Source organism: Oncorhynchus gorbuscha, linkage group LG11, assembly GCF_021184085.1.
Source record: "Oncorhynchus gorbuscha isolate QuinsamMale2020 ecotype Even-year linkage group LG11, OgorEven_v1.0, whole genome shotgun sequence".
Classification (NCBI taxonomy): Eukaryota; Metazoa; Chordata; class Actinopteri; order Salmoniformes; family Salmonidae; genus Oncorhynchus; species Oncorhynchus gorbuscha.
In genome coordinates, this window is record NC_060183.1 from 31,843,841 (window position 1) to 31,904,620 (window position 60,780).

The 60,780-nt window shown below is 39.7% G+C and overlaps 2 protein-coding genes across 3 annotated transcripts; both read right to left on the reverse strand.

The window, feature by feature from the left end:
* Positions 1-704: 704 nt before the first annotated feature.
* On the reverse strand, positions 705-52,437 carry LOC124048524 (integrin alpha-X-like). Of its 2 annotated transcripts, none has more exons than XM_046369398.1 (30): positions 52,326-52,437; positions 48,584-48,689; positions 47,549-47,652; positions 46,990-47,060; positions 46,744-46,858; positions 46,117-46,244; positions 44,859-45,001; positions 44,594-44,744; positions 42,518-42,668; positions 42,137-42,210; positions 41,832-41,955; positions 41,620-41,753; positions 32,109-32,249; positions 31,794-32,006; positions 31,466-31,599; positions 25,373-25,515; positions 23,618-23,772; positions 21,238-21,366; positions 20,988-21,061; positions 20,574-20,715; positions 20,283-20,381; positions 17,902-17,981; positions 17,720-17,803; positions 11,235-11,313; positions 11,041-11,139; positions 6,865-6,945; positions 6,119-6,229; positions 5,887-6,000; positions 5,457-5,567; positions 705-1,786 (listed from the first exon to the last, which is right to left on the reverse strand). In XM_046369398.1, the coding sequence occupies exons 1-30, from the start codon at positions 52,366-52,368 to the stop codon at positions 1,694-1,696; spliced, it is 3,426 nt and encodes a 1,141-aa protein (XP_046225354.1). In that variant the 5' UTR covers positions 52,369-52,437; the 3' UTR covers positions 705-1,693. The 2 variants fall into 2 exon arrangements, with proteins under 2 accessions (XP_046225354.1, XP_046225356.1); XM_046369400.1 differs by lacking the exon at positions 52,326-52,437 and adding an exon at positions 50,094-50,182.
* Positions 52,438-53,571: 1,134 nt separating this feature from the next.
* Positions 53,572-58,970, reverse strand: LOC124048525 (fructose-bisphosphate aldolase A-like). Its single transcript, XM_046369401.1, is given in 8 exon segments — positions 53,572-54,059; positions 54,335-54,534; positions 54,832-54,853; positions 54,856-55,092; positions 56,088-56,248; positions 56,675-56,941; positions 57,346-57,464; positions 58,818-58,970. Coding segments are annotated over 7 exon segments (1,092 nt in total). The 5' UTR covers positions 57,458-57,464; positions 58,818-58,970; the 3' UTR covers positions 53,572-53,966.
* Between the last annotated feature and the right edge of the window lie 1,810 nt (positions 58,971-60,780).

Genomic DNA, 60,780 nt, shown 5'->3' on the forward strand with positions numbered 1-60,780 from the left:
CTTCTGGTTGCCAGTGACCAGAAATGTTCTGCTTTTTGGGCATGGCAACAATTGGCCACAGATTTATTGGAGAGAATATATTTCTGCACTTTGTTAAAGGTTTCTCAGACTGTTATAAATGATCTATAATTATTATATATTACAGTAAACACTGGCTACTGAGTAGCAGTAAACATACAGTAAATATACAATTTACTAGGGTGTTATTGCCCTAAAATAACTTGTAAATGATGATATTTACTGTATTTTTACTGCAACCTCTAGGTTGCCAGTGACCTGAATTAACTGCTACACGACCAGGTCTCTGGGAATGACATTGGGGGTGGGCAAAGTAAGATTATCTGACAACACCAACATAAAAATAGCAGGGCTCTGGGACACTTAATGTAAAGTATGAATATATGCTGTGGGGATTTGAACTTGCAACCTCTTGGTCAGAGGTGTGTTGACCACAAACATGGTTGCAGGTCCACCCATCAAAGAATGTTGACTTGAATGGGAATATCCATTATTCTAAATTCTGTTGTCAATCTTCCATAGGAAACCTATTGAAATCACAGAAATATAGATAATAGAATAGACATTCCCATTCAAGTTAACATTCAACAGGGGTGGACCGGTGGCCATCTTTTTGGTAATAATGGGAAGTTAAAATGTTAATTAAATTAAAATGTCAATGGTGTACCAGCTTAAATGCAGTGGTCACACACTAAACTTCAGCTAACTTTAGCCACTGTTAGCTAACAATCAATGGAAATGATAGTGGAAATTGTGCAAATGATTTACAATGGCCAAATCACCCTTTACTGCACGCATTATCATAGAACCATGCCCCCTATCACTTCCATTTTATCACTTCAAATGGCCTCAAATAAACAAATGTAGAACAGTGTTTGAAAAAATATATTTTAAAGTTTTATTTAACTGTATGTTGCCATATTGAAACACTGTACGACAACGGTAATACTCTTATACTAATATCAGGAATATTTGGGTTTTCTAATAAAAAAGAGGTGTTTGAATTATAATTGTATTGTTTTATTCATTCACACTATCTGAAAACAACTATTAAACTATTAAACAACTATTAAATCTAGCCATATTATATATTTATGTAATGGATATTATAATATTATACATATAAAACTAATTGTATTTTCCATGCATATGTAAATAAAGTCGTATGTTGTCTTGGCCAAATGTTATCTTTTTGGGGGGAAGGGGAGATGTAAAGATGATTGTTTTATGAGAATCATTTGTGGAGCAAATTAATAACTAGCTCTTAGCTAGTTATGTGCATGGTAGCTAGTTATTATCTAGTTAAAAGGCCATGGTGTATTTTTTCATTTAGGGAAGTAAGGGGGTAAAGATAAATTAATAATAAAAGTAAATTAAATATAAATTATAATAAAAGTTTATTAAGTAACGAAAAACCAACTATGTAGTTGATTTGGCCGATAACATTTCTAAATTGCACGATTGCATCTATCACGAGCATCGTTTTTTTGTTAGCAGTGGCTCAAGTTAGCTGAAGTTTGTAGTAGATTTAAAGAAAACCGAACCATGATTTACTGATTTTCCTGACCCATAGACTACTTTTTCGGTGAGGAACCATCTAACATGAAGTTGTAAAATCCTGAACTTCCTCTTTAATATTTGTACACATTCAGTGAGCAAGTCCAATTGTTTGCTGTTATTCAGGCGAGGCAGCTTCTCCATCACCCCCTGGTCCATCTTCTGTTGTATTCTGCATCATCTCCTTCAACTGGCTTTTGAAAAACCCAGCCTGAGAGAAAGAGACATGTGTAGAGAGAGATTATGACATTATTTAACAGTTTTTTTGGCAAATTTATTGCATAGTAAGAGTATAAGAATGTGTACTACATATTAGATTCCTGCATCGGTCCAGGTACCCACTGTTTCATTGGAGTAGGGAACTGTCTATTATTGGTGCTGAAACATTCTAATTTGTACACGTGCAGAGGCGTTCACAACTGAAACTTTCATTCACCATACGCTGGTCATATAATTTGCGTTTGACTGGTGTGGCTGGCAAAGGTTAGAAGATTGTTGCAGGCCATATTCAATTCTGGCAATGCTTTATTTAAGTTTCAATTAAACAATTTGATAACCAAAACAATTTTGCCTGCAAAGGTTTTGAGTTGTTGTAAACTAAAAAAACTGCATTTTTCCTGCAAGTGATCGTCTTTTTCAACTAAATAAATAACATAAACCTAGTAGGTTAGTAGAACTAGCTACTAGCTGAACTTGGTTACCCAACTAACAGAGGACAGGATGACGATAACCCAACATAAAAACAAAAACAAGTTGTTGGCTGGCCCGTGTCTCTGATTGGATGAGGAGGTATGCTGGATGGAGCAGATGAGCCTATCACTATATAAGCAGGCTATTGCTCAAAGCGATTGAGTTATCAATGTGCCACATTGTGAAAATAAAAATAAATCATTTGTATGGTTTCCTTTATCCAACGATTAAATAAACATGCACAAATTAGGAAAATCAATGGGCTTACTGTCTGGAGTTTAAAAAAAAACATTTAAAAAATGGATGCAATTTGGCAGGTTCACAGATAATCTCTCGGAACAATTCTTTGTAGGTGGGTTGATTCGTGGAGAACAATCTGTCCTGGTGTCGAGTGGGTATCGGAATTGTGGCAGGCGTGGGGCGGGTGTGGCTCCAAAAAACGGACTCAAGCAGAACTCTACTATACACAGTGCCTTCAGAAAGTATTCACACCCATTGACTTTTTTTCACATTTTGTCGTGTTATAGCCTAAAATGTATTACTTTGTCACTGGCCTACACATAATACCCCATAATGTCAAAGTGGAATCATGTTTTTTGTTTTACAATATTTAAAAAATTAAAAGCTGAAATGTTTTCTGTCAATAATTATTTAACCCCTCTGCTATGGCAGACCTAATTAAGTTCAGGACTACACATTAGCTTCAAAAGTCACATAATAAGTTGCATGGATTTATGCGTGCAATAGCAGTGTTTAACATGATTTTTGAGGTAGTCATTTTTGAATGACTACCTCATCACTGTACCCCACACACACATCTGTACCCCACCTGTAAGGTCCCTCAGTCGAGCATTGAATTTCAAGCATAGATTCAACCACAAAGACCAGGGAGGTTTTCCAATGCCTTGCAAAGAAGGGCACCTATTGGTAAACATAAACAATCTGAATATCCCTTTGAGCATGGTGAAGTTATTAATTAAACTTTGGATGGTGTATCAATACACCCAGGAATGTAGAAAACCCCTCAGGGATTTCACCATGAGGCCAATGGTGACTTTAAAACAGTTACAGAGTTTAATGGCTGTGATAGGAAAAAACAGGATGGGTCAACAACATTGTGGTTACTACACAATACGAACGTGAAGGACAGAGGGAAAAGAAGGAAGCCTGTACATAATTCAAATATTCCAACGCATGCATCCTATTTGCAACAAGGCACTAAAGTAAAACTGCAAAATAATTTTGCAAAGCAATTAACGTTTTGTCCTGTATACAAAGTGTTCAGGGGGCAAATCCAACACAACACATTACTGAGTACCACTCTCCATATTTTCATGCATAGTGATGGCTGCCTCATGTTATGGGTATGCGTGTAATCATTAAGGACTGGGTATTTTTTCAGTATAAAACATTAACGTAATGGAGCTAAGTACAAGAAAAATCCTAGTGGAGACCTGGTTCAGGCTGCTTTCCACCAGACACTGGGAGATTAATTCCCCTTTCAGCAGGACAATAACTTAAAACACAAGGCCAAATATACACAAGTTGCTTAGTAAGAAGACATTAAATATTCCTGAGTGGCAGAGTTTCAGTCTTGACTTAAATCTACTTGAAAATCCATGGCAAGACATCAAAATGGTTGTCTAGCAATGATCAACAACCAATTTGACAGAGCTTGAAGAATTTTAAAAATAATAATGGGCAAATGTTGCACAATCCAGGTGTGGAAAACTCTTAGAAACGTAATGAAATGTCTTCTTCCAACTCACTCTCAAACACTTAAATCCCCTGAAGGCAGCTCACTTTCTAGCCCACTTGAATAGCCCCCACGATATGCAACTTTTCAGGGAAGTCAGGAACCAATGTACTCAGTCAGTTAGGAAAGCTAAGGCTAGCTTTTGCAAACAGAAATTTGATTCCTTTAGCACGGATTCTAAAGATTTTTTGGACAGTGTAAAGTCCATGAATAATGAGAGCACCTCCACCCAGCTGCCCACTGCACTGAGAATAGGAAACAATGTCACCACTGATAAATCTAAGATAATCGATAATTTTAATAAACATTTTTCCACGGCTGGCCATGCTTTCAACCTGGCTACTCCTACCCTGGCCAACATCTCAGCAACCCCTGCAGCAACTTGAGCGTTCAGTGTGTGAAATTGGAGGGCCTGTTGTCCGGACCTCTGGCAATCTCTATGGGGGTGCCACAGGGTTCAATTCTCGGGCTGACTCTTTTCTCTCTATATATCAATAATGTCACTCTTGCTGCTGGTGATTCTCTGATCCACCTCTATGCAGACGACACCATTCTGTATACATCTGGCCCTTCTTTGGACACTATGCTAACAAACTTCCAAACGAGCTTCAATGTCATACAACACTCCTTCAGTGGCCTCCAAATGCTTTTAAATGCTAGAAAAACTAAGTGTATGCTCTTCAACCCTCCCTCCCGACTAGCATCACTACTCTGGACGGTTCTAACCTATAATATGTGGACAACTACAAATACCTAGGTGTCTGGCTAGACTGTAAACTCGCCTTCCAGACTCACATTAAGTGTCTCCAATACTAAATAAAATCTAGAATTGGCTTGCTATTTCGCAAAAAGCCTCCTTCACTCATGCCGCCAAACATACCCTCATAAAACTGACCATCCTACCGATCCTTAACTTCGACGATGTCATTTACAAAATAGCCCCCAACACTCTACTCAGCAAACTGAATGTAGGCTATCACAGTGCTCTCTGTCTCCCATCGTGTTGATTGCACATACCCAGAACGATTCACAGCTGTAATCGCTGCCAAAGGTGATTCTACAAAGTATTGACTCAGGGGTGTGAATACTTAACTAAATTATATATTTCTGTATTTCATTTTCAATACATTTGCAAAAAAATCTAAAAACATCTTTGCACATATGGGGTATTGTGTGTAGATGGGTGAGATTTTTTTATTTAATCAATTTTGAATTCAGGCTGTAACACAACAGAATGTGGAATGAGTTGAGGGGTATGAATACTTTCTGAAGGCATTGTATGCTGTACATGGCACATTACATGGATATGAAAACGACCCTGGTTTTAGAACTACTTAATATAAAATGGTGATGTACATTAAAACCTTTGAGTATACTGTAGATATTCAACATATGAGAGTGAAATTGATTATACAAAATATGTAATGAATATTACCTTATAAAGCCCAGCTGTGATCAAAGCTAACAGCAGCAGACCTCCCACAACACCTCCAATGACCCCCTTTGTGAAGTTAACCTCAGGATACACCTCCACCTGAGTTTCAATCTGAGGATGACAAAAGCATGTATTTTCAACTGAAGCTAAATTAAGTTATCAATCTTACTGGGCGGCAGGGTTGGAGTCAATTTGAAATTGAAGGCAGTCAATTCAGGAAGTAAACTGAAATTCCAATTCAATAAGTAAAACATATATATATATATATATTTTTTTTTTATAACTTTGCAATAAGCTGAAAAGGAGAAGCTGTTTAAGCCAAACGTTTTTACATATTTGGATTTTAAATTAAATTCACTCCCTGAATTGACTGATTTCAATTCCAATCGACCTCAACCCCGATTTGAGGAGATAACATCTAAAAGGCTACCTTTTGTATAGGTGGGTTATTTTTGGAGTCCGAAGAATAATAGATGTATTGGTTTCTGTCATAATCTACAGTGGCACTGCTGACCAAGTTGAACTGGGCAGACTCAAGACCAATCTGAGAGCAGAGAGAAAGAGCGAGGAACGTTGGTAAGGAGATATGTTCTGTAAATTAGCACAGCTAGCATTGGGGGAAAATACTGTATACAATTATCCATACCTCCATCCTTTCATACCTGTTCTATCCATTGAGAGCTGAGGTTACCAGTGATGTTATAAGAGTTACGATCCAAATTTCGAATGAAGCTTTTGCACATGAACACCCCACAATTTGCGACAGAGCAGTCCTGTAGGATAGGGGGAAGAAAAAATAATTGCGATCACTTTTGAACTAATGACAATCGAACACATTAATATAATATAATACATTATTTACTATTAACCCATGAATAAGCATTACAACTATTTATATATGCTTTTTAGTTGGTAAGCATTTATAACATATATTATAATTTATAAAGCATTTATACTCCTTTATGGACAATTTATCATGAGTTATTCATAAGTTATAAAGTGTAACACAAATCAAGCATTTTAAAAGTCAAATTTTAAGAGGTTGTGAATACCTTTTCTTAATTAAGTTTGCCTTCATACAGAATCAGGCAACTACCTAAATGTAATTCTGTTTACATTTAACAGCATTTCTAGATGCAGAAAATCTGTAATAACACCTGTAACAACACTTGGCTTCAACATCTAAAAAATGCTAGAATATATGTTTAGCCATTAGATTATGTGTTAAATAAATAATCTATTAGCAGAAAACCTGTCATTGCTACTGTTCGTGACACTCAAGGCAAGTTGGTGTTAGGTGTGACCGTTGCAATACCAGGAAGTTGCAATACCAGGAAGTTGTTGAGAAATATTATTTCAAATAGAAGTGGATAGCATTATAAAACTGAAATGGGCTAGCACTATTCACCACAGCATGATTTTTCTGCAGCTGGTCCACAAAGTCTGTGGCAGTAGGTTCCTCATTCTTGTGTCTTTGACAACCTTGAATCTGAAACACAAAAGTTTCCTGTCAATTCCAATCATCACAAAACTGAATTAAAACCTGCAATATCCACCTTCTTTATCCAATTTCTTGGGATTGAACATAGTGCTTACTTTACTTTATATTTGTGCTATTTGTGCATTTATCATTACTAATGCATTTATACACTGAACAAATATATAAACACAGTATGTCTAGTGTTGGTCCCATGTTTCATCAGCTGAAATAAAAGATCCCAGAAATGTTACAAAAAGCAAAAAGTGTGCTCTTCACGGATGAATTCCGGTTTCAACTGTACTGGGCAAATGGCAGACCGAGTGTATTGCGTTGTGTGGGCGAGCAGTTTGGTAATGTCAATGTTGGGAACAGTGGGGTTATGGTATGGGCAGCCATAAGCTACAGACAATCGAACACAATTGCATTTTATCAATGTCAATTTGAATGCTGAGATACTGTGACGAGATCCTGAGGCCCATTGTCGTGCTATTCATCCTCTGTCATTACCTCATGTTTCAGCATGATAATGCACGGCCCCGTTTCTAGTCCCTCCTGCAGCAAAGCACCCCCACAACATGATGCTGCCACCCCCGTGCTTCACGGTTGGGATTGTGTTCTTCGGCTTGCAAGCATCCCCCTTTTTCCTCCAAACATAACAATAGTCAATATGGCCAAACAATTCTATTTTTGTTTCATCAGAGCAGAGGACATTTCTCCAAAGAGTACGATCTTTGTCCCCATGTGCAGTTGCAAACCGTAGTCTGGCTTTTTTATGGCGGTTTTGGAGCAGTGGCTTCTTCCTTGCTGAGCGGCTTTTCAGGTTATGTCGATATAGGACTTGTTTTACTGTGGATATAGATACTTTTGTACCTGTTTCCTCCAGCATCCTTTGCTGTTGTTCTGGGATTGATTTGCACTTTTCGCACCAAAGTTAATTAATCTATTGTAGACAGAATGAGTCTCCTTCCTGAGCGGTATGACAGCCGTGTGGTCCCATGTTTATACTTGCATACTATTGTTTGTACAGATTAACGTGGGACCATCAGGCATTTGGAAATGTCGTTTGATTTTCCCATGATGTCAAGCAAAGAGGCACTGAGTTTGAAGGTAGGCCTTGAAATACATCCACAGGTACAGCTCCAATTGACTCAAATTATGTCAGTTAGCCTATCAGAAGCTTCTAAAGCCATGACATCATTTTCTGGAATTTTCCCAGCTGTTTGAAGGTACAGTCAACTTAGTGTATGTAAACTTCTGACTCACTGGAATTGTGATACAGTGAATTATAAGTTAAATAATCTGTCTGTAAACAATTGTTGGAAAAAGTACTTGTGTCATGCACAAAGTAGATGTCCTAACCAACTTGCCAAAACTATAGTTTGTTAACAAGACATTTGTGGAGTGGTTGAAAAACGAGTTATAATGACTCCGACTTCAACTGTATATATATACACACACACTACCGTTCAGAAGTTTGGGGTCACTCAGAAATGTCCTTGTTTTTAAAGAAAAGCACATTTTTTGTCCATTAAAATAACATCAAATTGATCAAAAATAGAGTGTAGAGATTGTTAATGTTGTAAATGACTATTGTAGCTGGAAATGGCAGATTTTTTATGGACTATCTACATAGGCTTACGAGGCCCATTATCAGCAACCATTAGTCCTGTGTTCCAATGGCCCGTTGTGTTAGCTAATTGAAGTTTATTATTTTTAAAGGCTAACTGATCATTAGAAAACCCTTTTGCAATTATGTTAGCACAGCTGAAAACTTTTGTCCTGTTTAAAGAAGCAATAAAATTGTGCTTCTTTAGACTAGTTGAGTATCTGGAGCATCAGCATTTCTGGGTTTGATTACAGGCTCAAAATGGCTAGAAACAAATACATCTCTTCTGAAAATTGTTAGTCTATTCTTGTTTGAGAAATGAAGGCTATTCCATGCGAGAAATTGCCATCTTGTAAACTGAACATCGTGTACAATGCTGTGTACTACTCCCTTCAGAGAACAGCACAAGCAGACTGTAACCAGAATAGAAAGTGGGAGACGCCGGTACACAACTGCGTAAGAGGACATGTACATTAGAGTGTCTAGTTTGAGAAACAGATGCCTCACAAGTCCTCAACTGGTAGCTTCATTAAGTAGTACGTGCAAAACACCAGTCTCAACATCAACAGTGCAGAGTCGACTCCGGGATGCTGTCTTTCTAGGCAGAGTTCCTCTGTCCAGTGTCTGTGTTCGTTTGCCCATCTCAATATTTTTATTGGCCAGTCTGAGATATGGCTTTTTCTTTGCAACTCTGCCTAGAAGGCCAGCATCCCGGAGTAGCCTCTTCAATGTTGACGTTGAGACTGGTGTTTTGTGAGTACTATTTACACACAATACCCCATAATGACAAAGTGAAAACAGGTTTTAAGAAACGTTTGCAAATGATTAAAAAAACAGAAATACTTTAATTACATAATTATTCATACCCTTTGCTATGAGACTTGAAATTGGGCTCAGATGCACCCTGTTTCCATTGATCATGATTGAGATGCTTCTACAACTTGATTGCAATCCACCTGTGGTAAAGTCAATTGATTGGACATGATTTGGGCAGGCACCACTTTTGACAATGTTATGTCAGAGCAAAAACCAAGTCATGAGGTCGAAGGAATTGTCTGTAGCCCTCCGAGACAGGATTGTGTCGAGGCACAGATCTTGGGAATTGTATCAACAACATTTCTGCAGCATTGAAGATCCCCAACTTCACAGTGGCTTCCATCATTCTTAAATGGAAGAAATGTGGAACCACCAAGACTCTTGCAAGAGCAATCGGGGGAGAAGGGCCTTGGTCAGGGAGGTGACCAAGAACCTGATGGTCACTCTGACAGAGCTTTAGAGTTCCTATGTGGAGAAGGACAACCATGTGGAGAAGGTCAACCATCTCTTTAGCACGACCAATCAGGCCTTTATGGTAGAGCTGCCCGATGGAAGCCACTCCGCAGTAAAATGCACATGACAGTCATCTTGGAGTTGCACCTAAAGGACTCTCAGACCATGAGAAACAAGATTATCTGGTGTTATGAAACCAAGATTGAACTCTTTGGCCTGAATGCCAAGCGTCACATCTGGAGGAAACCTGGCACCGTCCCTACGTTTAAGCATGGTGGTGGCAGCATCATGCTGTGGGGAAGTTTTTCAGTGGCAGGGACTGGGAGACTAGTCAGGATCGAGGGAAATATGAATGGAGAAATGTACAGAGAGATCCTTGATGAAAACCTGCTCCAGAGTGCTTAGGACCTCAGACTGGGGTGAAGGTTCTCATTCCAACATGACAACAATGCTAAGCACACAGCCAAGACAACGCAGGAGTGGCTTCGTGACAAATCTCTGAATGTTCTTGAGTGGCCTAGCCAGAGCCCGGACTTGAACCCCCCCCCTCGAGCATCTCTGGAGAGACCTGAAAACACCTGTGCAGCAACGCTCCCCATCGAACATGACAGAGCTTATGATCTGCAGAGAAGAAATGGAGAAACTCCCCAAATACAGGTGCGCCAAGCTTGTAGCATCATACCCAAGAAGACTCGAGGCTGTAATCGCTGCCAAAGGTGCTTCAACAAAGTACTGAGTGAATGCTCTGAATACTTATGTAAATGTGATATTTGGAGGGAAGGGGGTTAACACATTTGCAAAAAAAAAACTGTTTTTGCTTAGTGATTATGGGGTATTTTGTGTAGATTGATGAGGAAAAAAACGATGTAATACATTTTAGAACTGAATGTGGACTATGGACTATCTACCAATCCCAGGCATTTTTAAAGTTTGAGACACTGAAAATCAAGACAACCTAGAGCCAAACTAGAATACTAGGCAGCTAAAACCAAATGTTTTTTTTTCTGTCTAAGGTAAAAAAAACAATTGCTTTCACATTGTAATTTGCTAAACGAAGTACGGCAAATGTCTCTTCAATATCACTGTTCACCACTTAATCCCATTTTAACAGAGTGTAATTCACTCAATATTGGGAGATTAGACAAAGTTTACAATACCAGAAAGCTTAAATTCTCCTATTTTCTATCAGTTGCATAGGTGATTTAAAAAATAGTTTCCACTCCTCTCACCTGTATACCATTTGGATCAGCCCAGATGTCTTTGTCACCAAGCTTCATTGGCACCTTGATTATCACAGTAAGATTGAAGCCTCTTTCATAATTTTCAACCTGAGAAAGAAGGGGGTATTTTAACTTATGCTATACATTTCAGACATATTAAGTAAATGATACATAAATACTGTATATTAGTATATTATCCTTACCTCAAAGGATTGTTTCACATGTTTCTGCAAATCATTTTTCCCGGCAGTGAAATTAACATAACTGGTTGAATCCTCATTTCTAAATAAATGGGGGGGAAGATTTAGTGAAGACAAATATTCCGAACAGCTGGGCTAGATTAAGCCTGAGTCATGCACTACCGGTCACAAGTTTAAGAACACCTACTCATTCAAGGGCTTTTCTTTATTTTTTTTAAATACTATTTTCTACATTGTCGAATAATAGTGAAAACATCAAAACTATGAAATAACACATATGGAATCATGTAGTAACCAAAAAAGTGTTAAACGAATCAAAATATAATTTATATTTGAGATTCTACAAATGGCCACCCTTTGCCTTGATGCCAGCTTTGCACACTCTTGGCATTATCTCAACCAGCTTCATGAAATAGTCACCTGGAATGCATTTAAATTAACAGGTGTGCCTTCTTAAAAGTGAATTTGTGGAATTTCTTTCCTTCTTAATGCGTTTGAGCCCATCAGATGTGTTGTGACAAGGTAGGAGTGGTATACAGAAGATAACCCTATTTGGTAAAATTCCATACTATGGCAAGAACAGCTCAAATAAGCAGAGATAAACGACAGTCCATCGTTACTTTAAGACAGGAAGGTCTGTCAATACGGAACATTTCAAGAAAGGGCAGTCACAAAAACATTGAGCCCTATCATGAAATTGGCTCTCATGAAGACAGGAATGGAAGACCCAGAGTTACCTCTACTGCAGAGGATAAGTTCATTAGAGTTATCAGCTTCAGAAATTGCAGCCCAAATAAATGCTTCACAGAGTTCAAATAACAGACATCAACTGTTCAGAGGAGACTGCGTGAATCAGGCATTTATCGTCGAATTACTCCACAGAAAGCACTGCTAACGGACTCCAATATGAATAAGAGACTTGCTTGGGCCAAGAAACACGAGCAATGGACATTAGACCGGTGGAAATGTGTCCTTTGGTCTGGAGTCTGAATTTGAGATTTTGGGTTCCAACCGCCATGTCTTTGTGAGACACGGTGTTAGTGAATGGATGATCTCCACATGTGTATTTCCCACTGTGAAGCATGGAGGAGGAGGTGTTATGGTGTGGGGGTACTTTGCTGGTGACACAGTCTGTGATTTACTTAGAATTCAAGGCACGCTTAAACTGCATGGCTACCACAGCATTCTTCAGCGATATGCCATCCCATCCGATTTGGGCTTAGTGGGATATTTGTTTTCAACAGGACAATGACCCAACACACCTCCAGGCTGTGTAAGGTCTACTTTACCAGGATTGTGTCAAGGCACAGATCTGGGGAATTGTACCAACAAACAAAACAATCGCTGCAGCATTGAAGGTCCCCAAAGAACATAGAGGCCTCCATCATTCTTAAATGGAAGAAGTTTGGAACCACCAAGACCCAAACTGAGTAATCGGGGGAGAAGGACCTTGATCAGTAAGCTGACCAAGAACCCCTATGGTCACTCTGAAAGAGCTCCAGAACTCTGGAGAGATGGGAGAACCTTCCAGATGGACAACCATCTCTGCAGCACTCCACCAATCAGGCCTTTATGGTAGAGTGGCCAGACGGAAGCCACTCCTGACTGTATTACCACCACACTGGCGGTCATGAGTCATGAAGGCAGTTAAATTCCATGTGGCCGTTTGGTCATGGCAATTAGGCTTCTCCAAGCTCTGATGCTGCTGATGGTCATTAGTAGCCTACCAAACTTGCCAACTATCTTGTATTCAGCACTCTATTATTCCTTTAATCACTGACATAAATGCAAATGTAATCGAAAACCTAATCAAACACTTCATGAGATCCTATGAGCTCATGTTGCACAACATTTCTACAGGCTATGCAATTGGGGGAGAAAGCAGTTCGGATTGGTCTGCCCTATAGGATTGGTCTGCCATAAAGAAGGCTTCTGTCTATTTGAGCTGGTTCGTCTGTGTTGATAATCTGTCGAATTCAACTTTTTTAATGTATAGTGTAGTGGAGCTCCAAAACTTTCAGGAGGATCAAGTTTTGAAATCATTGGAATTAGAGTATGATAGCTAAAGAGATGGAGAAAACACCTGTGTCCGAATTACATCTTCAAACTAAGGGCAACCATGTCATGGAATTAGTGACAGGGAGACGCGTTCATCATGCATGATGATGTATACAGGTAAGATAGCTAGCTACATTTTCAGATATTAAACGTTTCGAATTTTGACAGAAAGTGGTTTATTTCAAGCAAAATTGTACTGTTAGCTAGCTAACTAACGTTAGCTGGCTGGCTCCCAAGCTGACGTTATTATTTGTATCTCAGAGCCGTTTGCTTTTCTAGTTAGAGACTAATGTTAGCTAGCTAACATTGAACCTGGTTGGTTAGCTCCCAGCATATTCCCAGCATATAGTCATGACATGATTTGGCACTGTGTTCATTGTTGTTTAACTGGCTAATGTTATGGGACGTGTGATCTTACACCTTTTTTTTACCTAACTAGGTTCATTGTTTAACTAGCTTGCTAGCTAGCTACATGTCTTAAGATAAAGTGTACAACACCCGTTGAATACGGCCGTTGTCAGTAAACGTAGACAAAAAAGCGTAATGAAATTGTTGCTAGCAGAGCTGATTAGGCTGTTTTCATGTTATCCAGAGGTAAACAAAGTGTGTGCTCTGAACGCTCCGACAGCGAAACGAGATGGGTGGGGCTAAAGCTTAAGAGGGTGTGAACGATGCTGAACGGGTGTAGACAAAGAAGATATCTTCACTAGTTACCAAAATATTCGAAGGCCATTTTCTCAAAAGTGAGTTTACAAGTTTATCAACTTTCAAAGCAGAATTAATTTCCCATTGTTCCTCACAAATGCAGTGTATGATATACCATTTTGTAGCTCGGAGTCTCTGCTTTTATCCAATGTAAAACACTTTTGTAAAAAACAATGTAAAAATGTTGCTACATAAGACCAAATCCAGGTGTTGAGTCACATATTTATTTCCCTCACAGAAAAGAATGTCAACTTTTGTACTATGTGGAATAGTAGATTGACATAGGCTAGTGCTTTTGCTGTTCGTTAGGCCTACTCATCTTGTTGGCTGACGAAATGCAAATGTGGACAGTTCTTCCAATATCTTCAATTTGCACCTCGGAATTGGATAAGGACACACACAGTTGCGTCCCCGATGAGTCTGTCTTCACTTGCAGCCTGTGAGAAAGACCCGATGACATGACGGAGAGCCATGTGAGTGAGAGGTGCTTCGTAGTACGCAGCACTCAGGGAGAAGGGCACAATGCATCACACCGGGCCAAGGGCACAACAGCCACTGGCCGCAAAAGGCAAGTTTTCTTTAGGGTGCATTACGGCCACACAAAGGGGATGCAGCCGGGGAATTTGAGGCGTTATCAAGTGCTTGTCAGATTGTGAATGAGAGACTAGAGTCCGCACAAAAAACAAAGAAGGATCTCATGCCTTTCAAGCAACTTTTTTCAAATCATCATTAGAGTCGCATCATGCAGCCTTACAATGTATTAAAAATTAAAACATATAGCTCAACGTTTGTCGAACAACTAAAGATACATTAAAACATCTTAAGGCTAGGGGGAGGTATTTTCACTTCCGGATGAAAAGCGTGCCCAAAGTAAACTGCCTGCTACTCAGGCCCAGAAGCTAGGATATGCATATTATTAGTATATTTTGATATAAAACACTCTGAAGTTTCTAGAACTGTTTGAATGATGTCTGTGAGTATAACATAACTTATTTTGCAGGCGAAACCCCGAGGACAAACCATCCAGGAATTTCTTCTTTTGGGGGCATCTGGATTTGTAAAGCACTTACTTGCAGTTCCTATCGCTTCCACTGGATGTCAACAGTCTGTAGAAATTGGTTGATGTTTTTCCTTTGTGTAATGAAGAAGTAGCCCTGTTCAGAACAAGGGTCGGGTGAAGTGTACTGTTTGAGAGAGGCACATGACCTGAAAAGCTTTCTCACTATGTTTTCCTCCGGTAATTGAACACAGTTTATCCCGTCTTGTATCGATTATTGACGTTAAAAAATACCTAAAGTTGTATTAGGAAAGTTGTTTGAAATGTTTGGACAAAGATTACAGGTAATTTATGAGATATTTTGTAGTCATGTTGCGCGAGTTGAAACCGGTGTTTTTCTGGATCAAACGCGCCAAATAAATAGGCATTTTGGATATATAACTGACAGAATTAATTGAACAAGAGGACCATTTGTGATGTTTATGGGACATATTGGAGTGCCAACAGAAGAAGCTCGTCAAATGCATGAATTATATCTTTATTTCTGAGTTGTGTCCTGCCTGGCGGGTTGAATTATGATTGTCTGTCTTTGTTTGATGGGATGCTGTCCTCAGATAATAGCATGGTTTGCTTTCACCGTAAAGCCTTTTTCAAATCTGATACGTTGGCTGGATTAACAACAAGTGTAGCTTTAATTTGGTGAAATGCATGTGTGATTTCATGAAAGTTTAATATTTATAGTAATTTAATTTGAATTTGGCGCTCTGCCATTTCACTGGATGTTGTCAAAATCGATCCCGCTAAAGGGATTTGATCCCTAAGAAGTTGTTAATAACTCTAAATTAAGGATATAGTACAACCTATTTCTTTGTTACCGCTCAACACAGGATAGCGGCATGTATGTCACGCCTTGGTCATTGTATCTTGTGTTTTTGTTATATATTTGGGTAGGCCAGGATGTGACATGGGTTTATATGTTGTATTTCGTATTGGGGTTTGTATTAATTAGGAGTGTGTATTAGTAGGGGTGTGTCTAGTTAGGCTTGTCTGCCTGAGGCGATTCCTAATTGGAGTCAGCTGATTCTAGTTGTCTCGGATTGGGAACCGTATTTAGGTAGCCTGAGTGCGTGTTGTATTTCGTGGGTGATTGTACCTGTCTTTGTGTTAGTCACCAGATAGGCTGTAATTAGTTTCACTCGTTTGTTGTTTTCGTATTTTCAGTTATTTCATGTACCGTATTTTCTTCATTAAAAGTCATGAGTAACCTACACGCTGCATTTCGGTCTGACTTTCTACAAACAACAGACGAAGATCATTACAATGTATCTCAAATAGTTTGGAGAAAATATACTTTCTATTTTATTCAGCTATTCTCAATTGTATTCTTTATACTATAAAATAATATAAAATAATGCCACGGAATTCTAAGCAAATCCTGTCCGCTGAATGAAGTAGTGAAGCCCACAGCCATTTGGCATAGCCAGATCAGGACCTAACATCAGGACAACTGAGTATGCTTGTAACGAAATCCTGCACGGATTTGTTCATCTGAAGTAGACTACATTTTCTTCATATTATGTTTCTTTCGACCTGTCTGAAGTAAATCATGGATTTCTTGAGAAAGTGTAGGCTATATTACATGGATTTATTATACTTTTTCAAACAGATGTTCCAAAGGTCTGTGTCCGTGGCTTGGAAGTCAAGGAGATGCTAAATGTGTTTATGTTATTGTTTATGTTATTTAACTGTTATTTAACTGTCAATTACCGTGAAACTGACAGTTATTTCCTTGACAATCACAGGCGGCCAAAAATCGTGACCGCCACAGCCCTAAGTCTGATGAAACCAAGATTGAACTCTTTGGCTTGAATGCCAAGCATCACGTCCGGAGGAAACCTGGCACCATCCCTACAGTGAAGCATGGTGGTAGCAGCATCATGCTGAGGGGATGTTTTTCAGCGGCAGGGACTGGGAGACAAGTCAGGATAGAAGGAAAGATGAACAGAGCAAAGTACAGAGGGATCCTTGATGAAAACTTGCTCCAGAGCGCTCAGGGCCTCAGACTGGGGTGAAGGTTCACCTTCCAACAGGACAATGACCCTAAGCACACAGCCAAGACAATGCAGGAGTGGTTTTGGGACAAGTCTTTGAATGTCCTTGAGTGGCCCAGCCAGAGCCCAGACTTCAATCTATATTTATACCAGTGGAGGCTACTGAAGGGAGGACGGCTCATAATAATGGCTGGAATGGAGCGATTGGAATGGCATTAAACACATAGAAACCATGTGTTTGATACCGTTCCACTCATTCTTCTCCAGCCATTACCACGAGCCCGTCCTCACCAATTAAGGTGCCACCAAACCTCTTTGATTTGTACAGTTTATTGACTGTATCCATCTCGTTTATAATTCCTGAAATTAAAGCTAGACAGTCAGGGAATATTGGAAATTCCAAAAACGATGGATAAGGACTATCTTTTGTAAATTTTGACAGTGAGGACATATAACACATTTTCAGTGCGACCCTCCGGACCTTGTGCAGCCCCCAGGGCAAACTGAGTTTTACACACCTGAGTTAGAGCATTGATGTACGTGATTCAACTGCAAAATGTTGTGTTTAAAAAAAATATACACAAATAATGTCTGAGGGACATAAAAGGCCCTATATTTGTAGAACGAGCTAGACCCACATATAGGAAAATATGGTATGAAAATTAAATAGCACATACCTTTTAATCACAACAAAAATGCTGTATTTCACACCAATCTCTTTCACTTTGGAAAGTTCACTCTTTGGCGAGTGTGCATTTCCACTAAACAGGATGAGACGGGGTAATGCAGTTACTACAAATATTGCTAGACAAAACATCATAAGACATGATAGCTTTATCGGAGTGTGTACCGCACATACCTTGAGGCATTTGCAGTGAATGTCATCATTTGGCCAAATTGAGTGTTTCTATCAATCCCATAGGAAATTACTAAGAGAGCCTGAGATGAAGGGAAGGAGAATACAATGTTTATTTAAAATATGACCTTAGACTCCTGTAGAAGCCCAGCAAAAAAAGTATGTCATATGGACATTAGGCGACATTCCCATAAATTATCTTTTAGGGTTTCAGTGAGACGTTATCCCACTGACGTTCTGAGAACGTTCTATGGATTTTAAAACGTTACGTTATCATTGGGACCATAAAGGGATGTTCAGTACAGATCCCGGTTTGGTCACAGTATAACGTTATAAAAAAGGTATTTTGGTGACGACTAGGATATTTTACAAATAGGCTCCTATTTGTTTCTGAAAGAACGTTATCCTTGGGGCATTCAATGTCTATGTTCAGAAGGAGACGTTTCAGGCAGGTCCTGGCCTTCAAATAATAATTGATCGAATTTCCCAGAATGTCACAAAATGGAGAAAAGGATGATGTGGCATGGTCCTGTGGATGTGTTGTCTAGTTCCCAGTTTGTTCTGGGGATGTCACCAAGAACGATTTTAGGACATTCTTAAAACGTTCCGTCATGGTCCCGTTTTAAAAAAAAAATCTTCGTTCCGGAGACGTCCCCAACGATGGTTAAAAGATGCTCTTAGAATGTACTGTCATGGTTCCCTGGAGTTTTTTTTGTCTAGTTCACGGATTGTTCTGGGGACTAGAACAAGCCTAAAGATGTGTTTTGTATGTTCCCAAGTAATGCAATTTTTCCTGTCATTAGGAAGTTGTTTGATGGTCCCAAAGGAATGTTCTCTGGGGGACCTTTGTCTAGATCCCTGTAAGGTACAGTACCAGTATGTCACTGAGGACCATGTCAGGACCTTGTTTTTTTTACATTCTCAGGACATACATTTTACTAATCATTATGACTTTGTGTGATGGTCCCAAGGGAACGTTTTCTGGGGGACCTCTGTCTAGTTAACAGGACATTGTTGAGGACAATATAAGGATATCCTCAAGACATCCCCAGGACATTTGTTTTATAAGTTAAGTAATGAAATGGGAGAGGGTGTTTGAGCTAAATGGGACACTGTTCAGCTAAAACAATGTAAATGACAATAAAATGACATATAACATGATCACTTTTAGAGTACTTACATTTCAATATGACCCCATTTGAGATTTGAACTCACAACCTCTGGATTTGGAATATACTGATCTTTCTGCTACACCACAAGATCTGGACATCCTCAGAAGTCCCCCACACATTTATTCCCTATAACACATCTCTGCACTTAGCAAAAGAGTGCCATTGGCACTGGTATTTCAGTTATCAGTTAATCTGACTATTCTCTAATCGATTTGATTTACCTATTTCTGCAATTTGTGGCTTTTCTGTATAGTTGTCCAATGTTAGTGGGGCATATTACTCTGTTTTAATGTAACTCCTGAATCACTATGATAAATAAAATAGTTTTTCTTGAGTGTATTTTTAACCATGCTTAATTTACTTAGAAGTGCAAACTGTAGCAATACAGGTGGAATCAGTCATTGACACAGACATGGTGGCATAGCAGGACAATCGGAATGCGGTGAACCAAGAGGTTGTGAGTTAAAATGCCAGGTGAGGACATGTTGAATAATACTTACTGTATAAATGAACATGTACAATGTATTCATGTATGTCAAAGTGTGTCAAATATGTTGAAAACACTGTATGTTAAAAGCACTGTTTGTGTGTAGGTGTCCCTAAACCTACCAACAGACAAAGAGCTGTGAATAGATCAGTAGTTCACCAATCAGGGCCTCGATGGGCTCGACAACAGTAACTAGGGGTGATGTGTAATGAAACGAGTGTGTGAATCCCCAGGTAGGTGGGTATAATGTCTTTTTTTGGGGGGGGGACTATCAGGCGACGTCCTGATGACTGATACAATGAATGTCCTGAGAACGTCCTAAAATCATCCTGACCTGACCTTCAATGACATCCCAGGAACATGGAGGGAACTAGACAAAAGTCACCTGGGAGAACATTCCTTTGTGACCATCACACAATGTCCCGATGACAGGAAAAAATGATATCTTGAGAAGTCCCTAAAAACGTATTTAGGGCCATCCCCGGGAACAAGCCGGGAACTAGACAAAACCTACACAGGACCATGAAACAATTTCCTGACAACTTTTGGTAACCATTTCCTGACTTTCTGTGGACGTCCTAATGACATTTTATTTTGCAGGGAGTACAGATTGCTTCTACAGTTCAATAGGATGTTTTATTTAGTAAGTAATAGGGATGTTATTACAATACAGTCTTGTATTACTGTTATTGTAATAATGAACATATGTTGTAAGTGAGACAGACCTTAGAATCGCTTTTGAAGATTGGCTTGTCAATGGTGCAGTCACTTTGTCCCCACATTACATTTCCCACACTGTCTGATGAGTTACACTCCACTCTTCCCTGGAGAGCAATGACAGGACAATGACAATTTATGTCAACTTCAGGCAATAGTTCACTGAAATTACCAATGAAACACTGGAAATGTATTTACTGGACCTACAGAAATGACTATCACAATATAAATCCTTCCTGCCCCTCAAACACTGAGTTTATAGCTACTCACTCCCTCTCCTTCCTTGTATGTACTCTTACCTGGAGTATGGTGAACTTCCTGAATGAAAGTCCTGCAGGGTATTTGAGAATAACGTGGCTGTTGTAAGAGTTCTCTTCCCTGCTTTCGACTGACACTGTCACATTTATCACCTCATCTATGCCAACCCTCACCTCTGAACTCCTGAGAGTGAGAAAGTGAGAAAGAGAGGGCAAAAGTAATAAAGAAATTATTCTCATTGTCATTACATCATGCTTGTTTTCCTCAACCTTTGACTATCATTGACATCATCATCCTATCCATCTTCATCATCATTTTCATCTTCATCCATTTTACTCGTCAGCTGCTGCAACGCTCTAATCGACATTCTAATCATAATACTTCTTTAAAAAAAAAAGTTTAATCTTACCCAGTAGAAAAACAGAAAGGCTCTGAGTCAATGCTAGTGATCTTACCTAGTGAAATTAAAATCCACTTTCAGGTTGTCAATGCAGTTGTTATCAGCGCCACAGTTGATCTCAAAACCTAACTGTGGGATGAAGAAAGATGTTCACTAAGTTCACTTAACACGTTACCTTCTTCACAATGACTAGGATATAGATGTATCTTTACCCCCCGTCCACCCACACACCAGCCTTTTTTAAGGGGATTTCAAATCTACTTTGACACAGTTTTTATTGTCAAAAGTTAAGAGAAGAAACATACAGGATGATATGTTGCAGTCGGAGACTGCGGGGAAAGGCTAGAGCTGAGGCCACCAGGAGATGTTGGCAACCCTTCAAATGTGAAGTCAAGTTCATTGGACAGTTCATTGAGGGAGTCCTCTGGGCAAGCCTATAAAAAATAGAATCTTCAGAGACATTTTATCATTCAAACTCCTCTAAAAAGAGGTTTACTGTGATATTGTTAACATTGACATGTCAAGGCTCTATGGCTGTATCATTTAGAGTGTATAGTAATGACAGAGGGGAGAAACCAATGAGCATACGCTTTTGAGGTTGTCGACATGTGACAGCCATAAAAGCCCAGACTTAAAGCTGATACAATTTGATGTGTACTCCACATAATAGTCATAATAGTCACAGAGTATGTCATTCCAAAGTTTCAGCTGCTATTCTCTCATTGGATCCCGAAAAAAAATACTTTTGACTGCTTAGAGCACTAAAACTCCACCTGAAAAAGGCACATCATTCAACTTTTATGGTGACAATAACGCTCTTGTTTGCTGTATTGTTGTAGGCTAAAGCTTCTTCGTCATATGAACCTATCATGTACAGAAAAGGTGGCCAGAAATTTATTCTGCAATGGTTATGAAACTATGTATTATGTTTTATGTTTATAAATTAAATGTAGTTTACTTGAGACATTTGAAATTACAGTAGATTATTCAGACGTATACACAGTAGCCTAGCTCTGGATAGTTTCTCGTTACTACTGTAAAGTGGGTCCAATTCAATGAGAGATGGGACGTTGTAGGCTACTTTGCGAGTATGAAACCATAACCGTCAGAAAAGGAAAAATTATGTTGCCTAGTGTTCCCGGTTCTGATTATTCTGCCTGCTCTGACCCCAAGCCTGCCTGCCGTCCTGTACCTGCCTGACTCTGACCTGATTACGAACCTCTGCCTGCCCTGACCCCGAACCTGCCTGCCGTCCTGTACCTGTGTCACGAACCTCGCCGAAGATGGTGCCTCTTCCTGTTCGGGCGGTGCTCGGCAGTCGTCGTCGGTTTGCTTTTGGTTATTGGGTAATTGGGTACACCTGTTTTGTATTAGGGTTTGTTTGTAGGTTATTTAAGGGCACTATGCCCGCTGGGTATTTGTGCGGGCTTGTTTCTTGTTACTCTGTGTTGGATGGTGTTATTTGTTTGCGTCTTATTTCTCCGGACTATTTTTGTCCTCTTGTTTGGACTGGCAACTTGTATCCGCCCTGTGTATTGGCGTGACTGTATTTGTTGCGCTGGTGAATAAATTTGACAAATGACTGAACCCTGCTCTCTGCGCCTGATTCCACCCACCACTCCTAGTTTATCGTAACAACCTGCCTGACTCTGACCTGATCACGAACCCTTGTCTGTCCTCGACGTGCCCTTTGCCTGTCCTTTGCCCGCCCCGTGTTTACAATAAATAATCTGAGAACTGTACTATATGCCTCCTGTGTCTGCATCTGGGTCATATCTTGAGTCGTGGTAGTCACCAAGTGCATTCAGAAAGTATTCACACCATTTGACTTTATCCACATTTTGTTGTTACAACCTGAATTGTAATTTAATTAAATGTAGATTTGTTTTGTCATTGGCCTGGCCAGTGACAAATGAAAAGCTGAAATGTCTTGAGTCAATAAGTTAAAAAAATAAAACTTGTTATGTCAAGCCAAAATAAGTTCAGGAGTAAAATGTGCGTAACAAGTCACATAATAAGTTGCATGGACGCACTCTCTGTACCCCACACATTAAATGATCTGTAAGGTCCCTCAGTCGAGCAGTGAATTTCAAGCACAGATTCAACCGCAAAGACCAGGGAGCTTTTCCAATGCCTCGCAAAGAAGGGCTCCTATTGGTAGATGAATTTTAAAGAGCACACATTGAATGTCCATTTAAAAATTGTGAAGTTATTGATTACATTCTGAATGGTGTATCAATCCACCTAGTCACTAAAAAGATTCAGGCGTCCTTCCTAACTTAGTTACCGTAGAGGAAGGAAACCACTCAGGAATTTCACCATGAGGCCAATGGTGACTTTTAAACAGTTATAGAGTAATTAATGACTGTGATAGGAGAAAAATAAGGATGAGTCAACAACATTGTAGTTACTCTCCTCATGGCCCACTAGATATCATCAGAATAAAATAAAATAGATAATCTGTAGATTTTCCTGCCTATGCATTTATTTCTGATTTGGAGCCAAGCTCAAATAATGACAAATTAAAAATACTTTGCTGACTAAGTTCACTCATCTGAATGCCAGATTCGAGTATTTGGTATATGAGCGCTGTGTTGTTGGGCATGAGGTTATACTAATACTGGTCATTTTCTTGATTGATAACTTTTTGGCAAACCCAAATGGAGGGCTAAGTTTCAAACCTACCTCAATAAAGAAGTTATGAGAGAAGCATTGCTCTTGAAGTCTTAATGTAAAAGTGTTCGTTTCCTCCCGTATCTTTGGAAGGATATAAGCACGATAGTTTGGAGCTTGGCGGGTCACATCCAGAGTTAAAGTATAGTTAATCTTTGCTTGAAGATCTGGAGCAAAAGAGATTGCATTTAATGAAAAGGATAAGCTACTCGCATGCATATGTACGGTGCCTGTATTCAGACCACTTGACTTTTTTTCACATTTTTTTAACGTTACAGCCTTATTCTAAAATGGATTAAATTAAACATGTTCCTCAGCAATCTACAAACAATAACCCATAATGACAAAGAAAAAACAGGTTTTTAGAATGTTTAGCCAATGTATTAAAAATAAAAAACAGAACCAATTTACAAAAGTATTCAGACCCTTTGCTATGAGACTTGAAATTGAGCTCAGGTGTATTCTGTATCCTTGAGATATTTCTACAACTTGATTGGAGTCCACCTGTGGTAAATAAAATTGATTGGACATGATTTAGAAAGAAACACACCTGTCAATGTAAGGTCCCACAGTTTACTGTGCATGTCAGAGCAAAAACCAAGCCATGATGTTGAAGGAATTGTCCGTAGAGCGCCAAGACAGGATTGTTTTGAGGCACAAATCTGGGTGAAGGGTACAAAAAAATGTCTGCAGCATTGAAGGTCCCCAAGAACACAGTGGCCTCCATCATTCTTAAATAGAAGAAGTTTGGAACCACCAAGACTCTTCCTAGAACTGGCCACCCGGCCAAACTGAGCAATTGGGGGAGAAGGGGGGTGACAAAGAATCTGATGGTCACTCTGACAGAGCTCTGGAGTTCCTCTGTGGAGATGGAAGAACCTTCCAGAAGGATAACCATCTTTGCAGCTCTCTTCCCATCAGGCCTTTAAGATAGAAGCCACTCCTCAGTAAAAGCCACATGACAGCCCACTTGGAGTTTGCCAAAAGGCACCTAAAGACTTTCAGACCATGAGAAACAAGATTCTCTGGTCTGATGAAACCAAGATTGAAATATTTGCCAAATGTCTTGTCTGAAGGAAACCTAGCACCGTCCCTACGGTGAAGCATGGTGGTGGCAGCATCATGCTGTGGGGATGTTGTTCAGTGGCAGGGACTGAGAGACTTAACAGAATTGAGGGAAAGATGAACGGAGCAAAGTACAGAGACATCCTTGATGAAAACCTGCTTCAGAGCGCTCAGGACCTCAGACTGGGACGAAGGTACACAGCCAATACAACGCAGGAGTGGCTTCGGGACAAGTCTCTGAATGTCCTTGAGTGGTCCAGCCAGAGCCTGGACTTGAACCCGATCAAACATCTCTGGAGAATCCTGAAAATAGCTGTGCAGCAACGCTCCCCATCGAACATGACAGAGCTTATGATCTGCAGAGAAGAATGGGAGAAACTCTCCAAATACAGGTGTGCCAAGCTTGTTGTGTCATACCCAAGAAGACTCGAGGCTGTAATCTTTGTCAAAAGTTATTCAACAAAGGACTGAGTAAAGGGTCTGAATACTTATGTAAATGTGATATTTCCGTTTTTAATTTTAATGCATTTGCAAGCATTTCTAAAACCCTTTTTTACTTTGTCATTATGGGACACTGTGTATAGATTGATGAGGGAAAAAAACACTTTAATAATGCATTTTAGAATAAGGCTACAACGTTACAAAATTTTTAAAAAGTATTCCAAATGCACTGTATATAAGAACAATTTTGAGGTCAGAAACCTTTTGTGTCTGTTGTTTGTCTGGTCATGGTGAAACAGACTTTAGCAATGTTTCTCAGAGGTGTACTGCAGTCCACCTGGTTGGTGGGGATTTTGGGTGGGTTGAAGAAAACTCGTGCCATCAATGTTACTATAGGCCTGGACCTGGAAGAAAAAAAATATAATGTATCAGTTTGATACTCAAAGTATACGTACATTCCACAATGAAGGGTGAGTTATTGGCCTCTAAAGCCTCATTTCCATTGACACATAAATTAGGGCCAAATTCGAGCTGGCTGAATTTTCAAATTTGAGCTGGTTCAGGGAGTCCCGGGCCAACACAGCCCAGATTCACAACTGGTGCTGGCTGGATTAGGTTCAGGCTGGTGACGCCGTTACAATGCAACCACCAGCTAGCTGATCACTCGCTCAATGCTGATACATTTGGCTTTGGATTTGTTGCTGCTAGCTAGCTGAACTACTGCAATAGTCAGACATGACACTCCACTTAGTTTGATATGTTACATTCTTATGGTATGTGTTAATTTGTGGTTTCCCATCATCCATTTCGGATTGGATTTGACAAATTACAATTCATGTGATAGGTTACGTACAAAGTGTTACACATTTGCCAAACGTTCAATATGTTAGGAATTTGCAAAATGTATGAAATGTTACCAATTCCATTTTTTTTGTTGATAATGTTAAATTGGTGGCAAATGTTAGCTGGGTTCGGGGTGAAGGTTAGGAGTTAGGTAAACGGGTTAAGGTTAGGGTTAGCTAACATGCTAAGTAGTTGCAAAGTAGCTACCTTTGCGTAATAAGCCCACCCTCCTTGTGTTTTTGCCTTAAGCAACATTCTGTCTTATGCAACGATTCCAAATGTAAGATATCATACTAATTTGAGTGTCCTGGATTTACATTCACTATGAGATCAGGCTGCTGAACAATAACCTTTTGTTAGAACAGTATCGCTTTTGGTTAGCAGCTAGCTAATGTTAGCTTGAAACGACCCTGCAAACAAAAATGAGTCATTAGGACTTTGTGTCGTGGTCCTGTGGAGGTTTTGACTAGTTCCCAGCTTGTTCCGGGGACGTCCCCTTTGATGATTTGAGGACGTTGTGTCATGGTCTCGTGTAGGTTTTTGTCTAGTTCCGTTTTGTTCGGGGGACATCCCAAAGGATGTTTTTAAGACCCTCTTAGAATGTTCTGTCATGGTTCCCTGGAAGATTTTGTCTAGTACCCAGTTTGTTCAGGGGACGTCCCCAAGGACGTTTACAGGGCCTTCTTAGAACTTTCTGTCATGGTCCCCTGGAGTTTTTGTCTAGTTCCCAGCGTGTTCTGGGGACGTCTTTAGAACCATTTTTAGGAGATTCCCAATATATAATTTGTTCCTTTCATCTGGATGTAATGCAATGTTCACAAGGAACGTTTTCTGGGAGACTTTTGTCTAGTTCCTTCTATGTTCCTTGGACTTCATTGAGAACCAGGTCAGGATGAATTTAGAACAAACGTTTTTAGGTTAATTGCAACCAATATAGATGCACTATTGTAAAGTGGCTGTTCCACTGGATGTCATAAGGTGAATGCACCAATTTGTAAGTCGCTCTGGATAAGAGCGTCTGCTAAATGACTTAAATGTAATGTAAATGTAATATGTGCTAAGATCACCCTCACAGCTGATCTCAATTGCAACCACTATTGGTCAACATATTACCACTCCCTAAAGCTGTTTATTGTTTGTGTTTTGGGATCCCCATGAGCTTTTCCAGAAGCAGCAGCTACTCTTTCTGGAGTCCACAAAAAAAATGACATGAAGTAACAAAACACTGATCCGACAAAGACAGTCACACAAATTTAGAATGCAAAAAAAAAAATACAACAACAAAAATATTGTGTGTTAGAGTGTTTGTGTGTGTGTGTCCTCACAGTCCCCGCCGTTCCATGAGATGTTTAATCAATCTAAAGGTAATTGGAGATGGAAGAGAAATCCATGCGATCATGGCTCTGTATAATACTGTGCATTGACGTGAATTCGTTTTGGGCTTGTTGACTGTGAAGAGACCCTTAGTGGCATGTCTTGTGGGGTATGTATGGGCAGGGCTCAAAATCCATGGCTGCCTGCTGTCCTGGCCACATCTGCCAAGTTTACAAGGCCAGTTAATCAATCTTTCATATGGTCTGCTTGGGCCAGTACATTTAAACACTCCAAAACAGACAATACAAATGTATATTTGTATTTAATCCTTCATAATCTTCCCAACGTCTGATGCTTCAAACTTGTTATCAACCAGCATTCGGTTATATATATATATATATATATACATATATTGTAAAAATGCTGTTCAATATAATTGCTTAAAAATCAGATGAATTCCCGAAGCTGTGTCAATTATTCATCAGCAGAATATCAACTGTCCGTTGGCAAGAGCACGCAACACCTCATACATCTGATTGCTGCATGGAAATAAATGTGTTCTAATAAGTCCAGTCACTGTGCAACATTCCTAAATGCAATTCCGGAAAATATAACACTTTTGATGGCAATTATTGAAAAGAGCAGGATCCCAGATTTCCAGTACTGTTTGATTTATTTCTCAACTACAGTTTTTGCGCAATTGGTAGGGTTTTACATTCTGGCATGACAATAAAATGTGTCTGGCATGACAATAAAATGTTTCTGGCATGACAATAAAAAAAAGTAACTGCAGGAAGTGCGTAACGGCCATATGAGTGCATAAACGGTAGGCCTATATTCACTGCAAAAATCGCATCATTTATTTTAGGCTCTAGTGCCATTAGGGTAAACAATGCAGATGAGCAACCCCATGCTTCAGCCATGCATCAAGTGATAATGCTTATTGATAAAATAGCACACCTGCCTGCAAAATGGACCATGTACAGGACCTAAAGATATTACCTTTCCTGAATTTTTTATTGGGCTCATTTCTGGAAGGGAATATTACATTTCAAACAGTTTCATATGTTAAGGCTATATGTCATCATTGAGAGGGGGGATGGTTTTACATTGAACAAAAATATAAAAGCAACATGGCACAATTTTTACTTGAGTTACAGTTCATATAGGGAAATCAGTCAATTGAAATGAATTCATTAGGCCCTAATCTATGGATTTCACATGACTGGGAATACAGATATGCATCTCTTGCTCACAGATACCTTAAAAAACGGTAGGGGAGTGGATCAGAAAAACAGTATCTGGTGCGACAACTATTTGCCTCATGCAGCATGACACATCTCCTTCGCATAGACTTGATCAGGCTGTTGATTGTGGCCTGTGGAATGTTGTCCCACTCCTCTTCAATGTGTGAAGTTGCTGGACATTGGCGGGAACTGGAGCACGCTGTCGTACACTTCGATCCAGAACATCCCAAGCATGCTCAAGGGGTGACATGTCTGGTGAGTATGCAGGCCATGGAAGAACTGGGATGTTTTCTGCTTCCAGGAATTGTGTACAGATCCTTGCGACATGGGGCCATGTATTATCATGCTGAAACATGATGTTATGGCGGGCAGATGAATGGCACGTCAATGATCTCGTCAGGATCTCGTCACAGTATCTCTGTGCATTGAAATGACCATTGATAAAATGCAATTATGTTCATTGTCCGTAACTTATGCCTGCCCATACCGTAACCCCAGCACCACCATGGAGCACTCTGTTCACAACGTTGACATCAGCAAACCACTCACCCCACGCCATCTGCCCGATACAGTTGAAACCGGGATTCATCCCTGAAGAGCACACTTCTCCAGCATGCCAGTGGCCATCGAAGGTGAGCATTTGCCCACTGAAGTCAGTTACGACGCCAAACTGCAGTCAGCTCAAGACCCTGGTAAGGACGACGAGCACGCAGATGAGCTTCCTTGAGAAGGTTTCTGACTGCAAATATTCTTCGGGTGTGCGAACCCACAGTTTCATCAGCTGCCCGGGGCTGGCATGGTTACATGGGGTCTGCAGTTGTGAGACCATTTGGACGTACTGCCAAACTCTCTAAAACAACATTGGAGGTGGCTTATGGTAGAGAAATTAACCAAAAATTATCTGGCAACAGCTCTGGTGGACATACCTGCAGTCAGCATGCCAATTGCACGCTCCCTCAAAACTTGAGACATCTGTGGCATTGTGTTGTGTGACAAAACTGCACATTTTAGAGTGACCTTTTATTGTCCCCAGCACAAGGTGCACCTGTGTAATGATCATGCGGTTTAATCATCTTCTTGATATGCCACACCTGTCATGTGGATTGATTATCTTGGCAAAGGAGAAATTCTCACTAACAGGGATGTAAACAAATTTGTGCACAAAATATTGGAGAAATACGCTTTTTATGGGTATGTAACATTTCTGGGATTTTTTATTTAGTTAAAAAAAAAATTCAGCTCATGAAACATGTGACCAACAATTTATGTTTTATTAGTTACTAATCTTGCTATTTTCAATGTTCCTGATAGGTTGATATTTCATCGGGGCCAGGGGTAGAGAACCAAGACAAATCTGTCTGGTATCTAATTCTTTGACGCATTTTAAGAAGTCCAGCGCTAACCTGCAGCTGCATGTTAAATTTAGCCTGTTGGTTGCATTTGACCCTCAATGTATCAATCATCAGGACAGAAACATTTTAAAATAGTCAGTTTCATTACACATCACACCTTTTTACTATTGAAGAGCCCGTTATGACCCTGATTGGTGAACCACTGATTCAGTCAAAGGTCTTTGTCTGTTGATAACGTGAGGGAAAACCCACATACACAAACCAGTGCTTTTAACATAGTGTTTTCAATTTACATGATTACATTGTGTATGTTCAAATTTACATGATGTCCTCAAGGCAAATATTATATCCTGGGATTTGAATTCACAACCTCTTAGTTCACAGCATTCCAATTCCTGCTAAGCCACCATGTCTGTGTCACTGACTCAATTCACCTGTATCACTACACTTGACTTCAATGCAACAAATTCACTCAAGAAAAACTATTGTATTTAATCATAGTGATTCACGAGTAACATTAAAATAGAGTAATATGCCCCCATTAACATTAGACAACTATACAGATAACCCTCAGTGCTGAATTAAGTCAATCAAATCAATGATGAGAGAATAGTCAGGTTAACTGATATGGTGAAATTGTGGCGCTGCAGAAAGATCAGTGTAATCCAAATCAGGTTGTGAGTTTTAATCCCAGATGGGGTCATATTGAAAAGTCAGTACTATGAAAGTGATTGTGTCAAATGTTACCGTTGATAAGTTTTTTAAAACTTTAGCTGAACAGGGTCCCACTTATCGTAAAATTCCCATCACATTTTATTACTTTACTTATAATGTTTTGGGACACCTGGGGACCATCACGCAACGTCCTGACGACTGGTAAACAAATGTCCTGAAAACGTCTTGAAAACGTCCTGACATGGTCCTCAACACCGTCCTGGAAACTGACAGGGAACTAGACAAAGGTCCCTGAGAGAATGTTCCCAGAGGACCATCATGCGACATCCTAATGACTAGTAAAATGAAGGATCCTTAGGATGTCCTCCGTTTGCTGGGGAGCTAGTTAGCCAATGTTGCTATCATGGATTTTAGCTAGCCAGGTCATATTGATACATTGAAAGCAAGCTAGATACATCTTATTTAAATGTGTATATATATATATTAGCTAGCTAGCTAGTAGCCTATGCCATGGTAAGCAAGGTAAGAATTTAGCTAGCTAGCTTGCCTATTCATTGAGTTAACAAATGACAATGGTAACCATTTAACTAACTAACAAGCTAAACACTTGGCAAGCTGATACTAGCACTAGCACTATGGGGTAATGGAAAGTAAATTAAAATGGTTTATCAACATTTTGTTAGCTAGTTATCTAGTTATGATCATTTAGCTATCAGCAAGGGCATTCTACAAATTCTAGTTAGCTAGCAACATTAGTCCATTAGTGTTAGCTAAATTGGCAAATTCATAAGCAACAACATGACAATTTCTAAATTCTAGAGGCAATGGATAAACAATTTGAGCTGTGCCCATCAACGCCTGCCCAACTTGGCTTGAATTTAATTGCCAATGGAAACAATGCTCGAAATATTATTTGGAGATACCTGAGTAAGAGAACAGCCCCCTTTGATCCCACGGCCAAATCTGGGAGAGAATCCAAACTCATGTCCAGGGAAGTCTGACTGATGGACAGTCCAAAATACTTTAATCCAGACTGTACATCTGAGGCTGAAATTTTCTATCAAGAGATGGAAAGAAAGAGAAAAAGACACAGTAGATATAATTGAATTTTCTATTACACCTTCAATTATCTCTGCCGTGTTTCTCTAGTGGATTTACACTTTAGTTTAAAGAATGGAGACAATGTCTGTCTGTCTCTCTTTATGCTCATATCCTCCACCCTCATTCAATTTCTATCTTTCTCCCACATACCTGAGATTTGATTTTGTTGATTCCACTACTCGTCCCATGGAATATGTAGACACTTCCTTGACCATCGTTCTCTAAAGGTGCTCCGACTGCTAAATCATTAAATCCATCCTTATTCAGGTCAGGCAGTGGGGCAAGAGAAGTTCCAAACCTGCCCATTTGTCCTGCATCCCCCACCAGTGTCATCTCAGCATTTAATTGACAGGCCACCCCAGACTGGAAGAAAAACAGGCAATCAGTAAAAGTGATCAGGCTGAAACATGTTTTTATCAATTGTTTTGTCAGATTTGGTGAATCACAAAAAGATTGACCAATTACCCTGTCATTGATGGTACAGACATATACCCTGCCCTCTCTGTCTCTGTCCGTGAACATCGGAGCTGATATGAGGACTAGGTCGCTATATGAGTCTTTATTCACATCCATTGCACAGACCTCTGCACCAAAATAAGCGCCAATCTGAAAGAATGAGAGAACCACAATTATGATTATTTCCCCGCCAGATAACCAATAAACTTTCTGACAGATCAAACTAACACTTCATTTTTTTATTCTCACAATAAATTAAATCATGCATTGGCATACATGCCCACATTATTGGTGCATTTCTACTGTCAGGCTTTGTAGCAGTGTTTGGTCAAAAAGTCAAAACATCCTGGGCCATGAACCTACCCAGACTTGGGGCCAGACTGGGAGATAGTGGAAGATACATAAATAACTTTTCTTGGATAGGGGGCACTATTTTCACGTCTGGATGAAAAGCATGCCCAAAGTAAACTGCCTGCTATTCAGGCCGAGAAGCTAGGATATGCATATTATTAGTACATTTGTATAAAAAACAATCTGAAGTTTCTAAAACTGTTTGAATAATGTCTGTGAGTATAACAGAACTGATTTGGCAGGCCAAACCCCGAGCACAATCCATCCAGGGAAAATTTTTTTTTGGAGATCAATCTGTTTGCCATTAGGTTTCTATGGGAAGCCCTTTTTAATAGGAATCTGGTTGCAGTTCCCATGACTTCCACTAGATGTCAACAGTCTTTGGAATTTGGTTGATGTTTTTCTATTGAGAAATGAAGAAGTACGGCTGTTCTTTGTGAGTGTCACTCCAGATGGATCCAGATGAATTCTACTGTTTGGTGCGCATGACCTGGACCGCGCTTCACGTTGTTTTTATCCGGTATTGAACACAGTATTTGCCATCTTAAATTGTATTAATTATTTATGTTTTAGGGTACCTGAAGTTGGATTAGGAAAGTTGTTTGAAATGTTTGGACCAAGTTTGCAGGTAACTTATTAGATACTTTGTAGGCATGTTGGGCGAGTTGAAACCAGTGTATTTCTGAATCAAAGTGCCAAATAAATGGACATTTTTGGGAGATAAGGAAGGACATTATCGATGTGATGTTTCTGGGACATTTTGGAGTGCCAACAGAAGAAGATCTTCCAAGGTCAGGCATATATTATATCGCTATTTCTGACTTTTGTCGCACACCTTCCTGGTTGAAATCTGATTATCATGTGTTTGTATGCAGGGTGCTGTCCTCAGATAATTGCATGGTTTGCTTTCGCCGTAAAGCCTTTTTGAAATCTGACACCTTGGCTGGATTAACAAGAAGTTACACTTTATTTTGATGTATTACACTTGTGGTTTCATGAAAGTTAAATATTTATAGTAATTTAATTTGTCGCTGGATGTTGGCCAAGTGTTACTGGATGTTGGCCAAGTGGGATGCTACCGCCCCACGTATCCATAAGAAGTTTTAACAAAACAATGGTCAACAATTTTACTGAGTTACAGTTCATATTATTAAATTGAAATACATTTTTTAGGCCCTAATCTATGGATTTCACATGACTGGGACCCAGGCCCAACCACTAGAGAGCCAGGCCCAGCCAATCAGAATTAGTTTTTCCCACAAAGGCTTTATTACAGACATAAATACTCCTCAGCAACCCCACCCTCCCCCTCAGACAATTCCGCAGGTGAAGAAGCAGGATGTGGAGATCCTGGTCTGCGTTTTGAGGCCGGTTGGACGTACTGCCAAATTATCTAAAATGACATTGGAGGCAGCTTATGGTAGGGAAATTAACATTATATTCCTTGCCAACAGCTCTGGTGGAAATTCCTGCAGTCAACATGTCAATTTCACACTCCCTCAAAACTTGAGACATCTGTGGCATTGTGTTGTAGAGTGGCATTTTATTGTCCCCAGCACAAGGTTCACCTGTGTAATGGTCTTGCTGTTTAATCAGCTTCATGATATGCCAGAACTTTCAGGTGGATGGGTTATCTTGGCAAAGGAGAAATGCTCACTAACAGGGATGTTACAAATTTGTCCACAGAATTTGAGAGAAATAAGCTTTTTGTGGGTAAGGAACATTTCTGGGATCTTTCATTTCAGCTCATGAAACACATGTGACCAACACTTTGCATGTTGAGTTTATATTTTTGTTCAGTACAATAACAATACTTTGGGGCTGCTTATATTTGTCCTGTTACACACAAGTTAGGAATGCAAATGTATTTTTTAAGACCTTCCATGGTTAACACCTCACAAAGCAACCGTTTTGATTATGCAAAGTTTGTTGACACTTCTCACTTCAAGTTTTAATGTCACATTAAAGTGAAATGCCTTTCTTGCAAACCCAAAACCCAACAATGCAATAATAAATAACAATGATTTCCTGGAAAAAAAGCATGAGAAATAAGAATTGGAAATATGAAATACACAAAAAAGTAAGTAAGCATCCTATGTACACAAAATATTTAAAAAGTCAGATCCTATACCATATTTACATGTGCAGGGATACTGGAATGATGGAGGCAGATATGTATAGGGGTAAGGGGACTAGGCAACAGGATGCAAGATAAACAGAGTAGCAGCAGCAGCTTGTATGTGAGGAGTCTGAATAAATATATGTGCATATTATGTGCGCATGAGCAAATTATGGAGTGAGTGTTTGTGTGTGTGTTGCAGTGACAGTGTGTTGGGCCCTGTGAGTGTGCATAGAGTGCAAAGATTGAAATAAAAGGTTGATAAAAGGTATAAGGTTAACTCAGATAGTCAGTGTAACTATTTTGTTAGCTATTTATCAGTCATATTGTTTGGGGACAAGCTGTTAAAGAACCTGTTGGTGTCAGACTTGATGCACCGGTACCTCTTGCCGTGCTGCAGCAGATTAAATAAACTTGTTCAACCTCCCGTGGGGGAAGAGGCACTGTAGTCAGTGTGTGTGTGCGTGTGTGTGTGTGTGTGGACCATTTTAAATCTTTAATGATTTGGACACCGATGAAATTGAAGCTTTCTAACTGCTCCACTGCCACCCCATCGATGTGGATGGGGGAGTGCTCGTGGTGGAGGCGACGTTGCCTACCCTCACCACCAGGGGTCAGCCCGTTAGGGAGTCCAGAATCCAGTTGCAGAGGGAGGTGTTCAGACCCAGAGCCTAAGCTTGGTGACGAGCATAGAGGGGCCAATGGTGTTGAACGCTGAGCTGTAGTCAATGAACAGGATTCTCACATAGGTATTCCTCTTCTCTAGGTGGGTGAGGGTAGTGAGGAGAGCAATTGAGTGTGCGTCATTTATGGATCTATTGGGGCAGTATGCAAAATGGAGTAGGTCTAGGGTGGCTGCGACGGTGGAGTTAATGTGTGCCATAACCAGCCTCTCAAAACACTTCATGATTACAGAAATGAGTGCTATAGGGCGGTAGTCATTGTGGCATTAAGTTTTAGAGTTCTTAGGAACAGGAATGATTGTGGTCATCTTAAAACATGTGGAGATTACAGACTGGGACAAGGAGAGGTTGAAAATGCCTGCCAGCTGTTCTGCGCATGCTCTGAGAATGCACCCTGGAATATCGTTGAGGCTCCTAGCCTTGCAAGTGTGACCTGATTAAAGACCCTTCTCACATCAGCCTCAGAGAGCGAGATCACCCAATCCGCTGGGTCGGTGACGGCCCTCACAGCCGACTTGATGTTGTTGTCAAAGTGTGCATAAAGCGCATTGAGTTAGTCTGGTAGAGAGGCATCATTGGGCAGATCACGGATGAATCTTCCTTTGTAATCCGCAATGGACTGTAGCCCCTGCCGGAGTCTCATAGTCCTATAGCATATCCTCAGACTCTGGTGACCATTTCTCAATGGAGTGAATTGCAGGAACTTCCTGTTTCAGCTTCTGTTTGTCATGATCTGATTTGTTTAATGGCGGAAGAGGGAGGGCCTTGTATGCTTGCTTGTGGGTAGAATAGCAATGGTCTGGGACTTTATATCGCCTTTAGTGGCATTGGAGACATGTTGATGGATGTTGGGCATCACGTATCTTAGTGACGCCAAAATAAAATTGCTGACAACCAGAAAGTCAGCCTCTGGGTGTAGGTTTTCCTGCTTGTTTATAGCCATGTAGAGTTTGTTAAGCGACAGTTTGTTAATTTATTGTCCTGAGATGGAGTGCATACAGCAGTCGTGATAACACCTGAAAACTCCCTCAGGAGGTAGAAGGGTTGGCATTTGACCGCCAGGTATTCCAAGATGGGTCAACAGTGGGTCAACACTTCCACCACCTTGGAATTATCACACCAGTTGTCAAACCCCTCTCCACCTCGATTTCCCCGACTCTATTGTCCTGTCCGCCCGTTGAAAGGAGAATCTATCGAGTTGGATAGCCATGGGGGGTATCTTGTCCGATAGCTATGTTTCTGAAAAGCAAAGAATATTGCAGTCCTGAGAGTCCAATTGGTAGAAAATCCATCCATTTTATCATCAAGTGACTGTACATTTGCCAGTAGGAAGGAGGGAAGAGGTGTCCGGTTTTCCCTTCACCTTAATCTCACCAGGAATCCCCCTCTCTTGCCTCTAATGTCAATGTTTCCTCTTGGGTAGCCCAAAAATTGGGTTGGAATTACAGAGAGAGCCCAGGGCAGATGAGTCGAAGTTGAAGCCAGAATTGTGGTAAGTAACTGCCGATCAAGAGTTCTTGTCGGATGTAAGAAATAACAAAAATAAAACGTCTAAATAATCACAAAATAGCTAAGTTGGGTCGGAGCGTGCAAAACAGCGGCCATCCAGTACAGCACCATCTTAGTGTCAGGCCTGGTGATGGAAACACAAATAACACTAGCACTTCCACCCCAAAAATGTCTGCTAACACCAGTGCTATAGTGAAAAAGCACCATATATAGTATGAACAAGTCAAATAATAAGTTACAGGGACTCACTCTGTGTGCAATAATAGTGTTTAACATGATTTTTGAATGACTCTCTATGACCCCACACATACATAAAATTGTAAGGTCCCTCAGTCGAGCATTTAATTTCAAACACAGATTCAACCAAAAAGACCAGGGAGATTTTCTAATGCCTCACAAAGAAGGGCACCTATTGGTAGATAGGTAAAAAAAAAAAAAGCAGAGATTGAATATCCCTTTGAGTATGGTGAAGTTATTAATTACACTTAGGATGGTGTATTAATACATCAAGTCACTACAAATACACAGGTGTCCTTCCTAACTCAGTTGCCGGAGGTGAAGGAGAATGCTCAGGAATTTCACAATCAGGCCTATGGTGAATTTTAAAAAAAGTTTCTGAATGGCTGATAGTTTTCTCCTAAGGCTGGATCAACAACATTGTAGTTACTACACAATACTAATCTAATTGAATGAGTGAAAAGGAAGCCTGTACAGAATGGTCCTTCTGTAGCTCAGTTGGTAGAGCATGGCGCTTGTAATGCCAGGGTAGTGGGTTCGATCTCCGCGACCACCCATACGTAGAATGTATGCACACATGACTGTAAGTCGCTTTGGATAAAAGCATCTGCTAAATGGCATATATTATTATTATTATTATTATAAAAAAATATTCCAAAACATGCATGTTTACAATAAGGCACAAAAGTAATACTGCAATGCAATTCTCTTTTTGTCCTGAATACAAAATGTTGTTTGGGGCAAATCCAATACAATACTTTAATGAGTATCACTGTCCATATGTTCAAGCATAGTGGTGGCTGCATCATGTTTTGGAAATGCTTGTAATCATTAAGGACTGGGGAGTTTTTCAGGATAAAAAAAATTAATGGAATTGGGTTAAACACAGAATCCTAGCGAAAAACCTGCTTCAGTCTGCTATCCACCAGACACTGGGAGATGAATTCACCTTTCAGCGGACAATAACCTAAAACACAAGGCCAAATATACACTAGAGTTTCTTACCAAGAAGACAGTGAATCTTACTGAGTGGCCAAGTTACAATTTTGACTTAATTATTTTTTAAGCTCAATGGCAAGACCTGAAAAAAATGGTTGTCTATCAATGATCAACAACCAAAAACAGAGCTTGAAGAATTGACAAGAATATTGAGCAAATGTTGAACAATCCAGGTGTCGAAAGCTCTTAGAGACTTACCCAGAAGTACTGACAGCTGTAATCGCAGCCAAAGCTGCTTCTACAACGTATTGACTCAAGGGTGTGAATACTATACATCTGAATATTTGTATTTCATTTTCAATTCATTTGCTCAAATTTCTTTGTTTTTACTTTGTCATTATGGGGTAGATCGGTGTGTAGATCGGTAAGAAGAGAAATCTATTTAAATCAATTTTGAATTCAGTCTGAAACTCAAAATGTGGAATAAATCAAGGGGTATGATTAATTTCTGAAGGCACTGTAGTAGTCTATAGTCTAATTTTGCATTTCAAACAGGCTTAAATTACTTAAATAGCAAGAAATAGGCTGAAACACAATGCCCATGAAGACTGTTGAAATCATTAAATGCCTACTCAAATGTGCCTACTTTCAGCACCATGAGTTGTCCATTTCCAATTGATTGTGCCACACCTGCGGTTTCAGGTTTCAGCACCACAATGTAAGTTACTCGAATCTGGCTTATTGTGAGGTCAATAACTCTGATAAATGCATAATGGGCAAGAAACATCATGTTTAAAAAAACAATAACAATTATAGTAGTAGCAAGCTAATAGTTGACCTCCGGTCATTCACCTCATCTTCTCGCTCTCCTTCTCAAAATGAACAGAACATACATTTAAGTCATACGCTATATAGGCTAGTCTGCCGGCAAGATATTGTATTCTTTGGGACTAGGCCAAATAAAAATATATTTTCAGAAGAAGCATTTGACTCGCCTCCTGAACTGCCACTGTAGGCTACACAGCAGATAATTGATCAGGCAGCACACAGAAGGTTTTGATCAGCAAAAGCAGAGCAGAGAATTGCAGTGTGTAATGGAGCTTAGTTTTATTTATCTTAGAAATATAACTTTTCTGTGTGCTTCTCTGAGCATGCACTTCATAGCCTATAGTCTAAGGCTATGGATCATTTGATTGAGACCACATTAAATAGCCAATAGGTGCACTAGATATTGCGCGGCAGGTGGAGAATCAGAGATGAGGAGTGGCATCGTCACACATTGATATCTAGCAACTAATTCTAAAACACTGAGAAAATTGACATTTCATTAATTACAAATTACATGACTAGATTTTAAAATGACTAAACCTTCCCCTTGACTGTAATTGAACAAGCATGACCCTCCCCCGTTTTTCTCCAAGTACCACTTCTGTACATTTTGATCCATCCCTAAGCATGGAGGAAATGGGTCTACAACAAACCCATGTTTGTAAAGTCTGTTTAATAATACATTCCTTTAGATATTTAGTCTCAACTCCCTGTCCAACCGTCTTGGCCACCAGCACAGTAAGTTGAAATTAAATTGAATTTAACATTTGGCTTCCCGCAGACTGTTTATGTGCAACCCAATACAATAGGGATCAACACTAGTGTATGTAAATACACCTGCGTTGCTAAAAGCAGCTATAATTGTTGCAATGATTCGGCTGAGTTCAGAAAGTATGCATCTTATAAATATTTCACAAACTTTATACAGTACATTTGAAAAGTATTCAGACCCATTGACTTTTTCCACATTATGTTATGTTACAGCCTTATTCTAAAATTGATTCAATTGTTTTTTCCCTCACATCTACATACAATACCTCATAATGACAAAGAAAAAACAGGTTTTCAGAAATACTTGCAAAATGATTAACATTTAAAAATATAAAAGTATTGAGTCCCTTTATTCCGTACTTTGTTGAAGCAACTTTGGCAGCGATTACAGCCTTGAGTCTTCTTGGGTATGACGCTACAAGCTTGGCACACCTGTATTTGAGGAATTTGTCCAACTCTTCTCTGCAAATCCTCTCAAGCTCTGTTTATGTTGGATGGGAAGCATTGCTGCACAGCTATTATCAGTTCTCTCCAGAGACATTTGATTGGGTTTAAGACCGGGTTCTGGCTGGGCCACTCAAGAACATTCAGAGACTTCCTGTGTGCTTAGGGTCATTGTCCTGTTAGAAGGTGAACCTTCCCCCCAGTCTGAGGTCCTGAGCACTCTGGAGCAGGTTTTCATCAAGCATCTCTCTATAATTTGCTTCGTTTATCTTTCCCTCGATTCAAATCCCGAGCTGAAAAACATATCCACAGCATGATGCTGCCACCACCATGCTTCACCGTAGGGATGGTTCCAGGTTTCCTCCAGACGTGACGCTTGGCATTCAGGCCAAAGAGTTCAATCTTGGTTTCATCACATCTTTATTTTGATTGACAATTTTGAGCATTCATCAAAATCTCATCAGGTTGTCATGTTTTGTCATTGATTATCATGTCTTGTCTCTGTGCTTTCCTTCTATTCGTTTCCCTCTGCTGGTCTTATTAGGTTCTTTCCCTCTTTCTATCCCTCTCTCTCCCCCTCCCTCGCTCTCTCTCTCTATCATTCCGTTCCTGCTCCCAGCTGTTCCTCATTCTCCTAACTACCTCATTTACTCTTTTCACACCTGTCCCCTATTTTGCCCTCTGATTAGAGTCCCTATTTCTCCCTCTGTTTTCCGCTTCTGTCCTTGTCGGATCCTTGTATGATGTTCGCTGTTCTGTGTCCTTGTTCCGCCCTGTCGTGTTTTACCTTCTTCAGATGCTGCGTGTGAGCAGGTGTCATTGTCAGCTACGGCCGATGCCTTCCCGAAGCGACCTGCCGTCTGTGGTCGCGTCTCCAGTCATTCCTCTCTACTGACGAGTGGATGTCAGTTTTCCTGTGTTTGCTTTCATCTAGATAATATCCAGGATTATCACTTTTGTCTAAGACTGGAATAAAGACTCTGTTTTCGTTAAGTCGCTTTTGGGTCCTCATTCACCTGCATAACACAGGTAGCCTGATTTCAGATGTGTCATGTAAACATGACTGCATATTTAGTGCCGGCCGTGTTCCTATTGGTCAGTCACCAGGATTGGCTCATATCAACAGCCACACTGAAAGAAATGAAACTGCCAGAACATTCGGAGCCTATGACCGCACGTAGACGTACCTACACGCTGTCTCACTGAACTGTCTCCTGATATGGTTTAAGTATTGTTGTGGACTTCAAACATATCTTTGTAATTTTTCTATAAAACGGTGTGATTTTGAGAGTGAAAACCTGATAAAACATAGCACAAGGCACCTTTCATTCACCGGGCGGGCCATTTGGGCAACTCTTTTGCCAAATTGGGGAACACCCACTTAGCTTTCACATGATCAAATCTCAAACAAACTAAAATGTTGATCAACATTCATTAATTCATTGGACAAAAATTCTCAGGTTGAATCCTTCACCTATAATAATCATGGAGCAACACTGTGTCATAATTTTATTTTACAATTTGCTACTGGTTCAGGATTTACCTTTAGGTCTGCTGCTACCCACATACTTTTTTGGAGAACGCAAGTTATGATATTCAACATTATTTTCAGTCAACAATGTTTAAGTTGTCTACAAACCTGTCCAGAAAATTCTATCGGCTTGTCTGTGTTTCTGGACGGAAGAACCACCACTCGTCCAGTGTGTTTAAATCTTGGAGCACCTAAAATGGTAAACTGGCGAGTGTGTGTCGTAGCAACTGCCATGGAGTACCCTGAGGTGGGAAATTCACAGGGTCAGAGCCAATAATAACAGTGTACGTTTGGGTATTTTTTTTTCAGTAGATTCTCACCCATATAGCTATCTGGTTCCATGTTCTGACTCTGTTGTGGTGTAGGGTAGAAAGTGCTCCCTGTGTATTCCTGGTAAGCCCCGCTCCATTGGAAGGCTCCAACAGCTCCCATCTGGAATCCTCTCTGGCAAGGATGGGCAAATGTACTAATTGAAGACTATACATTTTATTTGACTTATATTACATGCAATTATATTTTAATTAGTGACCAGAAAACAGGATTAGTGCTTGGCATGAAAGCCAAGCCAGCCAATGAGGAAGCATGCAGGACTTGAGCCATTTATGGACAAGGGAGTATTTCCTACCCTAGGAATGTATGCTGAACTGAATCCCTCCTGGGCCATTTCCATCTTAATAGATTCCCCAGTAGTCTGAGATCCTGCAATACAAAAAAAAGACAGTCTGAGATATCACATTCACGTAAGTGGTTTAACAGTGTGAGATGGTCTGATTCCTATCAACATTCACATGAGTTAGTATTATACAGTATGTCCTGTAGGTTACATATTATGTTATTGTTAACAATCAACTAAGGTAGAGGTAGACTCATACAAGCTTTAGCAGGACAGATATTCAAGATGGGTAAACACCTAATTCACATTTCATTAAAAGTTAGATTGCAATGGTGTGGTGGACTGATGAGGACTGTAGTGGCTTGACAGACACATCAAGAAAAGCAATCATACCTTCAATAGGAAAAATGCTGTTCTGTAATGTATCCCTGATTTGGCCAAGTGCTTGGAAGCTGTCCACTTGAAACATGTGGTTGCTTGGTGGAGAGGAGGCAATTGTTTCTAACTCCGTTCTTGCTGAGGTCGAAGAAAAGGCTCTGCCTACCTGAGGAAATCCAGAAATAGACACTGGTACTTAGTCGCTGTTCATTAAAAAAAAAAAAAAAAAAAAACATAATTTCTGAGTAGTGGCATTATACAGTTGAAGTCGGAAGTTTACATACACCTTAGCTAAATACATTTAAACTCAGTTTTTTTACAATTCCTGACATTTAATCCTAGTAAAAATTCCCTGTCTTAGGATCACCAATTTATTTTAAGAATGTGAAATGTCAGAATAATAGTAGAGAGAATGATTTATTTCAGCTTTTATTTCTTTCATCACATTCCCAGTGGGTCAGAAGTTTACATACCCTCAATTAGTATTTGGTAGCATTGCCTTTAAATTGCTGAACATGGTTCAAATGTTTCAGGTAGCCTTCCACAACCTTCCCACAATAAGTTGGGTGAATTTTGGACCATTCCTCCTGACAGAGCTGGTGTAACTGAGTCAGGTTTGTAGGCTTCCTTGCTCGCACACGCTTTTTCAGTTCTGTCCACAAATTTTCTATAGGCTTTGTGATGGCCACTCCAATACCTTGACTTTGTTGTCCTTAAGCCATTTTGCTTAACTTTGGAAGTATGTTTAGGGTCATTGTCCATTTGGAAGATCCATTTGCGACCAAGCTTTAACTTCCTGACTGATGTCTTGAGATGTTGATTCAATATATTCACATAATTTTCCTTACCTCATGATGCCATCTATTTTGTGAAGTGCACTAGTCCCACCTGCAGCAAAGCACCCCCACAACATGATGCTGCCACCCCCGTCCTGCACGGTTGGGATGCTGTTCTTCAGCTTGCAAGCCTCCTCCTTTTTCCTCCCAAAATAACGATGGTCATTATGGCCAAACAGTTGTATTTTTGTTTCATCAGACCAGAGGGCATTTCTTCTTAATGTACGATCTTTGTCCCCATGTGCAGTTGCAAACCGAAGTCTGTCTTTTTTATGGGGGTTTGGAAGCAGGGGCTTCTTCCTTGCTGAGCAGCCTTTCAGGTTATGTCGATATAGGACTTGTTTTACTGTGGATATAGATACTTTTGTACCTGTTTCCTCCAGCATCTTCACAAGGTCTTTTGCTGTTTTTCTGGGATTGATTTGCACTTATCGCACCAAAGTATGTTCATCTCTAGGAGACAGAACGCGTCTCATTCCTGAGCGGTATGATGGCTGCGTGGTTCCATGGTGTATATGCTTGCGTACTATTGTTTGTACAGATGAACGTGGTACCTTTAGACGTTTGGAAATTGCTCCCAAGGATGAACCAGACTTGTGGAGGTCTTTGCTGATTTATTTAGATTTTCTCATGATGTCAAACAAAGAGGCAATTAGTTTGAAGGTAGGCCTTGAAATACATCCACAGGTTCACCTCCAATTAACTCAAATGTGGTCAATTCGCATATCAGAAGCTTCTAAAGCCATGACATCATTTTCTGGATTTTTCCAAATTGTTTAAAGCACAGTTAACCTATTGTTTGTAAACTTCTGACCCACAGTTAGTGGGTGAGTTAAGTGAAATAATCTGTCTAAACAATTGTTGGAAAAATCACTTGTGTCATGCACGAAGTAGATGTCCTAACCGACATGCCAAAACTATAGTTTGTTAACAAGAAATTTGTGGAGTGGTTGAAAAACTAGTTTTAATATTTCCAACTTAAGTGTATGTAAACTTCAAACGCATATGAATGAACAAAAAATACAAATAGTGATTTTAATAACTCTATAAAGTCTATTTAAATGTAATAAAAATGTGACTGCACAGGACAACTATGTAACATGTAAAACTTTTGAGACCTGTGACAAAATCTCAAATACAAAAGAGGCATTGATCAATTTATAATTTCTTTTTTTAAAGAATAACACGTAATGAAAAAGATGATAATACTTTGCATAGTATGGTGTACAAAGAAACATTGAGGCAAACAACTTACCCCAATGGCAAATCGAATAATGTTTTTGGCTTCAGCCTCAGAGGCTGCATTTTTCAGCAGCCCGCTGTCATGTGATTGTCCATCTGTAATGACTATCATGATCCTCTTTGCCTTTGGTCTGGATCCTCTACTCGTTGAAAAGACCTCTTGGCTTTTTGATCAGAAAAGGTTGTAGAGTCACTTTAACATGTTGTATGGTAATATTATGTATGATGACTATGAGGAAATATACTGTAATATGTCTACATTAATATTATGCACTTACACAACTTTTATCATGGATGCTGCCGTGTAAGTCCCTCCACCTTGTTGAGCAATACTATTCACTTGATAATCCCGATTCATGACATTAAACGTATTTAAATCAAAATGTATAGTGCAATAGCCTGAATACTGGGCAACTGCAAACTGTAAAAAGGAAGAGAACAGTCGTGTGTAAAATTGACACAATTGATAAGGATGAACAAAGAAATACTGTTTAAAATAAATACTGAACTATATTGTACGCTCAGAATTAAAAAAAAATATATATATTTTATACTAATACAATTGCTATAAAAATAAAATAAAAATTGTTAAACAAGTAATCTTTCTTTTCTCAAAAAGATTGAGGTCAAAATGATTGGCACCCCTGTTTTCAATACTCCAGTACCCTCTGAGCATTTTCTAAACTATTTTACGAGATTTCAGAACACATTGGGAGGGATCTTAAATCATTCCTTCATACAGAATAATTCCAGATCCTTGAAAACCTTTGTCTACACCTATGGACTGCCCTCTTCAATTCAAACCACAGGTTAGGTTTTCAATGGGGTTCAAGTCTGGAGACTGAGATGGCCATTGTAAAATGTAGATTTCATGGTCAATTAACCATTTCTTTGTGAATTTTGATGTGTGCTTGGGGTTATGGTCTTGCTGGAAGAGCCACTTATGGCCAAGTTCCAGCCTCCTGGCAGAGGCCACTGGGTTTTTGGATAAAATATCCTGGTACTGGGTAAAGTAAATTGTATTAGTATAAAATAATATAACTTACGTTTTTGTTTTGGCATACAATATAGCTCACTATTTGTATTATTTATTTTCTAGTTTTTTTTCTGATCTTTATCAAGGGTGCCATTAATTTCGGTAGTGACTGTATCAGTATAATGGAGACACTCAAAATAGCAACAAGAAGCTTAGTCATATGAATACCTCAGTGGCATTTTTATTGTTGATCTCAACAAATACAAATACAATTGCCAGTCTACATAAACTAATAACTACATGTTGCATATTTGAAAAAATATCAGGGTTGAGGTCAAATATAATTGAAGTCACTCAATTCAGAGTGATTTGAATAAAACAAAAGGATGATAAATAGCTTATCCTTTTCAGTTTATTGAGAAATCATTTGAAAATATATAATTTTTTTCCGACCTCAACCATAATCACCAATGATATTTTGAGTAATCACCATTGAATGAAATTAAAACAGTGCATCTTTTAGCTTTCTTTCTATAATAACATGTAAAAGTAGTTCTTACCTTTGTATCCCTTTCCAGAAATTCCCTGATCAGATCTTTCACGAAGTCTTTCATTTTTTCAAAATCAAATTTGTTAACACTTCCTGACCCATCCAATAGAAAGGCTATGTCTGTTTGTCCAGGACATTCTGGTAAAAATGTGGAGAAAAAGAGCAGAACAGAGTAAAAACAATGTGAAGTCAAATGGTAGAGACCCCCACCATTAGTGATTAATGTAAATGCTTTAAATGCAATGTAATATTTAGGCATTGCGTTTGTCATTGTCACATTGCAATTTAGCATTTAAGCATTGCATTTAAGCATTGCATTTAAGAATTGGCACTGATAACCCTCCGTAAATATGTGGCATGCTGTGGCGTGACACACACACAAAAATAATAATAAATAATATAATACATGCCATTTAGCAGACGCTTTTATCCAAAGCGACTTAAAGTCATGTGTGCATACATTCTACGTATGGGTGGTCCCGGGGATCGAACCCACTACCCTGGCGTTACAAGCGCCATGCTCTACCAACTGAGCTACAGAAGGACCACAAAGACAGCATCTGTACCACAATAGGTCTATTTTCTTTTAATATTGACTCAACCAACCAGACTACCTTAAAATACAACCTTGGATTACCTTCCAGAGATGAAGGGACAGGTTGTTTCACATTAAGACTTTGGTCAATTTCAAAGCACATCCCATTGTAGGTGGTGATGGATTTGCACTCTCTTGGGATGGTTGGTCCGCATACCTATAAGGAACAGAAGGTTGGAGAAATTGTGAACAAAATGATAATCATCATGAAAAGCAATGCAGCAATTTGATTATTTCCTTGTGGTTTGTCCTCAATACGGCTAAGACGTGAACACACATTCCACTCACCATGGTGTTTAGTGACTCGGGATCCTTTGTCATTGACAAACCAAGAGACATATTGATCCCATGACTGGGCTCTTTAAAACACAACAGGGGAGAATTTGCGGTATAAACATCTAGATTTGTATTTGTATTATTAGACTCCCACCCCCCCCAATTTTTAAATTATTAGATTCTCTTGTTAGAGATTAGTCAAGTACCGTCTCTCAACTCATCTCTTATTCTACAGAAGTCTATTGTCACTGTCAGATGAAAATCTCATATCTCCAAAATATAAACATTTTAGGAAATGGAAAAAACAACCATATTTTACTGTTAACGAACATATAATTATCAAACTTCAAAAGCTATTTTGAATACATTTTGTTAGTCCTAGAGTCATATAATGTGTATAGTACATTTAGGGAAGTAACTCCTTTCATTACATGTAAAAAAAGATGGAAAATTGGCAAGAATAGAATTACAAGGTTTTCATGCGACAGCACAGGTAGGCTCAACAGTAATCAAGAAATGTCCCATTGCTAATGAACAGAGATATTTGAGTAGTATAATCTACCATACATACCTCGTATTGACAATGGTATGCAAGATGAATCTCTGACCAGACATCGGTAAACTTGTCCCCTCCTATTTTGCTTATACTGATCCAGGGGGGCACTTATAAGCAAGCTTGTGATAGAGGTCAAAGGTGTGTTTATGTTATATTAATTGACAAAAAAAAACACCAAAAATGATTAAGCCAATTTCAGATACATAAGAAGCGACAAGACATTTTTATACAGATTTAGAACAAAGTTTACTTGATCTGAGCGGTCTAGTTTTAGAACGTCTCAAGACGGCTGCTGGGGTTTCCAAGTTTCAACATGTCAAATCTTGAGCTAAAGTTTTGCTACGAGACTGATCCATTTAGCCAATCAGAGAACAATGTGCTAACATTTTGTTTTAGCCTTGCAGATTGTTAGCTAGCGATTTTGCTGCAGCTATAGCTAGCCTTGCTAATATTTCTCTGACAAGTCACAAAGTCTCATCTGTTTGATCTGAATGCCTGGTCTTCAGTCAGCTGTTCTACAACACAACATACTGTAGACGCAGGAAAGAAGTCAATGGAACTCGACCAAAACAATGGACATGGCATGGAAACATGTGGGGGAAAGGTGCCGTGGGGGAAAAAATCTGGAGCCACTTCTTGTTTTTAGCTGTGTAGTCATCTGCTGCAATAGCCCATCCATGACAAGGACCGATGAGTTGTGAGTCCTGAGATGTTGTTCTGCATATCACTGTTGTACTGCATTATTTGCCTGTTTGTGTCGCTCCTGTTAGCTTGCATGATTCTTGCCATTCTCCTTCGACCTCTCATCAATGAGCTGTTTTCACCCACATGACTGCCACTGACTGGATGTTTTTTGTTTGTTTATAGCACCATTCTCGTGCGTGAAATGCCCAGGAATACCTTGATGCTTGTCTGCCTGCTTTATATCGCAAGCCACTACGAACCACTTTTGTGTACCTAATACACTGGCCAATGAGGAAAATCACATTTTTGAAAATGAAAGAAAAGGTCAAACCAAGTCAATAGACTTATCTCCATATGAGTTCTTACCTTGATGGGTTATTCTGTACCACCTTGTATCCAAACCCAGCAGCAGGTTCGCTGACATACTTCCAAGCAACTGGGTCAATGTTAAAAGCCAAAGCACCTTGAGGCACTAAGCAGAGGAGACAATATATCAGAAAGAGCATTTACCACAACCCAAACGTTCCACATTTTCTTTCAAAGCATGTATGAGAATCTATTTAAGAGTGTAAGATATTGAAACCGATCTCAAAAATCAATCTCAAATACTTGACTAGGACAGCTAGTGAGTGGAGGATATACACAGTTATATGCCCTATACCCACTTTTTTTCAGTGGGCATTGCCTATACTCATTGCTTAATCCCTACTGTTGCATATCGAAGTAGTGTAGTGGAGGTATACAATTCATTAATTATGTAGGACAACATGCACAAAGTTGCCTACACAATCGCAAAGCACATGAAATATATTCACATCTGGAGCACAATTAGCCTAATTTCAACAGTATGATGTATTTATCTAGGCAAGTCAGTTAAGAACAAATTCTTATTTTCAATGACAGCCTAGGAACAGGTTAACTGCCTTGTTCAGGGGTTGACCTTGTCAGCTTGGGGATTGGATCTTGCAACCTTTACAGTTAGTCGTCCAACACTCTAACCACTAACCTACCCTGCCATCCTGCTAAATATTATTTGAAGGCAGAAAGAGTGCGCAGCTCTCAACTGGTGGTTGCATGGAGCAGCTCACAAAATAATGACATCGGCACCTGGTAGGTAGGAAAGACGTTTCAACTTCTGGTATCGACCAGTAAATGCTAACTAAGGCAACAATCGGTATGCAAACCAGGTATTGAAAAAGGTTGGTCCGTAATCTTGGTTAGTAGGCTATTTGCGATGCACAATTCATTCGTCATGAACATTTCTAAAGGTTTTCCCAAAAAGCCTTGCCAATAAAATGTTGACAAAAATGTCAGTCTACCTGACAGAATGACATAATGTTGATTTGTATCAATAGGGAGAGCATTTGTTTTGCTCGTTTCAATTAAAGGGCAACTACAACCTCCCAGACTTCAAAAACAGTCTCCTGATATGGTTTGAGCATTGTTGTGGACTTAGAACATACATTTTTTATTTGTTTATTATTTGAGAGTGAAAATCAGACAAATCTATAGGAAGACAAATTATTTTTCACACAGAGCGCATTTCCTTCACAAAGAACCCACTTCTCCAGGCACCACAACACCACTGCATATGGCAGATGGAAAGACAGCAGTCACACACAGCATGATGATAAACAGTCCATTCACACGGACATAATAAGCCATTAGGTCATCATCTTAAGAATACAAAAACGCTAGCATTTCCTAATCAAAATGTACAACTATTACTTCCCATTGCAAAAAACATTTCACATTTAGTACACAAAGTAACAGGTGATCTAAAGTTTAAATGCAACAATGTTTCACACACATAAGTTATTTTCAAAGAGATGGCTAACAGCATTTCAGCTGCAATAAAAATCACAGTTCCACTCACCAGATGATAATAATTTGAAACTTAACTTCTTGTTGAAACTTAATCTTGAAAAGGGAAGAGCTAACAAATTAGCAGCATCATCCTCTTCGATAATACCTGCTGCAGCTGCTGCAAACTAGCCTACAACAAAAGCTAGCTAGCTAGACCTGTTGGCCTTCGAGAAGGCAGAAGTTTGCATACTTTTTCCCATGGTCTAGCTAGCTAGCTTTTGTTAATGTGAAGTCAATGTGATTGGTTGACTCCACTGTGACTCCAACGTTTTGCCCTAATACAGGCAGATGGCAGATGCAACACAGTACACACATTTGGCAAATTATACTGAACAAATATATTATCGCAATATGCAACATAGTTATTTATAGTTTATATAAGGAAATCAGTCAATTGAAATATATTCATTAGACCCTAAACTATGGATTTCACATGACTGGGAATACAGATATGCATCTCTTGGTCACAGATACCTTAAAAAAAGGTTTAGGGGCGTGGATCAAAAAAACAGTCCGTATCTGGTGTGACCACCATTTGCCTCATGCAGCGTGACACATCTCCTTTGCATAACGTTGATCAGGCTGTTGATTGTGGCCTGTGGAATGTTGTCCCACTCCTCTTAAAGGGCTGTACGATGTTGCTGAATATAAGTGAGAACTGGAACATGGTGTTGTACATGTCGATCCAGAGCATCCCGAACATGTTCAATGGGTGACGTGTCTGGTGAGTATGCAGGCCATGGAAGAACTGGGATATTTACAGCTTCCAGGAATTGTGTACAGGTACTTGCAACATGGGGCTGTGTATTATCATGCTGAAACATGAGGTGATAGCTTATTCCTGCCCACACCATAACCCATAGCTTATGCCTGCCCAGACCATAACCACACCTCCACCATGGGGCACTCTGTTTACAATGTTGACATCAGCAAACAGCACTCCCACATGATGCCATACATGTGGTCTGCGGTTGTGAGGCCGGTTGGATGTAGTTCCAAATTCTCTAAAACGATGTTGGAGGCAGCTTATGGTAGATAAATGAACATTTACTGTAATTCTCGGGCAACAGCTCTGGGGGACAGTCCTGCAGTCAGCTTGCTAACTGCACATTCCCTCAAGACTTGAGAATTCTGTGGCATTGTGTTGTGTGAAAAAAACATTTTAGAGTGGCCTTTTATTCTCCCCAGCACAAGGTGCACCTGTGTATTGATCATGCTGTTTAATCATCTTCTTGATATGCCACACCTGTCAGGTGGATGGATTATCTTGGCAAAGGATAAATGCTCACCAACAGGGATGTAAACACATTTGAGACAAATATGCTTTTTTTTGTGGGTATGGAACATTTCAGGGATCTTATATTCCATTTCATGAAACATGGGACCAATACTTTACATGTTGTGTTTGTATTGTTGTTCATTGTACTGTATATAACAAGCACATGCAGTGTAATTAATGCTTATATTGTAACAAGTCTTACAATAAATTATGAATGTGATAAAGGGGATGATATTTATGCATCATGGACAGATTCATAATTACACTAAGTATCATGTGTAAAGCTTAGAAAATGTGTAAAGCTTAGCAGTAAGCATGCTACACTTTCAATAATACTAGTATGGCCCTCTATTAAAGAACTAGAGAGCCCAACATGGTCTGAGGGAGGCAATAACCTGTGGCTTCATAAGAGTTTTCTACCACAAGGTTTCAACATAAAATGTACGCTTGCATTTACTTACACCCTCACATTATATGGAGATAGATTTCTATGGAAACAGGACGTTAGTAGTAGTGTAGCAAGCCAAAAGTCACTACTGTAGTAGTAGTAGTAGTAGAGGTAATAGTAGTTGTAGGTATTTTTACGTGGAGGGAAAAATGACATGTGAGAACTCAGGATGTCTAAAATATATCAATGGATCTGCAAAAACTGGCACAAATGTAGTCTGTGGAGATACAAAATTAAGACTGTAAATATATAACAGTAAGTTGTATGTGTAAAAGTATAATAGTCTCTATCAAGCATTTATGTATGGGAAAACAATCAATCATCTGGGATTAAGTATCCAATTGCTACGCATTTAAAGAAGCTTCCCTGACTTATTTTCCAACCTCTTTCCAAATGTACATGTTTTATGTCATTGGATGATACCAAAAATGACCCCCAAAAAAGTCAAATATTGGCAGACAATGGACTGAACATTATTATTTCCAGCAATGTTGCAGTAAATATATTTTGCCTACCTGATAAGTAGAATGAAAGGGGTATTATCCAATCCATTGTCATGCTCGTATGAACACACAAATGGAAGGAGAGGTCTGAGTTCTGAGGTCTTAAGGCTATGTCAGTTTGAGAAGAGGAACTTGATAAAGAGGAAATGGCTTAGTTTAACACTTTGTTTGAATAGTTCCAAGTAGCAGCTGAACTGATGGGTTGAAACGCTAACAATATTTTATCCAATCTTTTCCACTCTCTCTCCATTTAGCTTTCCCCCTTTCTCTTGCTGTATAACAGGATTCCCCAATAGGTGGCACGTGGGCCAAATTTGGCTCGCAGGTGATTTTATTTTGGGAAAAAACAAAAATGTTTTATTTATTCATTATTTTTCCTTGTTTGACATAAAATACTATAAAACCACCAGGAAATCAGATCAAAGTTATTTCAATTCAAGGAATATTTTCCGAAGTATTCCGATGCTTCAATAGAGAGGCATATGTGATCGTATCTCATTGTAGTCAAGGTTTGAAATCATTCTGTTTTTGTCAAATAATATATATGTATTTCTGAGTCGATTTACACTGTACAACCATCCGCTCAAGGAAAATTCGGCCACAGCTGAATGTAATTATAATATTCCTCTCTTTCTTGCACTTTCTGTCTGTGTTTGTCTACTGTAGCTCAATTGGCCTTGCTTTGTCCATATTTATCTGTTTTGCTACTCTTTATCTGGTGTGATAAAGGTTTACAAGTTTGAAGATCTTGATGATGATGATTATTATTATTATTATTATGAAGATGACTATGATGAAACACAATTAATGTATGCAGTCAACAGAATATACACCATTTTTTTAGTCTCATTTGTACTTTCAAAACAGCCCCATGTTGAGGTCAACTGCTTTGCTCTCTATTTTCTGTTAGCTGCTGGTATCACCAGGTGGCTATTCTTGATAACATTTACAGTAATTGCTGTTATTACTATTATAAATTCTTACAAATGCCTTATGTGCAAGAATTTGCCTTCTTGTTTGCTATAGTGCATTGTTCAGTGATACTGGTCTTGAGAAAAGCCTTCGAGTTGGAATGTCAACATTAAACAGTCTCCCCTCGTCTTGCTTTTTTTTATATGGTAATATGTATCGACATCAACATTCCAACAGTACATTCTAAATAAATAGGAAGTAGTCATTGCGCCGAGCAGGATGTTCAATGATGTTGTGTAAATTGTCAGTTACTTTGAAATACAATAAGGAAGGAAGCAAAGCGACATATTGTGGATACATACTTTATTCCATGGCTCCATTACAAACATTATACTGAGTTAGGTGTTACAGACCCAGGAATAATATTACATGTTTTGTAAAAACACAACGATGGGAATCTTTTCACCTTAAAAAAGGTGTGAAATGGTAGGGAGAGGGAATGGAGGCAGAACACATTTTTTTTGTAATCTTCTCTCTGAAGCAAGAGCCCAAAGAAAGGTTTCCGTTTCTCTCTCTTTCTCCATGCTGAGGTACCAAACGAGTAATGTTGCAGAGGGTCGAGTAGAGACGGCTTCTTAGGAGGTGCCGAATAAGACATGGCACTCCCCATGTGGGGGAGGGTGGCGGGTACAGGGAGATGGTGTGAGGGTTACGAGAGGGATGCTGGTAAAGTGTCCATGCCTAATAAGCGTGGTTGGCCACGAACAGTGATTCTCCAGCGGCGGTGCTGTCTCCGGACGCGACATACTTGCCTTGGCAGGCCAGGCTGTTGGCCTGTGGAAGGAAAGAATAACAACATAAGAACAACATAAACTTGTTTTCTGCTGATATTTTCTAAATGTGGAATTGACATTGTGGCTTCCTATACGTCTATAATATAAACATGTAGCCACTGTACAGACATAAATAATCACATTTGAAATATGAGCAAAATATATGACAATATTTTGTATCTTTTTATATATAATGCTAAAAATATGACAGTCACATGGAATATATGCAAAATCGATTTTTTTTTTAAATTGAAAAATATATTTGGTTATTCATACCAGAGCTCTCTTGATGAACTCCTCCTGGGCAGCCTTGCCGTTCGCAGGTTTGCCACCCCATGCCTTCAGGGCGGATGCCTGGAGGGCACGGCCATAGGAAAAAGTCAATGCCCATGGCCTGTGCAGGGGACACTGGTTCATGACGTTCAGGTTGATGGATGCCTCCTCCTCAGACTGGCCACCGGACAGGAAGGTGACGCCTGTGGGTGAAGAGGGGAAGAAGAGAGTTTTTTTTTTTTTTGTAAAAACCTACCTAAGGAAGATACAACACATTGTATATTTCACATACAACATAATTGTATGTGAAATATACACAATAATAAATTATATAATATTGTAACTACATACTGAAAGTGCCATTTTCATGGAGAGTGAGTTTGTGTTTGTGAAAATGTGTCATAACATCGAGTGTGAGAGGGTGAAGGTGGATGTTTAGAAATGTATATGTGTATCGTGCTGTATATTGTGCTGTATTCAGTGTGTTGTCGGCCATTCACCAGGAACTGCTGGGGGCACGGTGTGCGGCGCAGGGCCGTGACGGTGGCCATGGCGATCTCCTGGTGGGTATACTTGTGTGAGCAGGAGTGTCCGGCAGTGACCATGTTGGGCTTCAGGAGGGTACCCTCCAGGTAGACATGGTGGTCGGACAGAGCCTTGTACATTGCGGCCAGGACCTTCTCAGTCACGTACTGGGTGCGCTTCAGGTCGTGGTCACCGTCGGGGAGGATCTCGGGCTCAACAATGGGGACAATGCCGTGCTAGAAGAAGGAAGAGGTCATGAATACTAAAATAGACTTTTCGCCAACGGTGCATGTTGTTGACCTTGACATTTAACAGTCCAAACAGTAGAGCTTTAGTCGTGAGTGGCTCTCCTCCTATCTATCCTCTCTATCCCTCTACAGCATGGATTAGCAACTTTGATGTGGGTGGGGGCCACAAAAAATCTGAACTCATCATGAGGGTCTGCAGTTGCTCGCTGGCCTGCGAGCAAAACATTTTAATGGGCCCCTATCTTAACAGTGGAGAGACAATGTTTTAGTTCTACACATTTTGCCATGGGGTGTAGAGAAAATGTTGCTGTTTTAAAGCAAGTTTGATGCATTTCTATACATTTTGCCATGGGGCGGAGAGAAGATTCTGTAATTTTATAACTAATTAAATGCAATTCTACTCATTTTGGGGCGGGGAGAAGATTTAGCCATTTTTAATAGGATATCTGAGTGAGACTGACTAACAAAAACAGTGGGGGCCCCCCGGCCGGTAATTCAACCATGATAACACGTTTAAATAGCTGGCTGCTAAATTAACTCATCAATCTAAATACATTTAGCTGACATGGACTAATTGACTATCAGTGACTAACATAACAAAAACTGCTGATGAACAACCAAATAAAAGAATTGCACTTTGTGTATTTTACTATTCTAACTTGCAAGAGTAAGTTGAAACTCTGACTGCCGGGGGCCACCAGATGCCCATCCCTGCTCTACACTTACCTGCGTTTTCTGATACAGTGATTTTATAAAAGTGTAATAATTTCTGAGGAATTTATAAGAATTTAAAACATTTATAATTGCTTATTTCATGAAAGTTTAACCCACATGTTTCAAGAGAGTCAATGATTCTAAGGTAACTTGTGGGCCATAGGATAATTGAACCCACAACTTTGCCATTGGTGGCAATGTGCTTTAACTACCTGAGCTAATGAACTAACAAAGACCCCTGAGGCCTTAAAGGGTTGTGTGATTCTTACCATCTGGCAGATACTGGCATAACGAGCCAAGACATTGCAATTCTCCATGATGGCCAGGCGGGAGGGGGTGGTGGAGGTGATCTTCAGCACACAACGCCACTTGGCGAAGTCACAACCGTCCTTCTTGTACTGGGCGCAACGCTCATACAGGCCATCCAGACCTGACAGAGAAATGGATTGAGGCAGGGAGAGAAAATAGAGATAATAAGTATGGTATCTTGTAAGTAGCCTTGCACAAGAAAACCAGAACCTATCTCAAGGCAGCTTGATGTACAAGTACATGCCCAGGACAGTAGTCTATTGCAGAGCCTTTCCCCCAAGCTATCTCCTTATTGCTGAGTGGCAAGTGAAGATGTATAGGTCCCATTTTTACAGTCTTCAGTATGACCCAACTAGGGAGTGAACTCACAATCTTCCAATCTCAGGGAGGACACGCTAACCATTAGGTCACTAGGCCACTGAGTATTTTAGCTAGGTTGGAAGAATATATAATCATTTTTGATCTTATAAACAAATGATTGTATGTTGTTGTACTGTATTCCCATTAGTGGGGAATGCCATCGATTCTTCCTATTCTTCCTCCTTACCCTGAGTGGTGGTCTCTCCGTTGGTTCCAGCAAGGGGGACAACACCTTTGTCAACCTTGATGCCTACAACCCAGCCTCTGGACTTGACATGCTCGGGGAAGGTCTTGCCGGCATCGGTCTTCTGGTACAGGGTCTCGTGGAAGAAGATGACACCACCAATGCAAGGACCGGCGCGCTCGTCAGCGGTGAAGAGGAGCTGACGGTACAGTCTCCTGTTCTCTTCAGTGTTCTCAGCATTGATGCTCTGGAAGCGCTTGGCAACGCTGCCTGTTGGGGGGAAAGAGAGATAGGGAATGAGGGTTAGACTCACAGAATGAAATAGAACAAATATTATGTTATATCTCTATGGTTAAACTGAATTTGCACAAATCAGTAGTTCAATTGTTCTTAGCCTTGTGAATGAAATAAAATGAACTGAACTATGAAACGGTTGTAGCATTTTGAATGTAGCATTATAAGCTGAAGTGTGGTATTACTTGTTGGTTCTCATGAAACGTTTTGAAGAAGTTATAATAAGGTGAAAAAACACTCATTGTGTACATTGTGACAATGTAGTTGATCTGATTATGAGTATGTCTTTGCATGTCATAAAATATGGGTGCCTTTTCTTTCCATAGGTGTGTGTTTAATAATGTGTGTGCAACCAGTTTCTGTTGGCCAGCTTTGCGTACCGGTAGACTCGTCAGCGGCGAGGATTCCCTTGCCCTTGGCGACAATCTTGTGAGCGATGTCACTGAGCTCCTTCTTCTGATCAGGAGTGAGGAAGGGGAATGAGTGAGGCATTTTGACTCTTTTCAGAAGGAAGAGAAAGAGTGGGGTGACAATGTTTAAAATTCTGAGGAGGGAGAGAGAGGGCTTGAGATACACAGAAGCGCATACAGAAATAGATAAGTAGAAAATAAACAAAGGTATATTTCATGAAAAGCAGTCAGTGACGTGAAAAGAGTGTAGACTACTTTCACTGTAAAATTACAATATGTGGAAAGGTTCAAAGAAAAGGGAAGTAAGCTCTCGATGAAGAAAGTGCCAAGTATTTGCATCTGTCCGTTTGGGTGATTGTCTGTACGTTATTCGAATGTACTATTTTTGTCTGTCTTCCTCTCTTGTAATATATAGGCTTAACATGCCTGTCTGTATGTCTGTCCTGTCTGTATGTTTCCTGTCTGTATGTCTGTCCATTTGAGATTGCTGTGTGACTGTTCCTGTCTGCCTTTCTGTCTATAATTTGCTTGCTTTCCTACTGCATGTTAAGCTCTGGTATCTGTTGCAGCAGCCACCCCCACAGCCATGATAGGCATGTGAATGACTTTTTCCATTTTCTAGTCTCTGATAACCCTGACCTTTCCATTGGCTGCTCCCCCCTCCTCTCCCCTCCACTACTCACACTACACCTTCTTTATCCAACCCTGTCTTGTCACAGTACCACTCAATCCAATAGGTCAAACTAAATATAAACATTGGAACACGGCAGCTGTTACCACAGCACCTCGTGTTTCTCTCAGAGTGGTGATGTAAATGTTGTGTGTGCATGTGTGGGGTCTCCTTCAGTCGCAAACTCAGATCTATATAGATAACATTATGTGCTGTAGCTGTAGTACAGTACAGTTAATTAAGTACAGTAAAGGCTAAGTTAAAAGTGTGCAGCGTGAGTAAAAGCAATTAGTAAGTCATTTCCACTTTTTGGTGTAAGCAGGCTAGCGTAAAGCAAAGAAATAATGATACCTAATGTAGCAAAGCAACATTGTGGTATGCTAGCTTGAGTGAGCATTTCAGAGATTCATCTCGTATGAATGTTTTTTAGCTTAGAGATGTGTCTAATGCATGCATAAAATGTTGATTAGCATTGATGCACCATTGATTCTATAATAACAACAACGCTTCTGAAAATTCTACTCATGCATTTGCTCTTGCAGTTTCATATACGTTTTATAATGCCAGCATACAATGTTTGCAGTGCTCTTTCAATTGTATATCACACACAATATAAAGTACAAGCAGTCAGAGCTATCCTAGATTAAAAAAGATGTATATACATACTTTTATTCTAATTAAAGATATGATAAATATCTTAGTAAGATATAAGTGTTTGGGGGGAAAAAATAATGAATTTCCATCTTATTAAGATATGATTCGATTCATTTACCTTGGTGGGTTGGAGGAGAGCTGGGAGAAGAGAGGGGAGAAGATCCGACTAAAGTTCGCGACAACCTCCTGGTCCGCCTGGGACACTTTTTATCCTCCTATTGTGACCCCTCACATTTCAGCCGCCGGCTAAAAAAAGAATGGCAAGCAACCGGAGAAGGCCGGTGACATTAAAAAAATAAAACATGCTAGTGTAATGCAGCTAGGCGTCCCATGCAATCTGGGAAAGGGCAAAGAGGGAATAAATGGGCGATGAGCAGGAGGTGGTGAGAGGGGGAGAAGGATGGTGAGGAGAACAAATAAGAGTGGGTGCACGTTAAATGATGTGGTAAATGCCGTTTAGCAAACACTTTTATCTAAAGCGACTTACAGTAGTGCGAGTACACATTTCCATATGGTGATCATCATTATGTTGCAAAAACCATGCCCTACCAACTGAGCCACACAGGACCATATAGAAGTAAAAAGAGGGTAATATGAAGCAAAATCATTGGAAGAGAGGGGAAAAGAGCTGAGAGGCCATGGGATGAGAGGGTTGGGGAATAAATGTAGACAAATATTCAGGTTGGAATAAAACTATCAACGATAGAGAATCAAGGGCTTTGAGCGAAAATATTTTATGTCTGTCAATGTAGAAAGTTTTCAACGGAGATACTTATGACAAGTCGTAAAAAACCACAAAGGATGGAAACCGCATGTAGGAATTCTCCTACCAGTTTGAATCAGGAGTGATTCTACTTTGGTACTGTCTATTCAAGTGAGATTCCTTTTCCTCCTTCTGAAATACTCAATAAACCGCTCACCTCTCACAATAAGCCTGCTTTATTTTGCATGCCAATAATAACTTTCATGAATAAGAATTTATACGCTATGAGGAAATAAGTATTTCATTACATGTAAACATTTGAGCATTACAATTCATAAGCATTTATAACATTTATAATGAATGAAGATGCATTTTAAACATGTAGAAATATTCATGAACATTTACAGTGGCTAAATAATGAACTGTAACTAGTTCAGTTATTATAAAGTGTAACTTGTGAACCAGCTGTGAGTTCACAGAGTTTCCCCAGTTAGAATGTTCTGAAAGAGCAACATGGCTAACCTGCTCATAGAAATCCAATCCAGACATGGCAGCACTGTGTGATGATCCTTGACCTTTTCTTGACCTTCTATGGCCTTTGCTTGGCAGGATGGGGTCAGGTGGGTGTCTTGGCAAAGGTTGTATATGCATGAAAACATTGGACTTGTCTGACCTCAATTTCTTTCCACTTTCTGACCCTATACATCTTTGTTTGTGAAGTTTACTCACTGTTTTGTTTTTGACACATCTCATCTCCTTTAAATGTTGTGTGGTGTATGAAAGAAATCTGAAGGCCTTGTGTGTTCAGGAGTAAAAGTGGGCTGCAGCTGCCAAATGCCATATGTTGGCCAAATGCTGGGGCAAGTCATAATGTGATATGAGACAGCTCATGTCACACATCTTTAGGGTTGTGAGAAGCTGTTCGTTGTGTCTGAAATAGTATTCGAGGCAACCTCAGTTTTACCATGGAAACCTGCAGTATATTTGCCGAGGCATTACCAACAATGACACACAGCCGATGTGTCGGAGACTGAGGCACTGAAATAGACGGATGACTTCCTGAAAATAAGTAACACAGAGTTGAGAATCAGCCCCACTCAAAGTTCTACTGATTGCAGAATGAGCTTTCTAGCATTTAGTGTAGTCTCAAATTACGAAATATATCAAGAGCATGGAATAACCAATAGTGAAGAAAATAGTATCGCTCTCTCTTTGATTTCATTTTTGTCCTTTTATATCTCATGCAATTTCAACATGTGCTTCACAATGTGGCATTTAGGACTTAACAAGTTAATCAGATATTTATGCGTTTTAACTTGCATGATTAGTCATATCAAAACCATATCAATTAAACACAGTAAATAAGAGCATGTAACTT

Coding starts and splice junctions, on each gene's coding strand:
- LOC124048524 (XM_046369398.1), bottom strand. CDS start 52,368: ATGACAATGGATTGGATAATACCCCTTTCATTCTACTTATCAG. Junction 46,245..46,743: donor TGTCCCTTCATCTCTGGAAG/GTAATCCAAGGT, acceptor CATTTTTACCAG/AATGTCCTGGACAAACAGAC. Junction 5,568..5,886: donor ATAACCCACCTATACAAAAG/GTAGCCTTTTAG, acceptor TGTCATCCTCAG/ATTGAAACTCAGGTGGAGGT.